The sequence below is a fragment of the Nicotiana sylvestris genome, chromosome 9 (assembly GCF_000393655.2).
Source record: "Nicotiana sylvestris chromosome 9, ASM39365v2, whole genome shotgun sequence".
Lineage (NCBI taxonomy): Eukaryota > Viridiplantae > Streptophyta > Magnoliopsida > Solanales > Solanaceae > Nicotiana > Nicotiana sylvestris.
In genome coordinates, this window is record NC_091065.1 from 188549175 (window position 1) to 188621263 (window position 72089).

The following is a 72089-nucleotide window of genomic DNA, read 5'->3' on the forward strand; positions in this document are numbered from 1 at the left end:
AGGCAAGAGGCAAGGAGGATAATTCAACATCGAGTTTTTCCTTTCTTTCTTTTGTATTTTACCATTTATGATGAATTTTGCTATTGTTATGATGAACACGATTATGAGTAGCTAAATAGTTAGTCTAGGGTTTTGATGGAACCTGTTGAAGGATGAACTTCGTGTTATGTTAATATAGTTTTCCCAGTTTAATCTCTATTTGTTCAACTATGTTCTTGTTGTAGTTAATTGATAGGATCCTCAATTAGCTGTGCTTATTTAGTATGTATTACTCGGGAGAGAGTGCATATTTAGGTAATTGTTGAACAACACCACTCCTAAAGTATATGAGGGATTAATAACCGAGGGTTTACAGGCGGGATTAGGGATAACGAAGCCTTGGGTGCGATCTAAAGTGAGTTGTAATAAAAGGCAGCTAGCATAACTCGGGAGAGTGCATCCAGTAAATTGTCGTGATTACTCGGGAGAGATTTACGGTAGTAAGAGTGCTCATGATCGATAGAGACGATTCAACAATTCTATGTGAAACATAACAGGAATGGATTCCATCAATAGGGGAAATCATAACCTTAGATCCTTCTCTTATTTGCATACAACCCAGTCATAGTTAGCTTTTAGTTTACTTGTTTTCATTCAGTTATAGTTAGTAAAAACATCTCCAATTGTTATTCAAAATATCTGAAAAGTTGATTACGAAGAATTTAGTGAGTCTAACAAGAGTAATTGGTAGGTTAATTCCCCGTGGATTCGACTCTGGGCTAAATACTCGGATTATATTTGCAGCGACCGCTTTGTCCTTTTTATAAGGCATAGTTGGACGTGAACAGTAATGTATAAAAAGCTAGATAAAATTGTCTTAAAAACTTTTTCTTCTTCTTCATTACCTTTCATCATAAAAATCTATCTAAAACAACATAAATACTACAAAACTAAATGAAGATGGGACAACTAGCTAGTGAGTTGCAGATTTATCATACGTATAGGCAATAACAACAAAATATCCATATTACAAAAAGATAATCAACGATGAAGGGATGACACGACTTATAGCTTTCAAACAAACAGATAAACACATTCAATAAGATGTCGATGATAATTTATCATAAACAAAAGGGGAAATTGAACCTTTAGAGTAATGCTTTCTTCTTTATATAACAAAGTTCTCGACAGAACGCGCCAAACAATCACGAGCACGAGAGATTTGATGATACAACCCAGCAGCTGACTCAAGACCGGAACTTCGAACAGAAATCGACTCTAATTTCAGGTGGTATTAAGGTGCTATATTTAGGGATATGAGTCGGAGTTGAAGCTCGAATTATGGAATTTTTATGGCTGAAAATTTTCTGATTTTTCTACAATACCTTTTACTTCTTATTCTCTCTCACGTTCTTTTCCTTCTTCTAAGATCTTCCCCCCACTCTAAATGCTAAAAGTGAAATGTTTTATATGGTGCAGTGTGTGAGTCGTGGAGGGAAAATGTAACTAGTGCACTGTGTGTGCATTGTGTCGTCCGTGGCGAAGTCAGGAATTTACGCAAGGGTGTTCAAACTTGAATGATGTGAAAAAAATTCCCCGAGAAAGAGTATTCAATATATGTTATATACCTCTAAAATCTAATATTTTACCTATATAACTTTATAACATGTAACTTCGCCCATGTGTGTCGTGTGTGTTTGTGTGCAATATGAATGAGACGTGAGGGGGTGAGGGGAAGGGACGTGATGTAACTAAGATTAAGAGAAAAATTTTGTATTACTTTTTTTGTTACTTTTTTTTTTTTTTTGTATTTTCGCTAGTTGCTTCTTTTTAAAACCATTTTTACTTATTATTTTTTTTTTAAAAAAATGAAAAAAAGAGAAAGCAAAATGTATAGCTAAAAATATTAGTCAGCTACTTTTAGACTTAAATATTATGTACATAAGCAAACTAAATATTTACATTGTAGTTAAAATTATACTAAGAAAAAAATACTATAGCTTAAAACCAAATATATATTTTATTCTTCTATTTTAAATTAGGAACAAAAGTTATACTCTAAGAATGTGAATATTTTTTGTAGTTTTTAATTTTCTTAAATAAAACATATTAAGAGTAAGATAAAAGTTTACAATATCAAAATTATATCTAAAAGAAATATTTACACTAAAATAATATATAATTCGGGTGTGTCAAAAATTAGTTGTTCACAGGACTCTATTACGATCGATAGTGGGAATTGGGTTGTGACATATAAGGTCAAATAATAATCGATTTTAAAATTTTAAATATTAAGATGTCCTATATATTTCAAATAAGTAAAGATTTTAATTATAAATTTTAATGTCCTAAATATTAAAAAAATAACTCTATTTTTATTTTGTTTAATGTAAAATATAATTTTAAATGATAAAAAAGATAAACTATAGTTCACTAAGGGGCTCGTGCTTTTGATATTGTATAGATAGATATATTTTTTTCCTTTTTATTATGTAAAATCAATATGTATCAACATTGTGTTATATATATATATATATATATATATATATATATATATATATATATATATTGTATAGATAGATATATTTTTTTCCTTTTTATTATGTAAAATCAATATGTATCAACATTGTGTTATATATATATATATATATATATATATATATATATATATATATATATATATATTATGGATGTTCATTTAGTACTCCGTTGTAAATAAGCTTCCTGAAGAAGCTTATCCATATGAGACTTCACCGTAAATATGGTTATCTATTTAGTACTCTATTGGAAATAAGCCTCCTGAAAAAGCTTATCATTTCAGTACTCCGTTATGAATAAATATTACCCCCGGTAGAAGATTATCTTATATGGTATAATAACATTTTACAAGCAACTTACAAGAAGCTTACACAGCAGCTTGCAGTAGCAGCTTACACAGTAGCTTGCAGTAGCAACTTACAAGCAACTTACACAGCAGCTTGCAGTAGTAGCTTACAAGCAGCTTACGCAATAGCTTACAGTAGCAGCTTACACAACACCTTCCTTTCTTCTATAAATAGAGGAGATTTCAGTTCATTATGTACAAGAATTTGAAGTTGAATAATAAATCTCTCTCTCTACTTGTCTTCGGTTTCTTTACTTTAACGTCTTTATTTTATAACACGTTATCAGCACGAAACTCTGCCATCTCGAGCAAATACTTTGAAAGTATCAAAGGTATGAACTTTCTTTTTGTAAATAATATCAAATCTTTCTAAACGTGAATTTGTAGTATTGGATATATCGGGCAAAAACTACGTGTCTTGGATGCTTGATGCTGAAATTTATCTTGATATGACGGGTCTAGCAGACACCATCAAAGATAAGTTATGCGTTTTACTCGCTATGTGTGCTACTGCCATTAAAATAAAATAAAAAGGTACTTAGGAACTTAGTAAGTGAGCCATAATCATTGGACGAGATTCTGGAGCATTTTATGAATTTTAAAATACTATAATTTGTATATCTTTATGCTCCGTTTTTCACTTACTCGTTTTCGAATTAAGATTTTAATTTTACTCCAGAAATAATATTGCATAGGAAACTATAAAGTGGATGACATTGTTAGATCCACTTATACTCCAACAGAGTTTGCACGAAATATACAACCACCAAAAGTGGTTACGTTTCGTATATATCATTATAACTAAATTTTTGTTAACCACCAGAAGTGGTATATGCTTATGGCCACCAGAAGTGATAATTTAGGTTTTCTATGGTTACAATTGAAGATAAGCTAGAGAAATATTCTCTATAGTACATGCATGCCTCGATTTGCTCCTGAAGTAGCATTATCGTAAAAGAGCTTCTAAGACATCACACAATTTGGTGTGATTAATGCACGTTCAGATAATTATGTTCTGTTCCCTAAAGGATGAGAACTTTTGATAAATGTTAATCTATTCCCTGAAGTGAATGTGATAATATTAATAAAACTCGTAAATATGAACGCGCTTTTGATGTAAATGTATTACAATTCACCTCCATAAGAGGTAATATGATTGAGAGAATATATACCCAATTTTTCGTATTTTAAATTTGCTCCTGAAGAAGTAACACAATTAAAATTTTCTCCCGAAGCAGGAAAATATTATGAAACTGTGTCTGTCTGTATTCAAAGTTATTTTGAAGCACATTTTCACTCCCTGACGTGAATGAATAAATACAACAACTCACCTCCTGAAGAGGTAGAATAACAAATGATATAAATCTTGTTTTTTCGGCATAAAGATCATTGTCGCACGTACCCGTTGTACGTAAATTATCTTGAATAATTTTATTAAATATCATTCTAAGGCAAAAGCATTCTTGTAGAATGCTTTGTACTACAACTACATTAATATGTTATGGTTAGTTATCGAGTTCCCCAAAGAAAATAACAACTCATGTATCTTTCCCTGAAGGATATAATGATTATGTGGTTGTCGCTTTGATATAAAATATTCAGATGTTAAATGACGTTTCTCCCTGAAGGAAATATTTATCACAAAGCTGGTGGTAAAAATACTGAAATTCTTAATTTCTTACATTTATAAATTTAGAATTGTCTTTGTAATGTTCATTTTATTATGATTTTCTCTCATAATACCAGAAATGTCTGAGCAATATTTGATAGTACAAAATATATCAACAACTCCTGAAGAGCTAACTATTGGTCTAGAAGACACATGACACCAGTAGTGTATGATAAATATTAAATTATGGATAATAAGTGAAGGCTCTCGAAGAGTTTATATACAAATATGTCATTCATATTATATGATTATGGTCAAAACATATGTTGTAGTAAACCTAAAGTTTACTAATACAAATGACTATCATATTGAGACTACAAATGATTTGAAGATTGAAAATCTTCATGTTTCCATAATCATAGGGGGTAAAATAATATGTATGTGAGAAGTTACCCGGCTTACTCTTCAATTTTATACTATATCATGTATCAAAGTAAACCAGAAGTTTACTAATGCAAAAGCAGTCACAGTAAATCAGAAGTTTACTAACGCAAAAGTTTATGCCATAGTAAACCAGAAGTTTACTAAGAGATAGTACATGACATGATAAACTTGAATTTTTCATTTGCCATTTTTAAATGAGCTATTTGAGAATTCAGATAAGCATATACTAAAGAACTAGAAGATTCTTCAAGAATTCTCTTGTGTTGCTTATTCTCATAATAAATTGATTATACCAGCTAAAGTTGGGACTAAGACCTCTAATTCTGAAATATATAAAAGGTGAATATGGGCTCATTCACCTATTATGTGAAACACTTATAGATGCATATATGAGATGGTTACATGTGTGTTTATTGTCAACCTGCAGTTTGACATTTGAAAATGCTTTTATCAATTAAGAGTTTATAATTTTCAGGATTATGAAATCAAGATAGTTCATCTTGATAATGCTGGTTTAGCATTGAATACCTCTTATTAATGGCTAAACCATTGCTTATGAGAACAAAGCCTCATGTGTTGGTCTAAGATTTTCTAAATTATATATAGCAACACTTGTATGCATCAGACCAACAATATATGATAAGTCCTCCCCTCACAATTGGTTTAGGATCAGAAACCAAATATTTTTATTATATTTTGATGTGTGGTATAATGATTAATTTCTCTACCATAATGCAAAAAGATATATTTCCCAAAAAATATTAGGAATATATGTTAATTTTTCTAACATTTGGGGGATGGAATAAACAGCTAAAAAATATGCTTTATGAATCGAATTATCATTAATAGGATCCTCACTTAGAAGATAATTCAAGTCAAATGCCAGAAGCATTTGCTGATCCAAAATTAAATATCATATTTCAGCTGCAAATGCTCCTATTAAAATTAACGCCCCTGAAGAATGGAGTTTACTGTACGCATAAAGCGTGGTAGACCAATCGGTTCCAAAGGTAACAATCCTTGAAAAGGATAGGAGCAAATGGTCAAAATGATCATAATAAGGAGGAAATAAGCTCCAGAAGAGCCCACGACATAACATTTCACGAAACTCTTGAAGAAGTTCAAGTACCTGAAAATAAAGAAAATGATGAGATCTCAACAAGTTATGTCGCTTGCGAACCGATATAAAATGATCGTCGACGATATATTTGATACAATATAGTGCACAATACTGTGAAATATTGTGAGGATCGGACCAATAGTCCAGACACCTAAAGATGTCATGCCATTTAAATGCGAGTCATAACCTATATGACTCATTTGATCAAATCTCTATAAAGATCCCTGAATGATTTAAAATGCCTGAAGCATATTCAAAATCTCAGGAAATGTACTCAATCAGATTACAAAGATCTTTGTACGGTTTAAAGCAATCTGGGCGCATGTGATATAATCACCTCAGTAAATATTTGCTGAAAGAGGGCTAGATAAATGATGTTATTTGTCCATGTATTTTTATAAAGAAAATGACTTCAGAATTTGTTATACTTGCTGTTTATGTTGATAACATAAATCTTGTTGGAATTCCAGAAGAGCTTCAAAAGGCAATTGAATATTTTAAGAAAGAATTTGATATGAAAGATCTTGGGAAGACAAAACTTTATCTTGGTGTGCAAATTGAATATTTAGCAGACGAGATCTTTATCTATCAATCTGCCTATACAGCAAGGGTCTTAAAATGCCTTTACATGGACAAAGCACACTCATTGAGTACACTAATGGTTGTTCGATCACTTGAAGTGGATAAGGATTTGTTCCGACCTCCAGAAGAAGATGAGGAACTCCTTGGTCCTGAAGTACCCTATCTCAGTGCAATTGGAGCACTGATGTATCTTGCTAATGCTACAAGGTCTGACATAGCATTTTCTGATAATTTACTAGCAAGATATAGTTTTTCTCCTACACGGATTAAGGATCCGTTCTTACCTCCAAAAGAGAATGATGAACTCATTGGTCCAGATATACCCCCGTCTATGCACTGTACTCTTTTTCCTTTGCTCGAGTTTTTTCCCACTGGATTTTTCCTAGTAAGATTTTTAATGAGACAGCTTGCAATGTATATTATTAGTGTACTCTTTTTCCTTGACTATGATTTTTTCCCACGGGTTTTTTCCTAGTAAGATTTTAACGAGACACATAATAATGAACATCCAAAGAAGAGTGTAATGGAAATATTATTGTGGATGTCCATTTAGTACTCCGTTGTAAATAAGCTTCCTGAAGAAGCTTATCCATATGAGACTTCGCCGTAAATATGGTTATCTATTTAGTACTCTATTGGGAATAAGCTTCCTGAAGAAACTTATCATTTTGGTACTCCGTTATGAATAAATATTACCCCCGACAGAAGATTATCTATATTTGGTACAGTAGCAACTTACAAGAAGCTTACACAGCAGCTTGCAGTAGCAGCTTACACAGCAACTTGCAGTAGCAACTTACACAACATCTTCCTTTCTTCTATAAATAGAGTAGATTTCAGTTTATTATGTACACATGAATTTGAAGTTGAATAATAAATCTCTCTCTACTTGTGAACGGTTTCTTTACTTTAAAGTCTTTATTTTATAACACATTGGACAAAGCTGAACGTGTCACACCCCTTTTTTACAAAACTAACTAACCCTCTTAAAATAATAATTTTTTTTGTATAGTTCAAAAGGGTTTTCAACATTGAAAGTGACAAAATTATGTTCAAAAGGAAATAACTCAGAGTCGTCACCTGACTTTGATTTCGGTGTGCCAGGTCACCGTTTTTTTTAAATGAGTTTTCCTTTTAAAACATTTTAGACTCTAAAACCAAGTCCGCACCAGAGATTCAAGCAGGGAGAAGATGTTAGGCACTCCCCATGTCCCGTAACTAGTACGATTGCATACTCGATCTAATTGGCTTTTAGAATATTCAAATTGAGGTAAAAATAACACAGAAAAGCAAAATAAACACACATGAGGCTCGAAATCGTCCCCACCTATAAAAATAAAAATAAAAATACTACGAGTTCTACTATCGACCTCCAAATACAAATACTTCGGGGCATACCCCGAAATAAAATAAAAACAAATCCTTAAGGGCATTTCCCGGATAACTTTAACTAAGGGGACCTCTCGCCTCGGAAAGAAGCTAAAACACGAACATTCTAAAAGTTTGCCTACCCAAATATGGTCGTCCTAAGCATGCTACTAATGGACAAGGTAATAAGGGTAAATAAATAAAACTAAAAGAAATAACAATTAATTTCATGCTCGTTCCTTTTTTAACTTTTCATTTTTCATGTATTTAGACCAACCCAATCCTAAAGTATGTAATTTAATTAAATACTAGTGGGTTCGATCTTTTCCTAATTCCCCACGGCTCTATTCATCATCCACATAATCCATTCAAAATATCTACGCACAAAGATAGCACCACGTACAGAAAGCGCAAGAAAGAAAAGAGATATATAATAAACTCGATGGAACAGAGAAAATGAAATAAAATTAAGGAGCGGTAGATAAAATATGATAAGAGCCATGGCTTTTGTTCCAATGAAATTCACATCAAGACACCTCCTGAAACCCCCCACTACGACAATTACCCCCAATATAAGACAAATTCCTCAAGAAGCAATCTTAGTTATACTTATTGTGCCTGTAAAATTATTCTTGCACACATACAATAACTCCACACCAGGCACATTTTCACACATAACCCATTCACAAAGTCAGGCAAATAATTCATATTCATGATCCAGCAAATACTCGAGGAAAATACGCCACCAACTTCATTTTTTTTTCACCTTTTGACATGCATGGTCAGGCTACATAATTCTTATCTAACATACTAGGAGACGAACATGAAAACTTTCGACAGTTGCAACACAAGAGATTGAGTGCAATCAACGGTTGGATACCAATTAGCAAACATCACAACCTGCTTTGATTCATGCCGAATTAACGCACACTAACTCAGACTTCCAAACCTCGCGAACAAATGGACTATATGGAAAATAGCTCACAAATTCATGTAGGCAACAGAGAATTCTAGTGCTCATAACATTTAACATGAAGAAAGTCAGAAACCAAGACAAATAGCAAGCCAATGCAGATTAGTGTCAGATTTTAAAAATTAAAGAAAAAACATGATAGCACAATGAGTCACGCACTACCTAGACCACTAAGATTCATCCTAAACACTATTACTACCTAAGAACACCAAAAAGAATTACCAGAACTGAGTTTAGGATCAATTAATGCATGCTTTTGGAAAATCAACTCTATTATTAAACCAACCTATTTCAAGTGTAATCCCAGGAGACAGACAGAATACTCAAAGGAGCTGCTTATGAATGCAACGGACGTACAATTCTTAAAACGCGAAGATCAAAGTGCATTTCAACATGAAACAAGGAGGCAAATTGCTGCAAGCGTCAAGCAGATGCTAGCAAAGACAGACAGATCAAAGTATTAGTAAGCCAGAGACGAGTCGATCTAACCCGTAAACTAAAGTATAATATGAACTCTTCATTTTTCCAACTATTCAAGCTCAAACATCTCGGATAACAGAGCAGATTATCAAATGACAAGAACAGAACTACTAGTCTAGAAATAAATTCCTCATGGCTCTATCATACTTTAATCATACCAAATAAAATGAGTGAGAATCAAGAAATGGACCTGAATGAGAGTTCTTAATTATTTTGTTGAAGAGTGCAATTACAAGCCGAACTGGTGTCAGAATCGTCGCCTCGAGAAACACCAATGAACTTCAAACCAGACCCGCTGGATTTAAACCCCGAACGACATCCAATAGAAGCGACGAACTTGAAACAAACTCGACTCAAACAAACTCCATAGTGAAACCAAAATTCGAAATTAAAACTGAAGAAGGCAGAACTATATTATATATTTTTGGTATTTTTTTTTCTGATTTCTAACCTAAAAACAAAATTCAACAACCAAAAACCCCAAAAATCAAAACCAGACAACAACAACAACAGTGTAATCCCACTTAGTGGGGTCTGGGGAGGATAGTGTGTACGCAGACCTTACCCCTACCCTAAGGTAGAGAGACTGTTTCCAAATAGAAACCCGACATCCTTTCCTCCAAAAACTTCCCACTTTGCTCTTGGGAAGACTAACTCACAAACTCTCGGTTGGAAGTGGGGTTACTTACCATCAGAGCAACCCCTCTTGTCGAAACTCTATTTTTTTCTCCTCCCCTTCTTGAAAGAAGACCCCCATATATATATAGAGACTAGAACCTTCTATACTTCCTCCCCACGAAATCCGAAAATCTATTTTTCAAATAAAAAATCAGAGAAATGGAGGGCTTTGGATCAAATTCCATAATCCAACGGTCCCCATTTTACTAATCTTTTATCTAATAGATCCGGATTTGCTCCAAAAAGAATGAAAAACGCGTGAAAATCCGGATGGAATCATTTTGTTGTTAGAGTTTGTTAGGGTTTGGTGACGTGGAGGGAGAGAGATGAGGGTTTGAGTGAACTCGCCGGTTTTCCGGCGAGCTGGAGGCGGGCAGAGGCGTAAGAGGAAGGCTGCGGCTGTTTGGTTTCAAGAAGAGATAGGGTTAGGGTTATACCAAAAAACTGATATTTATATGGGGTGAGGGACTAACTTATGACCATTGGATTAAAATAGATTGATGGCTGAGATTTAATGGGGAGGTGGGGCGGGTTGGACGGGTATTTGGGGCGGGTTTGGTTCAGGGCAAGGGGTCAGCTGGGTTGAAGGGGTTACGGGATTGGAATGCCCAGATTTGAGCCTGTTTTGGGCTAAAACAATACCCAAGTTTTACTTAGGTTCTTTTTAAATATATATATATATATATATATACTATATAATATAAAGATCAATCTACTTAATTAAACTAACCTATATAAAATATGAAATTATTTTTTGATATTTTTTAAAATATCATATTAAAATAAGAATAAAGAAAAATACTTTAAAGTCATGATAAAATTAAAATAATATCACTATAAAATATTTATAACCTAAACTAAACAGAAATAAGATAAAACAAGAAACTATTTTTATATTTTTTTAATATTTTGTGCCTAAAAATAGAATTAAAATTAATAATAAAATAGAATTATATAGAAATAAACTCAAATAAATACATTAAAAATACTATGACTATTAAAGGTAATTCACGGATAAAAAATTATATGTCACATAATGAAATAGTAAACATTTGAGGCAAAGTTTGTACATCCTTCCCGTAGCCGATTGCAAAACTCAACCTTTACCGATTTGAAGCGTTGCTTCCACACGATTCACAGTTTGTACCAATCATCATCTATCAACCATAAGATCTTGTCATCTTGTGGGACCCATATCTCAGAATTAAACAAAGCCGCCTTTTATTTTCTTCCCTTCATTTCTTCGCCGACCCCTAAAGCTTCACCGTAACTCAACCATGGCCTCTTCTTCTATTGCTTCAAGTTCCACAGCTTTCATCAATAAGGTAACAATTAAATTCATGCAAAAGTCAAGATTTGTTGCATTTTGAGGAAAATTCCACTGACCATTGTTTTTTGTATGCAGAAAGATGTGGGTTTATCAGCTTTTTCTTCACAACATTCAATTTCAGTTCAAACTGCAAAGAAAAGGGTTTCCAAGAAAATAGTTTCTGTGATGACACCGCAGCAGACTGAAAGAAAACCTGCTACCACTGGCTCAGTTAGGATTCTTGACTATTTTACGCTCTTTAATTGAAAACAAATTGAACTTTTTTAGTATTGGATTTTGGGTTTGTATTTTTTTGATTGTTTTGTGCTCATTAATTGGGGAAAAAGTTGGTTTTTTTAGTATTGAATTTTGGGTTTGGTGATTTTTGATTATTTGGTTTGTATCTTTTGATTGTTTATTGCTCAAATTGAAAAAAAGTTGGTTACTTAACCATTGTATTTTGGGTTTGGTGATTTTTGATTGTTTTATGCTTTTTAATTGAAAAAAGTTGGCTTTTTTAGTATTGGATTTTTGATTTGGTGATTTTTGATTATTGGGTTTGTATCTTTTGATTGTTTTGTGCTCTTTAATTGATAAAAGTTGGCATTTTTAACCATTTGGTTTGGGTTTGGTGATTTTTGATTGTTTTGTGTTCTTTAATTGAAAAAGTTGGATTTTTTAGTATTGGATTTTGGTTTTGGTGAATTGATTATTTGGTTTGTATCTTTTGATTGTTTTGTGCTCTTTAATTGAAAAAAAGTTGGCTTTTTTACCATGGGGTTTTGGGTTTGGTGATTTGCTCTTTAATTGAAAAAAGTTGGCTTTTTTAGTATTGGATTTTGGGTTTGGTGAATCTTGATTACTGGCGTTGTAGGTTTGATTGTTTTGTGCTATTTAATTGAAAAAGTAAACTTTTTTTTTTTGTTTTACCGTGAGGTTTCAGTTTTGATGTTTTTTGATTATGGGTTTGTTGAATATTTTTTTCTTAGGTAAAGACTGGGATGACTATGACTGAGAAAATATTAGCTAAGGCTTCTGACAAGCCTGAAGTGAGCCCCGGTGACAATGTTTGGGTCAATGTTGATGTTCTTATGACACATGATGTATGTGGCCCTGGCTCTATTGGAATTTTTAAGAAAGAGTTTGGACAGAACGCTAAGGTATGTGCTGCCAATAGTGTAGTTTTATCTTGCAAATTGACCGTGTTGCAATGTCAATCAAGTATTTGTTTTTGATTCTTGATTTGCTACTTTTCTTCAGTACTGGTTATGCAGCTCTATGCACAGACCAAAATTTCTTAATTATCTTGTTGGCTGATAATGGTGTTATGTAATGTGGAAATATGTGAATCAGTAAGTGAAATTATGTAAACTATGCCATAACTACTAATTCATCAGCTAAGATATTCCCAAAAAGTCTAAACTACTTAGTGATAAAGGTTTTGTGAAATCTTCTAAGATGTTAATGGGTAAAAGGATTGGGGTTGGTTGAATATATTTTCTGAAATAACCTAATCCTTTTTCTGTAAGACCCGCATAGAAATGAGCCACTAATGTGAGTAAAGCCAAAGCAACAGTAGTATTTATATCATTCGCGGGTGTGGCTAACTCCCCATGAGGTAATTGTATGATATTTCCGAGGTAAAAGAGCTCCTGACCAATTAGAAACAAAAATAAATAAGTGATCTTTCAAGTTAGAGTCTTAGGTTCCTTTGGTTTCCGGTGTAAGGGAAATAATACAAGGCTTAGAATTCCGTATAACTAACTACAGTATTTGTTTGCAGAGTAAAATCTGCATTATTACTCTAATCTCTGCGTGTGACCAGTACAATGTTTAGCTGATAGCGTAATTCCTTCTTTTCACATTGTGCATCTATGCTAATTTCCTGTTATGAGGTAACATCATGCTTTAATGAATAGGCATAGAGTACTTTACGTGTTGTTTATAGCTTATTATCAAAGCAGGTGCTTATAATTTTTTATTATCAAAGCAGGTTGATTCCTTCTTTCTTTTAGAAAATGTATTGTAATCAATCCTGAATTTGCTTTCGTTCAGTCATTGCTTTTTGCCATGTAGGCAGTTGGAGTAGAAGATTTTTTCTTTTTTTCTTGGTAAGAGAGTAGAAGACTTAATAACATCCCATAGATTAGACTAAACTGATTAATTCTCAATAGCATATCAGACTTCATCAAAATTAAAGCCATGGATAGTAATTTGTACTCCATGTTGTTCGATAAAAAATGTATTTTTAAAGTTTGTATGAACTAAAACTATGTTTCCGGGGCAAGAGCTTATGTTGTTGATAGACGCATTTATTCAACTTATATATCTAATGAGTGTTTCCTTATTTCGATATCATAGGTCTGGGATCGTGAGAAGCTTGTCATTATACCCGACCATTACATATTCACAACTGATGAACGAGCAAACCGTAACGTGGACATCTTGAGGGATTTCTGCACTGAACAAAATATTAAGTATTTCTATGACATTAAAGATCTGGGGAACTTCCGCGTATGGCTATTTCCTCTAAGAAAATTCCACCTTATTCTGTGTTCGGCTGAAGTTTTTACTTTGGTTGTCTGCTCTTAGCAAATGAAAAACTAAATCTGTGCTAACTATACAGGCTAATCCTGATTACAAGGGTGTTTGCCACGTCGCTCTTGCGCAAGAAGGTCACTGCAGACCTGGAGAGGTGAATAAATATCCACACCGTCAAGACGTATTAGTATGTATTGGCGTATGCTTTAACTTTATGAAATCCATATGTTTGTTCCCAGGTTTTGCTAGGTACAGACTCCCACACATGTACTGCTGGAGCTTTCGGGCAATTCGCCACTGGAATTGGAAATACTGATGCAGGCTTTGTGTTGGGTACTGGCAAGATTCTGCTCAAGGTATGTGATTCTTGCCTTTATGGGATGTAGTTCTGGATTTATGGTTATGTTGTTTGATTTTCTTGCCAATAAGAAATTCCTAATTAATATCCAGAGGAGCTTTATTTACTTTGTCTACCGTTCCTTAGAGGTGTAACTTACTTCCTTTTTGTTGTCTCTTACCAAAGACTTAGAATTCCTCTCTACCTTCGCTAGTAGGGGTAAGGTCCGCGTACGCACTACCCTTCCCAAATCCCACTTATGGGAATATACTGGGTTTGTTGTTGTTACCAAAGACTTAGAATAGTACTTCTCCGTCCAAATTTATGTGACAGTGTGTTACCGAAGAAAGAAAGGAAGGCTTTTGAACTTGTAGTCTAAAATGAGCCATAGATATTTTGTGGCTACAAATCATCTCATTAAGGGTAAAGTCGGCACGTTAAAGTTAAATTGTTACTAAATAAAGAAAGGTGTCATTCTTTTTGGGATTGACTAAAAAGGAAAGAATGTTACATAAATTGGGACGGAGGAAGTAAATAATAAGCTCATAGAGCATGGAACTGGGCTGTTTCTCCTTTGCATCTCGCAAGATGAATGAGAAATCATAGCACCTTCTTTGGTTGAAGGTTCAAACCTTCTACTTAAACGTGGTTTAATGCATGTCAAAAGAAGAAAAAACAATATGCTGCAAAAAATGTATTTTGAAGAAAATATGGTGGAAAAATGTATTAGAGAGACATCGTGTAGACTTGATGATTTTCTCTTTGAAGATTGAACGATGAACAAGAACTGACAGTCACATTTGTCTCTTTTACATTTTTTTACTTTACATAGTTAAATAACTTCTCTTTCTGCTAATTTACATCATCTATGAAATTTAACATCTTTATGATGCAGGTACCTCCAACTCTGAGATTTGTAATGGATGGTGAAATGCCCGACTACTTGCTTGCTAAGGATTTGATTTTGCAAGTAAGTAACCATTAGATGCTCTACATTTCATTTATGTGTACTGTTTCATGTCAATAAAACAAGCTGTTAGTAATTTGTTATGTCTCTTTTTCTGTTTTGCTACAGCGTTGTTTGAGCAATAAAATTTTGGAGTTCAAATTATTGTCTTTTATTCCAAATTGCAGATTATTGGTGAAATTTCTGTGGCTGGTGCAACATACAAAGCAATGGAGTTTGTCGGCTCGACAGTTGAAAGCTTGTCGGTAAGTTTTTTCTAATCTTGTTCATGGAAGTAACAAGGCGAGATCGGTAATTAATATTGGCGCACACTGTTTCATTAGATGGAAGAAAGAATGACATTATGCAATATGGTTGTTGAAGCTGGTGGAAAGAATGGTGTCATCCCCGCGGATAAAACGACATATGACTATCTTGAGGTAAGTGGGGAGGCTGGGGACTAAACCTCACCTCTTTAAATTCTTCCAAAAAGATCCTATAACTTTATATTTATGGGTGACTGAAATAAAGAACTGCTATTTGAAGCTAACATCCGTCATTTTCTGCTATCTCAGGGCAGGACATCTGTACCTTACGAACCTGTTTATAGTGATGAAGGAGCCAGGTATTTAACACCAAAGACCATTGTAGCTATGTCACTATTCGATTCCATATCGTTCTAGTGTGCATTTGTCTCAGTTTGGATTTATTTAAATTTTCAACTTGATTCAAATAATGTCTGATACTTCAAATACTAGAATGTGCAAAATATATGCCAAAAAGTGAAAGATTTGGGATCAAATGCAAAGGAGCAGAGCTCTTTATCAGTGACTTTGTCGCAAAGAAGATGTCAGCATATGTTCAAGTTCAAGAATAAGGTCGACACATGTTTTTGGTGAAAAAATTGGGAAATTAGTTGACGAGAAAGATTTCTTCTACAGTATACCTGTAGAAATAATTATTCTATATTCCTGGAGAATATGGTGACACATTTTCACAGCAAAAAACAAATGCCTTTCTTGCCATAGTAATTTAGTAAAGTTGATGAAGATACGAGGCAGGACTAGATGTCCTGAAAACTGGCAAAATCAAAAAATTATTATTAGACTGCATTTGATCTTAGCTTAAAGGCCGAGAAAGTTCAGAAAATGTTATTGGACTGCAGTTATTAGCTATGCCTCTGTGTCTAGCCGATAGATTCCTCAATAATGGAATTCTGGCCCATGATGAACGCCTGGAAATACTGTTGTTCATTTGATGAAATTTTTGTGCTTACGGATTGTCGTGAAATTCTAACTTGAATCGGTTGCCTAAGTAATTGTAATGTTCTTTTGGCTGTGGAATGTTTGTATTTATTTAGAGCTAACACCAGAAGGGTCGAAGATTGGTTTCTTTTCAAAATGTTTGGGATATAGAAGTCTTTTAGTAAAGCAATAGCCTCCTTCATGAAATTGACTTATTTAATCTTCGAGATTGTAGGATTTTATTTATTTGATACAACTCTATCATAAGTGTTGCGGACATCTAGTCATCTTCTATTTACCCTTCTTCCCTCAACCAAAAGAGAATACTAAGTTATCATTTGTCAGCTCAAATTGCCCTGACTTTTGGATTGATGCTTCATTTTTTTGTAACTTTATTTTTGTATACCCAGCTATCTTAAGGAGTACAGATTCGATATTTCAAAGTTGGAGCCATTGGTGGCTAAGGTTGGTTATATTCTAGCTTTCTCGCTTTCTGGAATTCATCAATGATCAATGGTACTAACAGTGTTGGCTTGTGAATATCATTCATAAGCTGTCAAAATTTGAACTATATTTTATATTATTGAGAGATCAAGAACACTAGTACACCGCTCTTTGCATAGCTTTAAGCTTGTCTTCTTGTTCAATACTCTGGTATTATTTTCTCTGGAGATAAATTTCTACTCATGTTGATTACTGTCTGCTCCAAATGTTCTAAATCTTCTGTTAATCCTGCAGCCTCATTCTCCTGATAATCGTGCTTTGGCAAGAGAATGCAAAGATGTTAAAATCGATAGAGTATACATCGGATCTTGTACTGGTGGAAAAACGGAGGACTTCATGGCTGCTGCAAAAGTTTTTCTAGCTTCTGTAAGATGTTACTCCATTTCTCTATATTTGACCATGTAGTTGTTGATTGGGTGCACTCAGCAAACACAGCTACTATTGTGATTTGATTGTACCTTTTTTCCCCTCTGGCACTTCTCGTAAAAGTAGCAAACAGCCTATTTCTAGCCGATTCCAACTAGTTTGGAATTGAGGCTTAGATGACTGACTGATTAGCTTCTTTACCTTCACGATTTTGTCCATTTTGACTTCTGGATTATGGTTGGACTCGACAGTTGACAACCTGACGCGCATGATATAATATTGCTGTCCATGTTAGGCTAGTTTTTTTTGCAAGTCTATATTCTCTTTTGTTTAGATTGTTGTTTTCCTATATTGGTGGCATACACGTGTGCAATGATGCTTCACCATGTTTCACAATTATCTCCAACTATTCTAATTGCTTTGTTGCTACCTTTTGTGGCAATCTTAGCTCGTTTATTTCTGCTTATCTGCAACTATTCTGATTGCTTCGTTACTTCTTTTTGTGGCAATCTTAGCTCGTTTATTTCTGCTCCGGCTCTTGCTGGGAGAGGAATTACTTACTCATTTTTCATGATTTAGTCCTTATTTATCTCATGTTTACCATGCAATAAGACTCAGAACCCTGGATCAGATCTTCAATTGATTCTCTATGTTCAATCTTTTGTTTCTTTGTTATAACTTAGAAAATGGAAGTGTAAGTTCTATGGTGTACTTCCAATTAAGCAGGATATATTAAATCTTTCATGCTAAACAAATAACATTGTCTTACGCAGGGTAAGAAGGTAAAGGTTCCAACTTTCCTTGTTCCTGCTACGCAAAAGGTTCGTTAATCTTATTTTTCACCCTGCTACTATCTTGGTATCTTAGCTGCAAAATATCACTGCAGAAGTACCATACGATGTAAATGTTGAAAAACTGTTTCAGGTATGGATGGATGTATATAGCCTCCCAGTTCCAGGATCCGGCGGCAAAACATGTTCCCAGATTTTTGAGGAGGCAGGCTGCGATACACCTGCAAGTCCTAGTTGTGGTGCTTGTTTGGGTGGCCCTAAAGACACTTACGCGCGCATGAATGAAGCTCAGGCAAGTTGTTAGTTGTTTTGAATAGTTGACTTACCATTAATATGCTACTCCCTCTATTCCAATTTGTGTGGAGCATTCGGAGTACGAGGGTCAAAGTTCTTAATTTTGTCTATGAAATTAGACATAGATTCTTCAAGCTTTTGAAAATTAAATTTACATTTTTGGAAGCTACCTCAAAAGTATTACTCCCTCCGTTTCATATTAAATGAGGTAGTTTGGCTCGGCACGGAATTTAAGAAAAAAGAAGAAGACTTTAGGAACTTGTGGTCTTAAAAGCTTAAGGGGTAAAAAGTTTGTGGGGCCATAACATTTGTGTGGCTATAAAAGCTTCTCATTAAGGGTAAATGGGTAAAATGAAAGAGTTTAAAGTTGAATTATTTCCAAATTTAGAAATGTGTCATTTATTTTGAAACAGACTAAAAAGGAAAGTACCTCATTTAATATGAAACGGAGGGAGTATGTCATAATAACTTATAACTCAAAATATTTATAAAATATTTAAGAAAAATATGGTCAAAGAACGAACTCATAGACTCCCCAAATAGTGATGTTGCCACATAAATTTGAAACAACGGGAGTACTATTTAGGTGTAGTCGACTCTTGAGCAAACATCATTGGTGTGTCTGGAACAAATAGGATATCTGATACAATCAGACCTCTCTATAGTACCATCTCTATATAACAACCATCCACTATAAAAGCCAAATTATTCTCGGAACTGATTCTTATGTTATGTTATAATATATGTCCTCTATAACAATACTTCACTATAACAACCAAAAAATATCGGAACAAACAAGGTTGTTATAGAAGACCAGGAATAAGTTAATTCAATCTTATGCCGTACTTTAGTATGCATTGGACACTTTACAAGCTCGAACATATTTTTATAAAGCTAGTTTATAGTGGTCACATCATTGAAATTTGATGTATTCTTATCGCAAATTTTTTGTTTAGAATAATTATAAATGAAGAGATAGCTTCAGAAGTATTAACATGAGAAACATGTTTGTCTCTTCCTGTGATTAACCCTTTCTTTGAAATCATAAATGTTTCTTCTGCGTCTAGTATACAAATAATCGACAGCTATAATTAGCAACACGATATTTAGCACATAGACCGAGTCCAGAATAGTTTACAATAGCAAGAAATTGTATGAACTTCATTTGTACTAGACGCAGAAGAAACATGTTGACTCCAACTTGTTTGGGAGTGAGGCGTATTGTTATGTATGTTGTAGTCATGATGTTGGGAGGTTATTGGCCGGCAGGGGCTGAACTAGTGAATGGGTTACGGGTTCAGCCGAACCCGATAACTTTAGTCAAAACCCTGTATTTGTCTTAAAACATTTCATTCAATATGTACAAAATTATTGATTTAGAACGCAGTAGCTTTAACATACTAGAATCCCGAACCTACTTTGGAAGGTCTTCCCATATCTGTTCCTTTGGGTTTTTGCTTCCTTTTTGATATCTGTTTTGCATAACAACAACAACCCAGTGTAAATCCACAAGTGGGGTTTGGGGAGGATAGTGTGTACTCAGACCTTACCCTACCTTATGAAGATAGAGAGGCTGTTTCCGGTAGACCCTCCAGAATTCCTAACATCGGCATCTGACCTATGTAAATTTGCTTGCTATATTCCTTCTCCTTGTCGGTCTCCAGAAACCAAGTTCTCCAGATGCAGAACCTTTTCTATTGATGATTTTGAGAGTCAAACTTGTCATTGGGATGTAGGTCGTTACCTGACATTACGAACGGTTGTTTTGCAGGTCTGTGTTTCAACTACGAATAGGAACTTTCCTGGTCGAATGGGACACAAGGAAGGCCAGATATATCTTGCATCGCCGTATACAGCTGCAGCTTCAGCATTGACTGGTTATGTCACTGATCCCAGGGAGTTTTTGCAGTGAAGCGCTTTGATTAACTCGTTTTAGGAGTTGGTAGTATGTTGTATCACTAATAGATGAGTTGCAGCTTAAGCTCTTATGCTTAGGTATACCGAAAAGGGCAGCGCGATATGTGTTCTCTTTTTTCTCTTGTTTACTCCAGGAAATGAATGTTCTGAAATGAATGAGGAGTCCTTACTGCTATTTGTCTTCTTTGTTGTATTACTGGAGGCTAATGGTTATTGCATGGGGACAAGAATTTGCTTGTCATAATAATATGCTGATTTATGTTTTCTTGAAAGCTAAACTAATGACTTTTGTTTTTCTTCCTTTGCTTGTTAAGCCCAAATCTTCTGAATGTTGCCTTCTATAGAAACTGTTTTACCTCAAATATCAGAGGGGTATTATTACTTTTAGCCCGCGTCAGAAATTATTTATATCCGGTAGTTGAAAAAGTATATAAAATTTGTATAATTTTTATATATAACATATAAAATGTATATATATATATATATATATATATTCTATAGAAACTGTTTTACCTCAAATATCAGAGAGGTATTATTACTTTTAGCCCGCGTCAGAAATTATTTATATCCGGTAGTTGAAAAAGTATATAAAATTTGTATAATTTTTATATATAACATACAAAATGTATATATATATATATATATATATATATATACACACACTATACAAATTTTATATATTTTTCCGGCTATTATTTTTACAGCGGCTATACAATGTCATTTTTCCAGTCTCAGAAGGCTTGTCTACACCCATGATCAAATTTAGAAACGCACATAGCTTCGTAACATCAACGGGTGTGGCTTAGTGGTCCGTGAAGTAGAAAAAAGGTTTTGAGATAAACGTTAGAAAGTGCGTGCAAGTTGGTACGGACTACCACTATCAAAAAGGGTATCAATCAAAAAGAAGATAATATAATTATGAGAAATTCCGCTAAAGAAAATCATATATATATTATAACAAATTCTGTTCCTGAAAATCAAAAGTACAAGAATAATTACAGCATTGTAAATAAAAATAACAATGAACAAGTTAAGTGAAATGAGTGACCTAAACAACAAGATTCCCCAAATAAATTCCTCAATACCAATATAACATTCTTCTTGCATTGGGCCTTAAAATCTAATTGGGCTTAGGCTTGGGCTTGGGCTTGGAATTGGGCTTTCAAAGCCATGATCGGCTAGCAGTTGATGGGCTACGATACTTGTTGTTAAGACTTCTCCTTTGAGGCTTCCCACAAATGCATTGGCATTCAAACCCACAAATATTACCAAAGCAAGAAAACAAGCTACTCCCTCCATCCGAATGCCTTCTCGGGTGACGTCCGGTCGAATGATAGCTGCTCGAGTCCATCCCCCGATCGTATATCGGTGGAAGCTCCGTTCGCCACCTCTCAAGCTTCGACCGGAGCCCCTCAACGCTCTCGTCCAAGCTCCAACCATCCAAAACCGAGCTCTTTTTATCATCCAATGGATATCTCTTTTCGACCAATGCAGCTGCCACTTCAGATGCTGAAGGCCCAATTTCGGACTCGGAAAAAAGAGAATTTGCCTTTAATGGGCCTCCATAAACAAACTTGCCATTTTGAATTGGGCCTTTTGGGCCTCCATATTCATTTCCACTATACTTCATAATGGGCTTTCCAATTTGTGGTATTGTTGTCTCTTTAGGTTTGTCACTAACTCCCAAGCCTTTGGACTTTGTAATTGATTGTTCATCAATTACTTTAGTTGTGGGCTCATTTTTGTTACCCATTTCTAACTCAATAAGTTTGAGTTTGGGCTTGGGCTTGGGCTTTTCATTATTGGCCCAATTATAACTAGATGACTCTTTACTCACAATTGAATCACTCAAAACAGAACCTGATTTACCTTTTTTACCTTCTGATTTTGGTTTTTCCCTTAGCTCTGCACCACTAATAAAAGAACTTGCTTTTCCCTTCTTTTTCATCATATGAGTTGGAGGCTCAAATGAAATACTAAGTATTGAGCTCTCTTTCTCTTGAGTCTTTGCCTTTGTTTTAGAGGGAATTGCAACCATTGAACTATTACCCATGGAAATATCATCGAACGTGACACGTTCGCTACGTTCACTTCTTGATCGTCGTAGTATAGGTTTTAAAGTATTGATATTGTTGGCGTTACTATTATTATTGTTGTTGTTGTTGTTGCTGCTGGTGCTGGTGTTGTTCTGCTTGCTTTCGTTATTGCGTGGTAGATGTGTGTCTTCTTCCATTAAATCGCGATATCCAACTGCTGACGTGCTCATTTGCCTATATAGTGGCATACTTCTCATAGAACCATCAAGCAACGCCACACCGATGTTCAGTATACCTTGAGGACGACCTGATGGACGACGTATCTATGTACAAAAAAATAAATAAACCTTTTAAATGTTAAGGTAGATTTAATTGAAGAAATATTGAACCATTAAGTAATAATCACCATAGTCACAAATTAATTAACTCTATAACTTTAACTACATGTAATTTTTTATGAAAACATTTACATTTGTTAGGAAGAATAATGATAAGCAATATATACTTATATCGGTGTCTTAATATCTACTCACTACTATGTTTTAAAAATATTGTCTTAGTTTGACTTGGCACAAACTTTAATAAAGAATGAAGATTTTTAAGATATGTGGTCTTAAATAAGATATAGCATTTGTGTGACCGTAAAACTTTTGAAACTTGTGGTCAGAAACCTGTCATAGCAATTGTGTGGCCAGGGGCGGAGCTACTTACTAAATTTAGGTGCTTCCGCACCCATTAAACTTTACACAACATATGTATAGTTATATAAGAAATTTGAGGCATCTGATATAGAAGGAAAGAAAACACCTACCAACCAAACAATTAAGTAGTTACTACATATCAAGAAAAATTAAACAACCACGAACATAAAATCATAGATCTGCCACTGTGTGTGGCTATAAATGCTTCCTATTAAGGAAATATTAAAAGGTGTCAATCTTTTGGACCAAACTAATAAGGGAGTAACGCCAATCTTTTTGAACAAAAAAAAAAAAAACGGAAGTACCTAATTTATGACATGTTATTTTAAGGCGTTGTCACCTACACTAAAAGGATGCAAATATGGAATTTCTACGAAAATAAAAAGAAAAGAAAAATACATGCATTCAGAAAAGGTAAATTGGGACAAAAGAACCAAAAAAGAAGAAGAGAAATTAATTAAACAATAGAGGAGATGAAAGAAAATATCTCAAATTGATTGCATGCATGCATGCATGCAACTACGTATGTACGTAAATACATAATGTTAGTGATCGATAACCAAGAATTAACATATGAAGAGAAAAAAGGAATGAACAAACATACTTGCAGTGCAACAAAACGCATTCCAAGATGGTGATTATGGTGGCCATGAGCTCGAATAGGAGGAATTAGGTTTCTGACGAGGACACGAACCGTTCCGACGAGAGAGTCTCGGAACCAATGGACGGAAAAAATCTCAATGTGTACAGCAGAGGTGTCTTGTCGGAGAAATTCCTCGTCCACTCGAAAAACAAACTTGTCGTTCCACGTAGGGTTGTTGCCACCTTCGACATCAACGCCCGTGGTGAGTTTTCGCGTCGGATGGACCCACGCGGTGGCGTAGGTTTTCATTTTCTTGGATGTAGGTTCCAAATCTTGGGCGGATATGATGTTTATTTCCAAGAGTTGGAATGATTTCAACATTCCCATCTTGGAAATTGGTGGCATTTTGAAGAGTTAAGAATAATCGTGTGATCGTGGTGATAGAAAGACGAGATTTCGCTCGTCGTCCGTCTGAAAAGGACGACGAGGGAAAGGTTTTGGGATGGACGTGGAGGCGAGACCCCAAGTAAAATTGGGGTAGAGAATAGGTGAGCTCTCGAGAGAACATGAAAGCAACATATACAATGAAGAATTAAGTTAGAATCAACTTTGTGTTTTACATAATATAGCGTATTGACGCATTTAGAGGATTTTCTTTTTATTGTTTAAATGTTATTAGGTTCAAAGGGCATCACTATATGGGCCTTATTTTTAGGCAACAATTCAGTCATACGTGGAATTTTCCGAAAAGCATTTAGTCGTCTTCTTCTTGTGTATTTCTTTCACATAATAATTTGATGTGTAAAATATACCATATGTTATAATTAAGTTTTTTAGGCATTATTCTTATTAAAGGGCAGATACACTAAGAAGCAAAGGTGAGAATAAGTGTAAAGTTTTTTTTTCTTTAGGAACGCAAGCTTGTCAAAACTCAAAAGAGAGAAATAAACTAAAATGAAAGAGCTTTTGGGGATGAGGAGATACTGGGGAAAAGGTAAAGAGAACAAGAAATATTTAATGAGAGTTGAACCTTACACCTTCATATGATACTATCCTCCTCAATAGTGGCGAAACCAAAAAATTTACCTCATATACCCGTAGATTTATATTGGGTATGTTATTATTGTTGTTGTTTGTTGTTGTTGGATGTCTATGGTTTAATATATACTTATTTATAAAAAGTAATTTTTGATCTATATACATAGTATAATTTTTTTATATATTCGGTATAATTTTCTGATGAAGGGTGTTCAACTGAACTTAACACTCTTCAATATACGTGACACCATTGTTCTCCAAACTCACTATGTGGGATTACACTGAACATATTATTATTATTATTGTTGCTTGAATTATTTGTACCGCTAACAGCGAGTAAATAATTAAATATCATTCAAGGAAATATAAAATAATTTTTTCTTCTAGTAAGAGATTTTTGGTCCAATTTCAAAAATAATGTTTTCTAATAGAGAACTTTGTCTTCTTTAATAGAAGGAAAGTTTACCTCCTGTAGCAAATGTTGATATCTTATTTATTATAAATAAATATCCTTTTAAAAAATTATCTTCTACTGCTATCTTTTAATTTTTATAGCAAAATATCTATTTATGACCACTTCCTACCTTTAAGCCATTAAATACAATGTGTATTATTTTTCTCTCTCCTTTTTTTTTTCTCTTAGAAAATTACCGTATAGGAAGTAAACTTCTCTCTCCCTCTCTCTCTTCCCTCTCTGCTCCTTTCTCTTTTCTCTTTCTTCTCTTTTCCCCCGATTTTTTCCTCCCATACTTTTAGAAACCCTAGCAGAGGCTATGTTCCGCCAACGACAGATCCGACCGGCAACCACTTCCCTCCTTCCTTGTTGTGTTGCATTCAACTTTTTTTGCTCCAAAGAGTTGTGGTAAGTAGAAACAAAGATCTGGAAAAAAAAAAAGATAAAGGAGAAACGAAGATTTGGATAAATACAAGTGGAGATCTCAAATATTTCAAAGTAGAAATGAGAGATTCACTACCTGGACGACTCAGAGGGCGTCGGTACCGACGGCGACGCCCCACATGGCGGCGACCTAGATATCGGTGGATTGGGGACGGAGTTTGGGGACGGAGTTTGGGGTTGAGGAACTTGAAGAGTCTGTTATTTTTTTTTTCATTATATTTCAATGTATCTCGTTGTATTCCATGTATTTTATTGTATTCACTATCTTTAATTTTTTTTACTTTTTCAATATATTCACTGTATTTAACTGTATTCAATGTAATTATATAATTTCAAAGCTTCGCTTTATTTCACTATTTTGTCTAGCAGTATATATTCAATATATTGTAGAATGTATTCATATATTTTTTTTAATTAATATAATTTATGTATTCAGATGTATATGTATTCAAATGTAACTGCAGTATGTATTCATATATTTTGCACTATAGATGACATGCTATACTTCATGTATTCAATGTATTTTTATGTATTTAACTGTATTCAATGTAATTATATAATTTCAATATGTAAGTCTATTTGTAAAGAAACCACTAAAAAATATTTTAGTAAAGATACCACTAAAAAAAAATGATGGATTGAATCTCTGAAGATTGCTCTGTTTTTGGGGTATTTTTCGATTGAGAATCTTTTCTATGACTGAAAATACAAATTTTGTGTGTTATAATTGAGTTTGTTGAGTTATATTAGGAGTCTATCGCGTTAATTAATTCACTTACCGTTTTTAAACAGCTGAATCCTTTTTTTCTTGTAAATTCCGTTACTGTAACCACGAATATAGCTCGCGAATACATATGAATACAATCTATACGTTAGTTGTAATTCCCTTTTTTCCGCCGATTTTTCCTATTGTATTCATGAATATACATTAGCTTAAATACATCGAATACACTCTATAACAAATTAAAACATAACTATAAGAAGTAAGTTAATAAATGATAGTTATGGCAAACTAATAATCACCGAAACGTAGTGATTTTTGAAAATTTCTCTAAATAGAACTTGCACGACATTTCTAGTTTAATTGGGCTAAATCAAATATCCGACACTAGACCCAAAAAAAACTTCTTTCTATTTTCTTTAATGGATGTCCGAGAAGGACTACGAAGCTTGAAACTCTTACACGTATATTTCCATGGAGGCACGAGGCTTTTTCCTATTCTCTAAGGCCTAAGCTGTTGCCAAAATCTTTTTATTTTTATTTTTTGGTTATCCAATAGCTTTTGTATCTATAATTCCTTATTCATAGACGAGAGAATTGGAAAATATTTATGAAGCTAAATATATTTCCTAATCAACGAAAATTTGTAGTTAAATATTCCTCTCCACCAACACGAATCATGTAGAAGAAGAAGTTGGTTTCTCAAGTTATGTGGTTTTATTAGTTTCTAACATGACTAGTAAGCAATAATACTATGCTTAGTAGGCGTTTGGACACGATTCCAATTTTTTTTTTTTCAAATTTGGAATTTCACTAAAATTTGAATTGAAGATGAAGTTAGTGTTTGGTTATAAAATTTGCAACATATTTGGATGTTTTTTTTTTCAAAACCATAAAACATGATTAATACCCTACAACTTGTAAAAAATATCAAAACCATCCCCAATTTGATTATCCTACTTAAAATAAATAATTAAAATGCTATTTTTTTTTTATTTTTGATGAAGTAAATGAATATTATTAGCCAAAGACATCAAGAAGATGCAGATGTTACAAAGAAAAAAAAGTAGCAGCCAAAAAAAATCAACAAAAGATATATCATAAACAATTAAAATGCTATTGTTTAAAAATATGGGGTAAATTTGTAAAACTAAAAACTTGAAAAATCCCGTTTCAATTGAGAACCACTTTTTCAAAGATAAGAATTGTATGTCCAAACATTGTTTTCAAATTTCTTTTTGAAAAAAAGCAAAAAAAAAATGTATGTCCAAACGGACTCTTAGGTTGTGCTAATTAGTATGTGCGTAAATTTTCTTCTTAATTTATATGCACCGGTAATATGAAATTTTACTTAAAATATCAAGTTATTAAAATAGTTATGGATAATTTCTTAGACGATGCTACATTTTGTTCAAAATAAGTGCTTCTAAATTTTTGACATACCCATTAAGAGAATCATTTAATAGCATTAATAAAACTGTTATATAATTAAGTTATCCTTTATATCTTCTTAAATTACTCTTTGTATATATTCATATTTTGTAGATTATTTATTGGTTCAAGGATAATTTGGGAAAATACTAATTAATGCCTTTTTGATTTTTTAAAGTCTTAATTACTTTTGCCAAATTAAATTAGACTAAATAAAATGTACTTTTAATCATAGAGAAGTCCATAAAAGCTACTAAATGTACTGGTAAGACACCATATAATGCATCAAAAGCCTATATATATACCTTTTAAAGCTATTTAAAAATTAATTAGGAAAATAACTTTACAGGCAAGGTCATTAATTATTTTTCTTTTTGACGTTAAGTTGGACTCTATTATGTTCTACTATTTTTTTAATAAGATTTTAGATGACTATTGCTAAAGTTAGATTAATATTAATTTACATTGGTAGAAATGAAAGATTAATTTTAATTTAAAACCATGAGCTTCCCTTGCTTACCAAAAAAAGGACTCTAATTTTAATTTAATAGATTTTAAAAATAAATATGTTGAAGTTAGATATATTTTTCTTTATTACGAAGAAAAAACTTTGAAAAAATATAAAAATATATTTTTTATTTACTATGAAGTTCATGTTTAAGAAGAAAAAAAGTGAGACTACAAGTACCCAAAGTATAAGCTACACATGATTAATTATAAATTTGTGAGAAGGGGAAAGTTAAAATTTATGTAATTCCAACTTCAAATAATTCTTTTTCCACCTTTTCTGATGATGGTCTAGACGGAATTCACATTAATTAATCATCCTCCGTAACTGTAAATGAATAAAAGCTACTAACAATATAATCTAATCTTAAGATATTTATGTTAAACTTATACATATTGCTAAATATTTTATTGTTTTTTTCTCGTTCAAGTACTTTCTTTGTACGTTTATATATTATTTTCTCTAAATAAAAATCAAAAGTCTTCGATGTAAAATTTGACAACGTAAATTATGCGTTTAAGTTTAAAGGTAAATCTACGTATAAAGATCATTAGAATTCTAAGTGTTTTTATGCAGTTTTCACCTTTTAATTCATATTTGGTACACTTAAACTAAATTTTACAGTAAGTGTCTCAAATGACTGCTAAGGTGCAAACTAATACTCATATATGAATAAGAACTTCAGTGAGCCCATTTCTTCAATAAGTTGTACAATACAAATGGTTCTACGTAGGGGTGGGCATCGGTCAGTTCGGTTCGATTATGAATATTATCGGTTATCGGTTATCGGGTATCGGTTAATCGGTTATCGATCATTATTGGTTTGGTTATCAGTTTACCCGATAAGATAACTCAATCTAGAGTTAAACAAAAAAGATAAGACAATTCACTGGAGTTAAGCAAAAGAGAGAAGAATTCACATATACTATACTCAGAGGCGGATCCAGTATTTAAATCTTATGGGTTCAATTTTAAGGTTTTTAACATTGAACCCATTGTATTTTTAAATTTATGGGTTCATATCTACTATTTTTGCAATTTTAATGAATTTTTACATATAAATTTTTACTCCGCGTCGAAAGTTATAGGTTTAGTTGAACCCGTAGGTTATACGCTGCATCCGCCACTAACTATACTACCCATTTTTGCATTATGTCTAGTGGCCATAACTGGAGTAGTACTAATACTTCAACAACCAGTTGCCCAAATACATTAATAATAATACAAAGTAGTAGCAATTTCACCTTAAAATTAACTAGTCCAAACATATAGTACTAACAATTTAAATTCAAGTTAACAAAACAACAACTACTCAATTCTTATAGGCTTCACGAAAAAAATCAGTGGATAAATACTTATCAAACTGCAGCAATTCCCATAAAATATTCCAAGGCATTAGCTGCCTCCTCCGATATAATAACAACAATAGTTGATTTAGAATTTTTATTTCACACAATACCTGCACTTCCACAAGTGTTGAAGCCCTCAAACAGTCCAATATAATATAGATGTTGTTTGTCAAATGCCTAACCTGAAAAAAGAAACTATAGAGCAATCCCTATATGAAGATGAATTTTGTTATAGAAATTAAAAGCCTAATATATAAGACTAAAGGTTTACGCTAGGAGTAACTAGTAAGGTCTATGAAGAATGAAGATGAAGCAACTGAAGAGTACGGCTGAGAAAGAATATGAGAGAATGAACTGAAGCCCTAGCTATGTATATACTTAAGGGTAAAGTCATAATTTTATTAATTCTTCTTGGGTTATCGGTTAACCCATTAATAAAATTGGCAAACCAAGACCCGAACCGATAACCCAATAGTAAAAAAAATTCTAAACCGTTACCAAACCATTAACCCAATAATTCAATACCGATAACCCAATAAACAATTAACGGTTCGGGTTATCGGTTTTACTCAATATATGCCTAGCCCTAGTTCTACGCTTGCAAAATGATAGGAACGTGTTAAGCAAAGACTCAGATGGGACCCACTTCATAAAAGCTTTTGAAAACTATGGTGATGTATGATGAGATAAGCAAGGGGTAATTTGGTCAAGTCACTCAAAGATTTATATGGCAGCTACAGTAATATATCTTTTCGGCCAATCACATTGCTCCATTTTAAGTGAATTTACCAAAACGCCCTTGATGTGCCAAACAGGCATGTTGACCTCGTGTGTGCTTATTCCCTCTTATTAATAGTTGGAATAGAATTCATAACAATACCATATCTCAAACATCTTTGCATCATTACATGCACCAACTTCTACTATAGCTAAGAAGAAACAAAGGTGAATTTTAGTAGTGTATATATGAATTTTTACTTGGATGAGTTCGATTCTACACCTTATAATATTCTTTTCAATTTCCCCTTATCCCTCCCATTACGTAAATAATTGAAAAATAAATATTTCTCTCAATGAAAACTCTCTTAGCTTCATATTACGCTCTAAAATCTTTATAGAGAGCTAGGTTTCTTATATTTCCACGTATATATTTCTTATAACATGTGGAGTTTATTCATCTTTGGATTTCATATTATTTTGAATTATTGTAGTTAATTAGTACTCTCACAATAAATGATAAAGAAAAAAATGCAGAAAGAGTTGCTAATGTAGGATCTCTAAAGGTTGACTTGTTGGAAAAAAATTCACGAGCATATATCTATAGCTCATTATTTCCAGCCGTTGGGATATATACTATTAATCATGAGTTTGGTTTAGATATAGTATTTATTATGAAAAGCTTCAATTTTAATAAAGTTTTAAATAGATCATATATTAGTCTGTGTCCTTTGCTTATATAGTAAATGATTTATTGTATAGAGTTTAGCTTATACACGTAAGATTAAATCATCGGTTCTTATAAGTATAAAGTTTGATTTCACAATCTAATGATGGAATTGGACAACCATCATGGATGATTATAGCACAAGGTTACATATAATTTATCTTAATTATGGAAATGATTTAATTCCAACTTCTTGTGCTAGTACATTTTATATGTATTGAACGGACCAGGTAGATATAAGTATTTTATACTAACTTAATAAAATCAACTCTCTAGGCATTGAATGTCCTTATACTCTTAATCTTGGTATAATTATTATTAGATGTGTACATTATTATTGTTTTGATTTATTAAAATGCGAGATTCTTTCATGGGTCGATATACCTGATAAATTGAATAATAATAATATACATTGCCAATATAGTATTCAGAGGTATTATCAAAGTTTCTGTTTGGACTTTCTACAGAAAGTGTTTGTGAAATAGGAGTTGATGAGCTTTTGTCCAATTCCATCATTAGATTATGAACTCAAACTTTATACTTATAAGAACCGATAATTTAATTTTCTGTGTATAAGCTAAACTTTATATACTAAATCATCTACTATATAAGCAAATGACGCAGACTAATATATGATCTATTTAAAACTTTATTAAAATTAAATAAATAATTATTCCATAATAAATACTATATCTAAATCAAATTCATGGTTAATAGTATATATCCCAACACTAGCGACTAACCTTAGCTTCTGACAACTCAGTGGATGCATGTGAGTGCATTCTTATCTATATATCACACTCTCCCATCCAAATTCTTTTGTTTTAGTCATGTTAACACATTTACTTTAAATCATATTTTTTTGTGAGCTGTATTTTAGTCCTCTTGAAATTCTTATGAGTAAAAAAACATAGAGAATCTAATTATTTGATATTTAAATTTAAATTAAGAAACATGATTAGTGAGTATTCATATAATCGATTTAAACTCTGTTTAGATTGAGTTGTACTAGTTGTTTTTCCACTTCAAATATCATCTAAATTCTAAAAAGCTTGACTTACCAAAAGTTTCTTTGTTAATAAATTCGGAATTACTATTTTTTAATAATTAAATATATTATGGAAGTCAAAGTTGAGGGTGACAGTTATTAACTACCAACTTATCTTTTTGAACACTTTATTTAGGATCTTGAATCAAGATTTGCAATCTCAAGCAACAGCCATATCCAACAATATGCTCCTCATCAGAAGCTCATCAACTCCTATTTCACAAACACTTTTTAGAATTTGACCTCAGATTGGATTTCTGATGGTTCTGTTAGCTCCGTTGGGTGATTTTAGATTTAGGGGCACGTTCGGATTGTGATTTGGAGGTCCGCAGTGGAATTCGATTTGAAAAGACGAAAGTTGGAATTTTAGAAAGTTTGATCGGGAGTAGACTTTTTGATATCGGGGTCGAATTCCGATTCCTGAAGTTGGGGCAGGTTCGTAATGTCAAATGTGACTTGTGTGCAAAATTTGAGGTCAATCGGACATGATTTGATAGATTTCGACATCGTTTTACGGAATTTGAAAGTTTTTAGCGCCAGAAAGTCCAAAGAGAGACTGATAAAACCTCTGATCACTATATTAGCAAAGTCTCCTTTCATCCTTCAAACCATTTATGTTCTTTTTCATGCAACTTTGAATTCAGCCCAAAACGCAATTATCTTCGTGGAATATCGTTTCAGAGAGCTCAATCTGATGGGAATTTAATAGGGTTGGTATCAAGTTCAAATCTTGAACAAGTGTATAGATCAAACTTCAAAGGTAGTTTCAAGATCTTGTCATAAGCAAGAGAAGATAATGTTGCAAACAGAACCATCACTTTCTATTTATAATCAAGATTTGGAGGAGTTCAATGATGGAAAATTTGTGAAGTCTGTTACTATAGGAAATGATATATTAGCAGAAATAGTAATTAGTGATGACTTCAGCTTTGGAAAAAGAGTTATGGGGCTGATAGAAGAAGATGATAATGAAGAATTAGTGAAGGGAAACAAGATAAAGAAAGAAGTTTGGATGGATTTAAAGACATGGGAGTTGAAGGAGGAAGTGGAGTTAGTACAATGTATCTTGCTTCTGGATTTGGAATTAATGGCAATAGCATTGATAATAGTGGTGTTGTGACGCCATTGACGGAGGGCGTGCTGATAAGAGCAGGTCATCGTTCTAGTGACACTCCTTCGCCAGAAAATTACACTATTTCGATAGGTAAAATTTTTATTTTATTATATACTATATACTATGTGTTGAATCCCATTGACTTTTCGTGTGTTTAGACTTTAAATTTTGACACTTGGTGAAAATTCTGACTTCACTCCTGCATGGTTGTGACTCTATACCTTTAGATAAATATACTTTAAATTTTGACACTTAGCGAAAATCCTGACTCCGGTACTGCATGGTTCCGACTCTATACCTTCAGATTTTGATGAAAATGGAGATGTTGAAGCACATTATAAGAGGTTGCTCAAAGAATATCCGTCCAACCCTTTGGTCTTGAGGAATTATGCCCAGTTTTTGCAGGTCAATCTATTGACTCTATTCACCATTCCCTTGACAGAGTATATTTTTATTTTCAGTTTATGAACATGGCTAATTCTCCTCGTACCATGCTCAATTTCTTTATGGATTCGACAGCTGCAAGTCTTCAATGAGAGCTACAACTGCAAATTAGTACACCCTTAGTTTCAATTTATGTGAATCTATTTGACTGGACACGAAGTTAAGAAAGAAAGACTTTTAATACTTGCGTCCTTAAACATGTCATACTATTCGTATGTGTATTAGACTTTTGAACTTGTGGACTTTAACATGCCATAACATTTGTGTGGCAGTAAAAACTTGTTAATAAGGGTAAAATGAGAAGTTTTAAGTCAAATTGTTCGCATAATCTAGGCCGGAGGGAGTAATAGTTAAAACCATGTCCGACAAAGTATCCATGCTCTTCTCTAATAGGCTATAGGCTACTTCAAAAATTATGTCCCTTATAGATCATTTGCATAAGAACATGTAAGAGGAATCATAATCTTCTCTCCTCAGATGTTGACGGTGAATGACTGCGCAAACTGAACATACACAAAAGAATTCTGATATGTAAAGTATGATTGAATGAGATCAAGAACCAAGAAATCTTCTCGACTCCTCCCTCCGATTTCAGCTGAAGATACCGATAGATGAAAGTGATAAAAGGAAGTGTGTGTATTCTTTTTTTAGTGGTCTTAGCATCATTGTTTTGTCTAGGAACGGCAAACGGGCGGGTCGGATATGGTTCGGGTTGAAAACGGGTAATGGAAAAACGGATCAATTATCCGACCCGACCCATATTTAATACGGATAAAAAACGGGTTAACCGGCGGATAATATGGGTTACCCATATTATCCATGACTTCTTGTATATGATCACTTTTGGAGAATTCTTAGTCTCTCTAACTTGAGGAACCCCCAATTTGAGGTTTTACAAATGTAAAAGTTAGACCCATTGATTACTCATTGGTTATTCATTTTCTAAATGGATAATATGATTTTTATCCATATTTGACCCGTTTTTAAAAAGTTCATTATCCAACCCATCTTTTAGTGGATAATATGCAGGTGGTTAACTGTTTTCTTTCGACCATTTTGCCACCGCTAATTTTGTCCATAACTGTTTGGTTCTCATCTGATATTTGCGTCTTTCATAAACCTTCTGCAACTTTGACAGTCAAAGGGTGATTTTTCTGGGGCCGAGGAATTTTACTTCCAAGCAACACTAGCAGATCCAAAAGACGGGGATATCTTGTCTTTGTATGCTAAATTGGTGTGGCAGCTGCACCATGATAAAGATAGAGCCTTGAACTACTTTGAACGTGCCACTCGTGCTGCTCCTGAGGACAGGTAGTAATAATCTGTAGTATTGAATCTTTACTTCTCGTTAGAGGACAGATCTACGGGGTATTGACATTCAATTTTTGTTTCCAGCCATGTACTTGCAGCATATGCTGGTTTTCTTTGGGAGATCAATGTTGATGACGACATTGACAACGAGCACGATACAAACACACACTCCGATCAAACTCAGGTATTTATCCCATCCTCTCTACTTTCTTTCAAGTGTACATGTAACAATTCTTTGGGATTGAAGTTGTGTCTTTTCTATGCGCCATATCTCAAGGAAATCGAAGAAGTTGCAATATTACAGGACATGGATGGTAAAGGAGATAACAGACCAGTAACCCCTCCATTGCATCTTGCTGCAGGATTTGGGATTGGAAGTGGTAGATTTGGTAATGGAAATACCGAGGATTACTACATGAGTATGATTCAACGAAATCCAAATAACCCCTTGTTTTTAAGAAACTATGCTCAGTTCCTTGATCAGGTAATGCGGCCTTATTTTCATTCTAGGTTAGCACTTATACGCTTAAAATGAAGCAAATTGAGATCCATTATTTCCTCTTCCTTATTGTTCAAGGATGTCATCAAAATAAACATGCGAAATATTTGCTTTTTTTTGGTTTAGTTTTTCTTTAGATCGTTCGAGCAGGGAGATAATTAAATTGAAGCCTAGAAATATGCCACTTCCAATTACGGTCGAAAAATAGTACTGACTCTGTATGAAGGATATTTTATGTACATGAGCTTTCACGTCATTGGTATTGATGATAACATGGCTTGAGCTTAAATCGAGAAGTAAGGATTCATATAGCTGACCCCAACTTGTCTGGGACTGAGGCGTTGTTGTTGTTCATGAGCTTTCGCCTCAATCAAAATGTGTGCAAATACAGACAACAAATGAAAATAGACTACCTTGAGACACTTATAGCATACTTTTTCAAGCGGAAAACTCTACGTTGCATTGAAATGAATGTTAGTAGATGTTACTTGTTACAGGTTTATAATATTTGTCATTGTGCTTCTTGTTATTGGCCTGGCAGTGTAAGGGAGAAATTATTTCACAGTATGCAAAGTTGATATGGAAACTTCATCATGATCAAGATAAGGCTTACTCTTACTTTAAGAGGGCAGTTGAAGTTTCTCCCGGAAACAGGTAAACGATGAACTGTGGCCAGCCATAAATTTTTTTCCAATTATAGAAATATTAACTACGTACTTTAATACAAATAGAAATATAAATACCTATGGAGTTAGACAGATTCCTTTTAGTTTGATTACTACAATGGAATGGTGGAAAGTGCTACACTGATAACATTAGTAGGAGAAAAATGAAGATTAACGTTCTGCATATTTATTATGCTGTTTCACATCAAGTTCATTAATTGTCATAGCGCGATGGAGCCTATTTTCGAAGGTTTCAACTTAATCAAATATTTCCGATATGGAACATAGGACAATGTGGAATAGACACTCCTTCGCCAAATATTACACTATATGTTGAATTCTTTTGACTTATTTGTGTGTTTACTTCTTTATACTTTGATACTCTTAATGAAAAACCTGGTTTCACAACCGTTACATAGATATATGTGTAAAATACTACTACGACTAAATTCTCGAGAAGTACTCGAATTCTGAACCCACAATATCTTAAGTACATTATATGTTATCAGTGCTAATATATAGTTGAACTTGTCAAGTTTATATTCTCAATTCATCTCTATTCGTTGTGAACCTGTGCGGTTTTGCTTTCAGCGATGTACGTGCAGCATATGCTAGATTTTTGTGGGAAACGGAGGACGATGAAGACGAAGACGAAGGATCGGACAATCATAATGGAGTGCCATGTTTTCATGGAGCTGTGGCTGCTACAAATGCCTAACCACTAATGACTAATGGATTCACAGTCTAATCAGCTTTGATGTTTTCAACACTCAATTTGACAATAGTTTGGTTTCTCAAATTGTTCAATAACTCCAAAGAGCTAATTTCTGATCATCTTTTGGAGGATCACACAATGTTCAAGCTTCAGGATTTGTCCTACAGATTGAATCAAGCAACTGAGTTAATCTGCATGTAACTGTTATTTACTGGTCAAATTAAGGTGGAAAAAGATGATGTTATACATCACCTTGTAGTGAGATTTCCCTGAAGAATAATGAGTAGCTTCAATTCTAGCTAAGTTAGTGCCTAACTCCATTAAAAAAATAAGGAAACCCAGACTTGAACAGCGTCTCTTCATAGCCTTTTTTTTATATATTTTATATTGGATTGTGGTGTCCATCCCATTTGTTGGCAATAGTTGGCAGTAACCTTGTGCCTATTTTTGCGTATGAATTTACTTTGGCAGAAAAATTTGGCGGAAGATTTTACTTAGAGCCAAAGTATGCAAAAATGTGGAGGAAAATCAAAATTCTCTTGTAGCACACTTGCAGGGGTGTATACACCTTGCCCTATGCGGTGTCATGGGACACCGCTTCGCCGAATTTTTTTACTAGTTTTGTATAAGAAAAATAAAAATATTAGGGATAAATATAGAAAATGACACCTCTTACAACTACAATAAGTTATTTATTTGTTTATTTCTTTAAATGGTGACACCGTTTCTGAAAAATTATGTGTACGCCACTGCACACTTGGAGCCCAAGGTTATTTTCCCCGTAAACAGTGTAGCTTTCTCACTTCTTCAATCACACCAACAAAGAAAAAAAGAAAGAGTGAGACATCACACACAGGTATCAGAAAATAGTCTATGAAGAAAATAGAGAGTGTGAATGATATTATAGTGAGGTGAAAATATCAAAAAAAGGTTTTTTTTTTGAGTGTTGAAGTGGTCTTTGTAGTATTTTACTCGGGCCTACAAAGTGTAAAATTTCTTACTATAGTGATATTAGTTGCTCCTCTCGGTTTTTTCCCTTATTCATAAGGGTTTTTCACGTAAAGATATTGGTGTCATTGTCACTCTTTTATTATTGTTGATTACCGTATCTCGATGCTACGTTATTATTCCACTATTATTACCGTGAATATTATTCTTGTGGGAGGATTATTCCCAACAACTGGTATCAGAGTACAAGTTCTGCTTGTACACAAAAATATTATTCACGGTCGGTAGTACTATTCTAAAAAAATATCCGGAGTAAAGTACGAGATAGAAAAATTCAAGGGACATAGCGGTTTCTCAATATGGAAAAGAAGAACGATGGATCTACTCAATAGGGATTATACAAGGTACTAGATGCTAATGCCAAAAGGCCTGATACCATAAAAGATGAAGATTTGGCTGACTTGGATGAAAAGGCTGCTAGTGCAATCAGGTTGCACTTATCAGATGATGTAGTAAATAATATTATTGATGAAAACACCGCATATGGTATTTCGACAAGGTTGGAAAGCCTATATATGTCCAAAATGTTGACAAATAAATTGTTCCTAAAGAACAGTTATACGCCCTACACATGGGTGAAGGTATGAATTTTTTGTCACTTTTAAATATGTTTAACGGACTAATCACACAGATCACCAACCTCGGAGTAAAGATCGAGGAAGAAGATAAAGCCTTCTTGCTCTTGAGCTCGTTGCCGTTTTCATTTGATAATTTGGGAACAAACATCTTGTACGGTAAGACCACCATTGAGTTGACAGACGTAACATCGACTCTTCTACTCAATGAGAAGATGAGATTGAAGCCTGAAAATCAAGGACAAGCTCTCATCATAGAAGGTAGAGGCAAGAGTTGCCATAATAGTTCAAGCAATTATGGTAGATCCGAAGGTCGTGGGAAGTCCAAGAATCGATCCAAATTAAAAATCAGAAATTGCTACAATTGCGATCAACTAGACCACTTCAAAAGAGATTGCCCAAATCTAAGAAAGGGTAAAGGTGAAAGCAGTGGCCAGAAGAATGATGAAAATACAACTGCGACAATGCAAAATAATGAAAACGTTGTTCTCTTCATAAATGACGAAGAGGAGTGCATGCACTTGGCAGGTCCAGATTCGGAATGGGTGGTTGACACAACCGCATCTTACCATGCTATACTGGTAAGAGATTTTTTTTGCAGATATGTAGCAGGTGATTTCGGCACTGTGAGAATGGGTAACACAAGTTACTCAAAGATTGCGGAGATTGGTGACATTTGTATCAAGATAAATGTCGGATGCCCATTGGTTCTAAAGGACGTACGACATGTACCTAATTTGCGGATGAACTTGATCTCGGAAATTGCTATAGACCGAGATAGATACGAGAACTATTTTACAAATGAAAAGTGGAGACTCACCAAGGGATCATTAGTGATTGCAAAGGGAGTTGCTCGTGGCACATTGTACAGGACAAATACAGAAATATGGCGAGTTAAATTAAATGCGGTACAAGATGAGATTTCTGCAGATTTGTGGCACAAAAAAATGGGTCGTATGAGCGAGAAGGGATTGCAGATTATTGTCAGGAAATTACTCATCTCTTTTTATTTGGTAAGCAGAATAGAGTCTCATTTCAGACATCGTCTGAAAGAAAATTGAATATACTTGATATGGTATATTCTGATATTTGTGTTCCAATGGAGATAGAATCGATGACCGGTAACAAAGATTTTGTTACTTTTATTAATAATGCTTCACGAAAATTATGGGTTTATATCTTGAAAATAAAAAATCAGATATTTCAAGTTTTCCAAAAGTTTCATGCTCTGGTGGAAAGGGAGACAGACGAAAGCTAAAGCGTCTCCGAAGTGACAATGAAAGTGAGTAAACTTCAAAGTAATTTGAAGAGTATTGGTCAAGTCATGTGATCAAACATGAAAAGACAGTTCCTGGAATCCCACTGCACAATGGTGTAGCCGAGAGGATGAACCACACCCATTGTTGAGAAGGTGAGAAGCAAACTCAGAATGGCTAAACTGCCTAAAAGTCATTCTGGGGTGAAGCAGTTAAGACAGTCTGTTATCTGATCAATAGGAGTCCAGCAGTTCCATTGGAGTTTGACATCCCAGAGAGAGTTTGGACCAACATGGAGATGGCCTACTCGCATCTAAAGGTGTTCGGTTGCAAAACTTTTGCACATGTACCAAATGAGCAGAGAACAAAGCTGGATGATAAATCCATTCCTTGCATATTCATCGGATATAGAGATAAAGAGTTCGGATACAGATTGTAAGATCCTGTAATAAAGAAGGTCATCAGAAGCAGAGATGTAGTCTTCCGAGAAAGTGAAGTTGGAACTGCTGATGATATGTCAAAGAAAGTCAAGAATGGTATAATCCCTAACTTTGTTACCATTCTTTCTACTTCTAACAATCCCACAAATGCAGAAAGTAGGACCGACGAGATTGCCGAACAGGGAGAGCAACCTGATAAGGCTATTGAGCAGGGGAGCATCCCACCCAAGGAGTTGAACAACCTCAACCTCTGAGGAGATCAGAAAGGCCAAGGATAGAGTCATGCAGATACTCTATCCTCATCAGTGATGAGGGGAAGGCAGAAAGTCTTAAGGAGGTGGTGTCCCATCCAGAAAAGAACCAGTGGATGAAAGCTATGTAAGAAGAGATTGAATCTCTATAGAAAACTGGCACGCACAAGCTGGTTAAACTTCCAAAGGGTAAAAGACCACTCAAATGCAAATGGGTCTTTAAACTCAAAAAAACGGAAATGGCAAGCTAGTCAGATACAAAACTCGAAAGGTGGTTAAAGGCTTCGAACGGAAGAAAGGATTAACTTTGACGAAAATTTCTTACCTATTTTCAAAATGACTTCTATTCAAAATGCTTTTTTATTTTTGAACTATTTCTTAATTACTAAAATGAAAGAGAAATAAATAAGATTCTCTTAACTCATTTAGTAAGATTTCATAATTTAATTATGGATAATATTTTATTTTTTTAGCATGATCACTTGATAAATTTTAGAGGAAAGAAGGTGGGGGAGTAAATGGCCGATACTACTAAAGGATTTCTCTTTGGATAATAAAAATTGTAATTGGTATTCTTGAAATCGATTTAATAGGTATTTTTTTTTATAATTCGTACTATGAATTGAGTTTATTTTTGTAGTAACTAAATGAATTGAGTTCTCAACATGAAAGTGTAAGAACTCTTGAGGATTTACATTTTTTTTTCAATACTACTATCTTTTCCCTGTGATGCTCAAATATATTTTTGAAAGATTGACCAAAAAATACCTCTTTTATCATATACTAGGAAAAAAACACTTTTCAAATGAATTGGACAGACGCAAAGTGCTTTTCTTTACAAGTATTTATCTAAAATACTTTCTTCAGTTTAATTTATGTGTCTTAATTTGACTAAGCACAGCGTTTAAGAAATTATGGAAGGCTTTTAAATTTTACGATTTTAAACTAAAGATGTGTGTATTAAAATATCGTTGAGTCTTGTGGTATTAAATATATAATAATGTAGAAATTTAGAGTTAAAGAGTTGCTAAATATAAAAAAAGAATTTATTTTTGAAACAGACTAAAAAAGAAAGCAAGACGCATAACTAAATAGAGTAAAAATGGATCTAAAAATAAACTTAAGCTTGCTTTTCTACTTTTTTCATTTCTCCTATAAATCTTTTCTTTAGATCTCAATAAATGACAAGGCCACAAGGGTTTTAGCCCAAACCTCAAGCTAGCAAAACCCTAAACCTCCCTCTTCAACCACCTCAACAATGGCATCTGCCGGCGGCAAACGCATCTCTCTGACCAAATCAAACAGCAGCAACAAAAACGACGGCATAATCTCTAGGGTTTCTCGCTCATCTATAGTGATCAAAGGAAAGCAAGCAGCTAGTGATGCCACGTATGTAGGCAAAAAACTTGCTAAAAGCACTGGAAAAGCTGCGTGGATCGTCGCGACTACGTTTTTGGTTCTGGGTTTGCCTTTAATTATAGTGATGGATCGTGAACAACAGCTCAATGAAATTGATCTTCAACAAGCTAGCCTTCTCGGTGCTCCCCCTTCTGCTGCAATTGCACCTCAGAATTAAATGATTTAATTTAAATTTGTTGGTTTTTTTTCTTTTTTTAATGTAACATTTTAGTGACGGGTTTGTGATTGAATAGTATGGCTATTTGATGTTTGTGCTGCCTCTTTTACTAAATTGATTTTATCAATTGAAATATTTTTAGACGGATAGGTGTAAACACCTAATTTTTGCATCTCTTTAATCCTACTAAATAGTCTAATTTTATGTGAACAACAGCTCAATGATCTTGATTTGCAGCAAGCTAGCCTTCGTGGTGCTTCCCCTGCTCTTGTACCACCCCAGAAATAAATGATTTAATCCAAATTTGTGGTTTTGTTCTGTTTTATGTAACATTTTAGTGATGTTTGCGATTGAATAGTATGGTTGTTTGATGAAGTATGTTTAGACGGGCAGTTGTGAACACCTAATTTTTGCATCTCTTTAATCCTCCTAAATGGTCATCCTCCTAAATAGTCACAGCTCAATGATCTTGATCTTCATCAAGCTAGCTTTCTTGGTGCTCAAGAGCACCTTAGAAATGAATGATTTAGTTCAAATTTGTTGGTTATGTTTTGTTTTATGTAACGTCTTACTGATGGGTTTGTGATTGGATTGCATAATTTAATAGAGTAGTTTGTTTTATTAGGTATTTGTGTCTCCTTTGCTGAATTGATTTTATCAGGTGAAATATGTTTCTCTTTGATATCTCTGCCCTTAGTCATAGTGATGGACCTTCTAATTGCTTTGTTTCGTCAAAGAAATAATTTCTCATTGAAATTAAGTGCTTCTTGTTGAATTTATGCTCTGTGCACGGACAATTTAAAAATATTTACACAATCAAGTCACTTAAAAGGTAATTACAAGTAACTGTATTGATAGAATTGATTGCTAATAACTAATAAATGATAAGTAACATGTTATGACAACACAACTTCAAAAACTATTATGTTTCAAGTTTCAAGCAAATCTTTGTCTAAGCGCTAGCTAAGTAAAAGTTTTGTGCTTTTTTGTAGATCAGAGGTTTGATGTTTATTTTTGAGATTTATTTCCTTTTTCCTCTGAAAAATACAGCTGATTTTGATAGAAATTTATGGGTTGTTTTGATGTTTTTCTGGTGCGTCTTGGTACAAAGAGTTGGTTCTTTCTGAACGAGAGTTCCTTTTGAAGCGTAACCTGAAGTCCTATATGATCTCTGGTTATCTCCTTTGACAAAATTGCTATGTATGAAGCATGTCGTCCTACCTTAACACTTTGCTTCTACCCGTTGTAACACTTTGAAATACTTCAGGTGGTGACCGGGCAATAAGTATTTGTAAGTTATGCAGTTGTCGCAAACATAATATAAAGAAACTTGAAGTCTCTTTGTTGCTTGTTATTGATACAAGTTTCCCCCCTCTCCTTTTGGTCAAGGATTAGCTGATTTGTGTTTCTTGCTTTGGGTATACGGCCTCTGCAATACCCTCGTTGAAGGGTGTTCATTGTAACATTTTACAAGCAAGTCTGTGCCAAGAAATAGAAACCGTCACTTGTTGATTCCTTAGCTTGCATTCAATCAATATAAGTGCTTTCACTGGTTGTTGCATCTCCTCTCCGAGATGAATGTAAGATCATATGTCTATTAGTATGAGTTATTAGTGGGAGCCTGATCAATTTTCTCAGGCATGGTTTGGTAAATTTGCTAATTTTCATGTTGTTGTTGTAAGTCTTCATCTGCTTTGTGATCTTAGTTTGGCCAAATGAAAATATGGGATTCTGTGTTTGAGTCATTTGAAGAGAGCCTTGGAATAACGGTCAAGTTGTCCTCGGTGTGACCTGTAGGTCACGGGTTCTACCCTAATGTTTGCATTAGGGTAGGCTACCTATATGTTATCCCCTTGGGATGCAGTCCTTTCTCGAACCCTGCTTGAATGTGGGATTGTGCAACAGGCTGCCCTTTTAGTGTTTGAGCCAATTCTAGGCTATTTTCAATCAAATAGGTGGCCGCGTCATTGTCTGGATTAATATTGATCCCCAATCATCGTTGTTGTGTCGTGTTGCCCCCCAAAAATGGATAGTCATTCTCAACTCGGTTCTTTGTGAACAAAGAGAAAGTTTATGCTTTTTGTGTAAATCTGTAATTTGTTATTTTAAGATTTCTGGGATTTCTTCCTTTTGCTTTTCTCCGGAGAAGTACTGTGGATTTTGATAGAAATTGATCAGCTTTTGGGATCATTTGACATTAGTTATTTTGAAGCTTTCTTTATCTGTAGCATTAGTACAAAGAGTTGGTTCTTTCTGAACAAGAGCTCCTTCTGAAGCTTCACCTAAAATTAAATGTGAAGGCCCAGTAATATCAATGGACAAATTCGCCATGTATGCAGCAGTTTGTCTTGCATCAACACTTTTCTGTGTAGCTATTGTGTTTTTTGTCATTCTTGTTTTAGTAACTGATAAGGTTGCTGCCATGTGACCAGGAGGTCACGGGTTCGAGCCGTGGAAATATTCTCTTACAGAAATGCAGGATAAGACTGCGTATAATAGACCCTTGTGGTCCGGCCCTTCCCTGGATCCCGCACATAGTAGGAGCTTAGTGCAACGGACTTTCCCCCTTCTTGTTACAGTTCTAATAATTGCTTAAGATGGTGATTTTGCTGCATTAGGAAGTTTTGCAGCTGCCATGAAATTAGTGTGGGAAACTTGAAGTTATCTCATTCATTATTGTTGGTGAAAGTGCTTTATTGATGAATGACTATCGGATAACTGCTTTGGATGTATAACTTCTAACCTTGAATGAACTCTCAAAGGTGTAACCTAGTAGTTAATAAAGTTGACAACACTAGAATTGAGGTTTAATCTCAGTAGAAACAAAAAATTAGGTAATATTCCCATTTTTCTAAGCTTTAGTCTGTAAAGTTACTATTGTCTATGTTGGTGGGAGATATATGCATGCCTAATGAATTAGTTGAGGTGCGTGTAAGCTGTCATGTATGACAAATATGCCAAGTAGAGACCTTGAATGGTTGATTCTTTCTGCTTGGCTCTCCAGCTCTGGGTTAAATTTCTGATCTTCTCGTATTTTTGTCGATCTTTTTTTAAATTATTTTATAAATCACCGTAATTTGTTTTGAAAGTAGGGTCTCGTATGTTGTGGCTGCAAGTGTCACTCACTTTTGTGATCTTAGTTTCCCTAGATATTTCCTTATATCAACAAAATTATCAACTTATATATAAGTAACAATTTTTTTCCCCCTCTGTTTGCACTGTATAATTTTTCAATGGTGGGAATTGAATTGAACCCCCTCTCGCCCCCTCTTTCCAACCATTTTGACATGACGTGCTTCAAATATAATCCAAGTATGCTAAGGGGTTGGGGTGTTACAATACACACACACATATATATATATATATAGTACAATATTAAGAAACCTAACACGTATGAGACATCATATATATAAAAGGATATAATATTTCATTAATGAGCAAAGTACATGCAATCGTACCATCATTGAAACAAAGAAAAAAAAGTACACACTAATCATAAGAATTTAAAATTTCATGTTTTTGTCGCACACGACTCATGATAGTATCTGGAGATAATTCACCTACGAAGAACTAGATGAATTATCTGCATTCTCTGGAGGAACTTGTGACGAGGATGAAGCTCCATTCTCTAGCTGTTTTAAATGATTGTCCAAACCAAATATAATGCCATTTAACCAAACTTCATACTTGGTTATATCATCAGCATTCAATTGGTCAATATATTCCTGCTGATCTATTTGTCTAGTCTCATTCAACTGATCAAATAAAATCATTTGTTGGGAAGCAATTTTTTCTCTTGTTTTAAACTCTTTAAGCCTATCACAACTTTGGTTTACTTTGTTATGTAAATATGCAGCAACAAGTTGTGTAGTATAATCTAATTCTATATTTGGATTCTCAAAACGATCTAAAACTATATTAGACGTTGGGTGAAAAAGAGAAAATAGATTACCAGACGGTGAAGAAAGAATTATTCCTATATCTGCGCCACTTTCCCTAACAAGTTTACTTGTTTTCTTATATAAGCCCGATCGACGCTTTGAAAATGTAGCGTAGCGGTGGTCTTCCCTTTCTATTTTTACTAAAGGAACTTTTTGACGCCCTGCTGTCTTCTTCTCTGCAGTCTTCTCCTCCTCCTCCTTCATTGATAAAATAAAATAAAATAAAATAAAATTTATTACTCAATTGTTTTCAATAAAAGTGGCTTACAGAAAAAGATAATATCATTGGTATTTATATACGCATGTTGAGAAGTTATTCACAATAGTAATTGAATTTCTAGTCAAATATTAAAATAGAAAGTAATCTTCTTCATATTTGAAAATATAGTAAACAATTTAAATTGATTTGATACTTAGAATATGATTTGCATGTCAGTAACATCAACCGAATTTGAAATTTTAAGTTAAAAGAGGTAACTGGTTTAATATACTTAATTAAATCTACCAAGTAACAATTAACAATTATGAAAAAATTGATAGAACATTAGTTACTTACCAAAGACTTTCAAACATTTATAGTAACTAAATCAAATTATTTACTTGCATAAATAGAAATAAATTTACGATTTAACTTCAAAAGAAAAATATATTAATATAAATATGCTTATAGAAATTAATAGCAATAGTGAAAATCAAGCATTCAACTTAATATTAACTAGATCCGAAATTTAACTTGAATTAGAAAATATTTTAATGTGCTTAATTACCAAAGTAAATGTGAATGTAATTAGAAGAGATTTTTTTTTAGATTTTATGATTTTAGAATTTTAGAAATGCATTAACATCAATAGAAAATTTTTGACACTTAACTTGAAACGGAAAATGTCAAATATAACAAGGATCAACACAAAAATGCACACCACACAATTCTTAAATTTGTGAAAGACTTAAGGAAAATTTATTATATCAACAATGCAACATATGATGAAATGTTAATACTATTTTTCCTTCATAAAAGATATAATAAGATTAAATAAATGACATGTCAAATAAAATATCAAAGGTAAATAATAGATTAACTATATTATTAACGGCAATTTTTCTTGTTTGTCATATTTATCTAATTACTAATTGGGAAATCGCATTAACCAATTGTAGCATCACATTACCAATAGTATTTTATAGAGGTCAATTAATAATATACTTCAAATAAAATTATCGAATTAAATGGTGAATTTAATTATTTTCTACATCAATCGGAACTAAAAAGTTAAAGCTCCTTTTATGGTGATTGATAATTATAAAGACGTCGTAATTATAGGAATTAATAGATATCCCTAGTCTAATTAAAAAAAAAATTGCAAATTTTGTGCAAACATGTTAATTTATTAGATCTTGAAATCATATTAAATCATAAAAGAGACTTGAGTAAATGGTTGTCTTACAAAGAACTCAGATATATTCTTAATGTAGATCCAAGTAAATTAATCTAAAAAAAAAAAATGAAAAGTTAAAGAAGAGACTTGTCCATATGTATGTATGAATATATAAATATAATTGCATGCGCACATGAGATTAAACAGACATTTAATCTTTCGGATTGCAAAAAGGGAAGAAGGCAAGATATATTGTATCTTCTTATCATCGAGCATGAATGACAACCTGAAATCAAGTAAATATAATTTACTATAAGCAAAACTTGAAAATATGTGAATTAATCAATATAAATAAATATATAAAAAGGAACCGATGAGGATGTAAACTGTAAAATTTATACAATAATTTTACATTCTTGAATAATATGAAAAAAGTATAATATCAACGTTATTCTCTTGAATAATGTGATTTTAGTTTATATAGGAAGAAGTAACTTTTATAGTTACAGATATACAACTAATCAATGATCAATTCGTGAACAGCTATTTATATATAGTACTGGAAAGAAGTGAACGCAATGTATCTAATATCGGATTACAAAAGAGTCAGCATATTTATGTCGTTTATATTGATATTCTTAGTTGACTTGTGAAGTGACTCCGTAAATATAGTAGCAGTGACTTGTGTGTGATACCTATAGGTCATCTAGAGTTTTAAACTTTAAATATGTATTTTGAAACCTCCAATAGCTTCTTTAACAGTCCGGTTGTTTTTCCTGAAGTTTATGTTAAAAATTGATAAAATATGATATTTTGCCTTAAAAATTTATTTGAGTTGAATTCGGTCAACGTTTTGAGCAAACAGACCCGGATCCATATTTTGATGGTCTCGGTGGGTCTGTACCATGATTTCGGACTTGGGCGTATACCCGAAATCGATTTCGAAGGTCCCTAGCTCGAGTTAACACTTTTTGTCGAAATTTGAAAGTTTAAAGGTTTAATGACTTTAAAGGTTTGACTAATGTTTGATTTTATTGATATCGGGTCCGTATTTTAGTTTTGGAATCCGGTATAGGTCCATTACTTTATTTATGACTTGTCTGTCAAATTTTGTGAAAAAACAGAGTTAGTTTGACATGATTCGGTCGTCCAGTTTTTAAAATAGAAGTTCATAACTTTTCTTGAAAATTTCATTTGATTTGGAGTATGATTCGTAGTTTTAGGTGTTATTTTGGCCATTTGATCATGCGAGCAAATTCGTATGATGTTTTTGGACTTGTGTGCATGTCTAGTTTGGAGCCCTGAGGGCTCAGGTGAGTTTCAGATAGTCTACAGAGTGGTTTGGACTTAGAAAACAATGCTGGTGTTCTTCAGTTTCTACTGCAGGCCTCAGACCTCGCAATTATGATATGGCAGCATCCCTGTCAGGTTCGCATTTGCGACCAATTTCTTCGCAATTGCAAAGTGGGGCTGGAGGGATAGCGTCGCATTTGCGATCAAATGATCGCATATGCAAGGAGTTCATGTTCGCAATTGCGAACAAACCATCGCAATTGCGATGACAGCAAGAATGTGAGACCTTCAGAATTGCGAAGGATTTCTCGCATTCACCCCAAGTCCAGTTGTGACATTTGCGCCTGAACAGAATCTGAGTTAGACGGATTTCTCTTATTCTTTCAAATTTTCAAACTTAGAAAACCCTAGAGGCGATTTTTCCAACAACCCTTCTACCCCAATTCATTTGTAAGTGATTCTAACCTATTTTCTTTCAATCTTCCATTTCATTTCATAAGATTTCAACCTAAAATCTACGATTTTCATGGTGAAAATTAGGGGTTTGGGTAGAATTAGAGATTTTTGTAAAATTAAAATTTAGACCTCAAATTGAGGTCGAATTTCGAAACAAATTACATAACCGGGCTCGGAGGTGAATGGGTAATTGGGTTTTGCTCTGAATTTCAGGTTCGGACCAAGCGGGCCAGAAGTTGACTTTTGTTGACTTTTTCAATAATGACCTAAATTGAATCTCTTGCAATCGTGGGTAGTTCCTAAGGCTTTATTTTGAATTGTTTGGTTGGTAATTTGCTAGATTTGGTTTGTTCGGAGGCTTGTTTGAAAGGCAAAGCTGTGGTTGAGCTTTGAGTTGATTTTTGGAGTGAGGTAAGTGTCGTGGTTAACCTTGACTTGAGGGATTTGGACTTGTTTTCCTATTTACTACTCGTTTAAATGTTGGGTACAACGTATATGTGAGGTGACTAGTACTTATGCGTTGTTGTTGGGTTACATCATTCGAGTGAGACTTGTTTCTTGTGAGTTATTTTTTTCTCTGATCATGATATCCATTGTTTGACTAGTTAATTACTAAATTGATCGTTCTTTATGCATTTATGGGCTATACGTGATAATTGAGTACCGTTTCTGAAATTGAAGTTGATATTGTGGAACCATTATTGACGTAAGGTTTGCCCTTGTCTATTCTATCTCCTTGTTGTTATATATTCATTGTTATATAATAAGGGAGAATATTAATGCACGAAAGGTGATGTGCCATATTTGAGAGTTAATGCAGGAAGAGTGATGTCGTGCCGTATTTAAGAGTTAATGCACGAATGGTGATGCCGTGCCTTATCTGTTGTTCATGATGAAATTGAGAGTAAACGCATGAAGGGTGAGGCCATGTCGTATTTACCATTTTATAAAGAGATTGAGAGTAAAAGTACGAAGGGTGATGCCGTGCAGTTTCTATTCATTTTGTTATCTGTCCCTTTGGTTGAAGATTTATTTACTGCTTCATGTTGTTATTTCCTGTTGCAAACTGTATCTTGCACCCTCTTTCGCATGTCCCTTCCCAATAGTACATGTTTAGCCTTTATTTCTTGTTATGTTGTATATATTTTGATATCTTCATAGGTTTAATTACGTGGGTATTGTGAGCACGTGATTTTTGCCCTATATGAATTACTCCCATAAATTCAAAACAGAATAATTTCTTCTCATTATTTGGAATTTTGAGGATTTTGTGGCATTTTCTGATAATTGTCTGCATTTGTCTGTGCATTTTTATTTTTGTTTAATTAATGAAAAATACAAAAAATATGTTGCATTTGCATTTAGGATTTAATTTTACCTTTTAGGATTAATTGACAAATTAGTTGTTTTATAAAAATGGAAAAATCACAAAAAAAGAAAAAGAAAATAGCTCATGTTGCATTTTTAACACTTTAATTGTGAATTCTATAGTTTTTCTTTGAATTTAGGATTTAATTAATTATTGTAAATACTAGAGTGATTGATTAATCTAATTGGGTAGGTTAATTTAGTCCAAAAATTTAATTTAGGTTTTATTTTTAATTTGAAAAAGAAAAGGAAAAGAAGAAAGAGGATTGGAATGTTGGGCTAAGTAATTAATCTTTCCCTGGCCCAATGTAAAACCCATCCAAACCTGCCCCAAACCGGCCCAAACCCGCCCCATTACCCGGTCTGGTCACCCCTTCATCCGAAACGACGCCGTTTTGGATTGTGGAATCTGAGCCGTTGATCTACCCTTGATCAAACGGCTCAGAACTGAACCTTCATATGTATTTAAGTGTCTGAATAAACTCCACCCCCTCAGAACCCCCTCCCACCTCGTCTCTCTTTCACCAGCGGTCTTCAAAAATACCCCCAAACCCTAACCCACCGCCCCCAGTTTCCACCGTCTCGAGCCTGGCGGCGCCACCCCAAACCAACCCAAATTCACACCCTAGAACCCCCTTTACTTCCCCATCCCAAATCCATGATCCTTTGCCCTCGAATCGGACCCAAGCTCCTCGAATCTTAGATCTAAGTCAAGCCCTAAAAATCCCAAAAGCATCCAAATCAAATTTCGTTGAAGATTTAGGCCTATCTTGACTTTATTCGTGTGTTCTTGCTAAGAACACACGATTAATATCGAATTGGGCCGAAATTGGGAAAATTTTGAAGACTCAGCCCCCGTTTGTTATTGGTCCGAGACTCTTAGGTACTTTTCCTTACCTTTGGATATTTTTGTTCTATTCTTATCTTCTTCTACTCTTTTTTTTATTTTTCTGATTTTCATTTTTTATTCTTTTTTTTTATTTTGTCATCTCTTCAAATCGTCTGCATTTGCATGTCAGTTTTACAATCTGTTTAATTAGTGTTTGTTCTCTGTTATTTTTTTTTAAGTTTTAATGTGTTTTAGAGTTTCTGTTTCTGTGTTGGGCCCAAAATTTCACGAGTCCTTGGGACTCTGTAAATGAACTTGTAGGGTTTCTGAGCTTTCAATTATGGAATTGAGGTTCCGTTGAAATCAGGAGCCCAAAAGGGACTTGGACTTGGGTTTTGCAAGCCGGACTGGGTTTTAACGGTTGGTTCAATTTGACCCATGGCCCGTTTGGTTTCAGGGGTAAATAATCAGGGCTCGAGGGGTAGTTTAGGAAATTAGGGAAGGGAATATTTGTGTAACTGAATGGGAAGCTTCTAAGAAGCTGGGGAATGGAACTTATTTGAACTTCTGAATTTTCAACCAGGGGTATCTAGGCTAAAATGAAAATTTGAGAAGGGCATAAGTGCAAAATTTATTTCCTTAAGACTGCCCTACTTGCCTTGCCTATAAAGACAACTTTTCTTGCCTTTCAAGACAGATTCTTGGAGGAGAAAAATTAAGAAAAAGAACGGCTAAAATTTTTCACTGTTCCATTGAACTTTTCTTTTCTTTGATGTCTGAAGTTTTCACGTTCCAAAATACTTTCTGATTCATCTGGGGTTTAGAATGGATTGAATTTGGGTTTGTAAAAGCTTGATTTTAAGGTTGTGGGGTACTGTTCGATTGAAATTGGGTTTTAGTTTGATGTGCCTGTTGGTTCAAAGTTGTTTTTGCTGGTTATCTTACTGCTGCTGAGGTTCTGATCTATTGCTGCTTTGCAACTGACTCCATACTTCTTGGTTTCCCTTTTTAATCTTCAGGTACTTCCCGGATCCCATTAGCCGATGATTTGCCCATTAGAGCTGTGTAAACCCTTGGATTTGCATATAAATGATAATGAGTTTTGGAACAGAGCATGCGTTCTTTAGAAATCAATCATGTGTGCTGTTGATGTGTCAAACTTGTTATTCAAATCTTTTTTTTGTACAAATCTTAGCTTGTCATTCTGAATCCTAATGTTGTTTAAGTTTCCTATGCATCTAATGTATACAAGGTATGGACCCTGTTAGTCAGGTGTAGTGGCAGTTTATTCAGCCCGAATGGCTTCTTTGATTACTGAAATTACAAGGATTTTATTGCTGCTGTATATGCATATTCGGTATGCACTTTTAGTATTATATTAGAAACATAGGTTGAATTTTAGTTGTAGTAGTGGAATTCTTATCATTCTTGAAACATAGAAATTATTAAGGACTAATTGTAGGTTATATGGTAGCATAGTGTTGATTTTCAAGTGTTAATGAGACTTACTATCATGCTTGATCACATAAGGGAAAGCAGGTTCTAATAATTGTCTCATCTGGAAATGTTAGTTTTAAATTTTGGGTTTGATGTTGGTTGGTATGTTATTATCTCAAGTGTTGGTCTGAAGTAGGCATTGGACCATGTTAGGCCACACATTTGAGCAATACGAGCGATGTAATCGTGGGCATCACTTACTCGTTGTGAGTTTGAGTTTTGGATTTTCATTCTTCACTAAGACTTGGGCTCCTTAAGGCCCAAGCTTGAAGGCTTGATGTTTGATTTACTCTACCGGTAATCAGATGGGTTCACGTAGATACCTCTAGAATTTTTAGTTGTTGCTCATGTGCTGTGGGGACTCGATCTTGAGTCCTGCATTTGCTGATCTCAGTCTCTAAAAGAAACAGGTTCATCTCAGGCTCATGCCTTAGAGGCACTTGTAAATGGGTTATGCACTTCATGTCATTTGAGCTCGTTCAGTGTCGTTGAATCCATTTTTCTTCCTTGTTTAGTCAGCGTTGCTGAAGCAGTTTTTTTTAATAATTTGGTTATTTAACGCAGCACCTGTCAGCTATGAAGTAGATTCGAATTCTTGAATTTTAAAAGGTAATTAGAACTCCTTTAAGCGCCCTTTCACCGACTAGGTTCCTAAAATGGGTTTGAGATGTGCCATTTAGCCAAGCACATAATTCATGGCCCTCCAAAGAATAATTCAAACATCTATCGAAATTAGAAATCGAGGCGCGCCATTTAGCAAATTTCCATGGCCCTCGCAAAGTTGCTAATGCGTAGTTGCTTTAGGCGTATATTTTAATAATTTACCTTCCTAAAACTCGGGTGCGCATTTATGTGACCCAAATCCAAGTCTCAATGATATTAAAATATGTCAAGAACCGCGAGTGCATTTATGTGACGTGGCTCGAAACGTGTTTTAATAACATTGCAATTTTCTTTAAAACTTAAATAAAAGCAGTTAAAACTAAAATTTGCACATAGGTTCATATTTGTTTAAAATCAGATAATTAAGTTGAATATAACAGTTAAGCGACCGTGCTAGAACCACGGACTCGAGAATGCCTAACACTTTCTCCCGGATTAACAGAATTCCTTACCCGAATTTCTGGTTCGCAGACTGTAATACAGAGTCAATCTTTTCCTCAACTCGGGATTTGAACCGGTGACTTGGGACACCATAAATTATTCCAAGTAGCGACTCTGAATTTGATTAACAATAAATCCCGTTTCAATTGTCCTTTAATTGGAAAAACTCCCTTATATACACCCTCTCGGGGGTGTAGGAAAAAGAGGAGGTGTGACAGCTCTAGCGACTCTGCTGGGATCGAACCCAGAATCTCTGGTTCAGGGTTCAAAGTTCGAGCTTAGATGAATTGTTATATTTGACTTTATCTATTATCTAATTTTATTACATGTTTGGGCCTAATGTGCTAAATGTTGCTTTTACCGCTTTGATATTATATGAACTGTATATAAACTGCTACGAAACCCTTATCTTCTAATCTTCGGGGATGTGCTCGCTGGTCGAGACTCCCTATTCTGTTAGTGTCATACCTTGAAATAAGAAAGAAGCTCGGACAAGTTACTAAGCCGGATGGCCTTTTGGTTCCTGGTACGTAGCCCCCTCCTCGGCTCGAGTTGTCTGCTCAGGTACACAGTCTAGAACATATACCCAGGTTTTGAACCTATAATAACTCAGCCTCATGCCGGATCCCTAGTAGGAACGTTTGTTTACATCATGTGCATTTTGACTTTGGAGACTCAACACAGGGGTTGGGTCTGTCTAGGACAGGTGTACCCGAAATGTAAAGACCATTATGATGCATCTTACTTGCTACTTGTGCATTCATTTGCTTCGGATTTGCATGTTGACCGACTTATAAGGAAAAATTAGAAGGGTTAGTGAGATGGTTGAGAGGGATAAGTGTCTGTTTTGAAAACCAATGTCCCAAACATACCGAAACTCTGCCGAAATTTTGAAAAAAAGAAGAAGAGAATTTTGTAGTTTTTAAAGAAAAGAAAAAAGAGGGAAATCTTTGTGTTTTAGAAAGGAAAATGGTTGGTTTTATTTTGACAAATTTGCCCGAACTACGTCAGTTTGATTCTCATAGGGTGTGTGATACGTAGGCAACCCTCATTGGGTCCAACTTCTTTTTGCAAAAATAGCCTAAAAGAAACAAAAATTTACTTTTATTTGAAAATAATTAGGGTGATGCCATTCTTGTCAAAAATAACCGAATGTCCCTAAAAGGGCGCCGGAAGGTTGTTTTTGCAAGAACAGCCACCTGTGGTCATTTTTTTTCAAGGTTTTCACTAGTTAGCCAATACAGCCTTAAAATCTTCGACTCCGAGGTGCTGAAAGGCCGTATTTGCAAAACTGGATTTTTTTTAAATGAAAAAAAAGTGTCAAATTGTTTTTGAGTCAATTGAATCGTGATTTTTGCTTAACCACCCTAATAAATGTGCAAAATGAGCACAAGTCAGAATTTGCCAATAACAGTCGTGAACAAGATCCTTTTGGAGTTGCATGTGTGGTAGGATGATTTGGGTAAATCGGGACAAGACACGGTCAATCAATACTTGGGAGGCCTCACTAGGTTGTTGAAGATTAATCCTAGGGGGGACATCATAAAGACGTTGGTTACATTTTGGGACCCGGCCCACACGTATTTCATTTCTCAGATTTTGAACTTACCCCAACATTGGAAGAAATAGCCGGATATATTGGGAATCCCAAAGTTCCCCTGAGACACCTGTACCTGATTGCTCCAAGGGTCATAGCCATACGCAGGTTCTTAGACTTTTTGAAAATAAGCAAGGGGGTCCACAACCCAGACTTGGCAGCTGGTTTTTGTACTTTGCAGTTTATATACAACAGATATGGTCATGTAGGAGGGTTCAACCAGCCGGAAAATAAAATATGCAGCAAAGGAAACCGCCTTAAGTGGGAAGAACATAGGTGTTTCGCATTTATGGTGGTCTTTTTTGGACATTTGGTGTTTCCTAGAAAAGATGAGAATATTGACATACAAGTAGCCGGAGTTGTCAGCACTTTGCTTACTGAGGCCAACAACACCCTCGCACCCATGATAGTAGCTGAAATCTTCCACGCTCTCACAGCCTGCAAAGCCGGAAGAGACTTTTTCGAAGGGTGCAACGTGTTGTTGCAGATGTGGATGATCGAACACTTATGCCATCGTCCTCAATTTATGAGCTATGGGTAGACAGAGAAGACATGCGTAGAAGAATTTTATACAAGGGTTAACGGGATCAGCCTGCCGGAGGGGGTCATAGAGTGGGAAGCGCGCCTCAATTTCATCACTGCAAACCAAATAGAGTGGACATTTGGATGGTTGTGTCTGGATGAGGTCATATACATGCCAGCCACCAGGCCTTATTTCCTCTTGATGGGACTCAGGAGTATCCAGCCTTATGCTCCATATCGGGTTTTGAGGCAGCTCGGGAGATGCCAGATAGTTCCGAGAGATGAAGATCTTAGTGCTCAAGTAGTCGAGATTGGACCTAACGGTCAGTTTCATGAAGCAGCAGTCCGTAAAATCTGGAGCGAATGTCAATACTTAACAACCAATACCTGTGTATGTGATCGATCCAAAGGTGAGGTTTCACCAGGGTACCTTGCTTGGAACATAAGAGAAATTGAGTTTGGGAGGCTGGCCAAAAGACCCCATCTTCAGGAATTCGTCGTGGTGTCACAAGAACAGTGGGCTTGGTTGACCAAGGAGAATGAGTACAGAGCCACAATAGGAAAGTTGAAAAAAAAGTCAAAGAACTTCAATTCGAGAATAGCTTGCAAGTCGCGGCGGACGAAAGTGAAAAGAAAAAGCTAGCTAAAGAAAATGAGGCCCTTCGAGCCCAAATTCAAAAAATGAAAATAGAGGCAGAGAACCCCTCCCGAAGTGCCAAAGATGAAAAACTCATAAATAACCTGAGGCAGAAAGTGGGTGACTATAGTTTTGATTTGAACAAAATAGAAAGTGAGCTAGCTAGAGTTCGAAAGAAATTGGCTAAAAACGCGGATGAACGAGCATGCCTGGTTAAGCCGTTGAAAGAAAAGTACGACAATGAGGTCGCGGGATTAAAGAAAAAGGTTATCACCACGGAAAACAAAATGATCAAATAGGCTAAAGACTTTAAAGTTGAAAGAGAGCATTGTTATACAGCATTGGCACAATTAGAAATAGATTTGCAATAACTTCAGGAGCAGAATCAAGTGTCCGAGCAAACTTTGGAGGCCAGGGCCCAGCAGATCGGGCGTTTGTTACAAGAAAAAGGTGTCATAAGAGAGAGAATTAGAAACATCGCCGATTACATTGTTATGAAGTGCCAAGTCTATGAGAATATGACTCGCACCACCTTCTTCGCAGTAGTGATGACATTTGTTAAACAGATAATGAACGACTTGGACTGACTTCAAAGGTATCTTACATATAGGCCCGCGGCGAGACCGAATGATGTCCCGTGGGCACCAGGAGCATTGATGTATTCATGATTTTTCATTTGAGTCTGTATTTCCTTTTTCGTTAGAGTGTGTCAGTTGTGTTGAGTTTGTATTTTCTTTCTGTTGGAGTCTGTCATTTGTTGTCAAGTCTGCATTTTCTTCCGTCGGAGTATGATAGTTTATTTTTGGAAGCGTCTATTAGTTTCTCTTGGAGTCTGTTAGTGTTGAGTCTTTGTAATCAAAGCGTTTGCTTTTATGAAATTGAAAATCCTTTAATGAAGTTGTAAAAATGGGAGGCATGGTTGAGGAGGGACTCAAGTCCGACAAGATCATGAGTTATTCAGCAATCAAAGCGACCACCCAGGCCATTCAAAACGGTACTGGAGGTATACTCGGGAAGAAGAAGAAAGAGGACGTTGCGACGATTGAGTCGGGAGCTTTGGTCGGTTCCAGGAACCTTCCACGTTACTATAACCTACCTCGACCCTATCACCAAACTTACCCCATACTCCATATAATCCATCACAACACTACTACCCACCGCCAAATCCCTATTTTTCCGTCCATCACGCACAAACCTATACCCAACCTTTTGCTCACGCACAATGGCGTGCGCCGACTCCACAAAGTCCATACCTAGCTCTACAAAATGCCTATCCACCCCCAAAAGCCTACAAAAATCCCCCTGGAACAGGTTTTCGGCCCAATCAAGCCTTTAAGAATGAGAGGTTGCAGAAGCAGAAGACTTTCACTCCATTGGGAGAATCATATGCTAGTCTATTACACAGACTGAGATAGTTGGGTATGTTGAATCTGATCGAGGCTAAACGGTCGAATCCCCCTCTCAGAAATCTTGACCGCTCGGTGAGTTGTGAGTATTGTTCAGGGACCCCGGGTCACGACACAGAGAAATGCTGGAAATTGAAAACAGCTATTCAAGAGCTCATTGGTACTAATCGGATTGAGGTCCAAGCCCCGGAGGCACCCAACATCAACCAGAACCCGTTGTCGGCCCATCATGAGACTAATATGATTGAGATAATGCATAAGGGAGGGGAGCCTAAGAAGCCTTCGCAAACCGTCATGATGATTCGGGCTAGTGAAGCCAAGCCGTTTGAAAAGTCAACAAGTGAGAAGTCTGTGATCAGGTTGAACGGGGAAAATAATGAACTATCTGTGGAGGTCAAGAAGGGGTCCTCAAGTGACGTTGCAGGAAAACACGAAAGAGCAAAAGTGGTTGTGCCAGGAATTACGAACAAGCCTGTGGTAATTGTGAAGGGTGCCTGCACAGATCCTGTCATTATCAAACCGGTAACTTAATCACCCATAGTCAACAGCAAGGCAGTCCCATGGAATTATGAACGAGTGACAGTGACTTACAAGGGGAAAGAGGTTAAAGAAGAAGTGTGTGAGACCCATGGTTTGACTCGATCGGGGAGATGCTTTGCCCCGAAGAGTTGAGAAAATCTAAGACCTCAAAAGATAACCCAGTGTTAGTGAAGAAAGCGGTGACCGAGGAAGAAGCAGAAGAATTTCTGAGAAAGATGAAAGTACATGACTATTCCATTGTGGAGCAATTAAGGAAGACACCAACTCAGATCTCGCTCTTATCATTATTGATCCATTCAGACGAGCACCGTCGGGCTTTGATGAAGATCTTGAATGAAGCCCACGTTCCTGACAAAATCTCAGTAAACCACTTGGAAAAGATAGCTAACAAGATATTTGAGGTAAACAGAGTCATTTTTTCTGATGATGAGTTGCCTATGGAGGGTACAGAGCACAATAGAGCCCTCTATCTGATGGTGAAATGTGAAGATTCCATGGTTACTCGGGTACTGGTTGACAATGGTTCCAGTGCAAATATTTGCCCTCTTTCCACTCTGAATAAGTTGAAGGTGGATGATGAAAGAATTCACAAGAATAGTATCTGCGTTCAGGGATACGACAGTGGAGGGAAAGATTCAGTCGGGGACATAGTGCTCGAGCTTACAATAGGGCCAGTTGAATTTACTATGGAATTCCAGGTGCTTGACGTGGCCGTTTCTTACAATCTGTTGCTAAGACGACCCTGGATTCATGCTGCCAAAGTGGTCCCGTCCGCTCTGCATCAAATGGTTAAGTTTGAATGGGATAGACAGGAAATAGTTGTGCATGGAAAAGATAATTTGTGTGTTCCCAGTGATGCCATTATTCCATTCATAGAGTTTGAAGACGACAAGGGGCCATGGGTTTATCAGGTTTTTGACACGGTATCAGTAGAGAAAATTCTTGAAGGGAAGTGCGTGCCGACTCCAAGGGTAGCTGCTGCATCAGTCATGGTAGCCGTTGAAATGTTAAAAAATGGTTTTGTACTGGGCAAAGGTTTGGGTGCATCTCTGCAAGGTATCGTACAACCGGTTTCTCTTCCTAAAAACTTGGATACATTTGGTCTGGGGTTCAAGCCCACAGTCGCAGACGTGAGAAGAGCCAGAAAAATGAAACAGAGAGCATGGGCCCTTCCAAAGCCAGTCCCACGTCTTTCCCGATCATTTGTCATGCCTGGTACCAGAAGGCACCTAGTGACGATGGTTCCCAGTTTGGTGGTTGATGTGGATGGAGATTTGATGGAAAGGTTCGAGAGGATATTCACCGATGTGAACGTGTTGGAAACTGGAGAGGGTTCTAGCAAGGCGGATGTGCAATTTGTTGGGCCCAGTGCAAAGATTAACAATTGGGAAGCTACTCCTCTCCCCACCAGGAGGGAGTTTTGGTAGTTTGCTTTGATTTTCTTTCAATTTATCTGGATTATGCCAGGGTTGTAATTCAGATTCTATGTTCCGTCCATTTGGATGTATAAACCCCGTTATCTTTAATTTCAATGAAATGAAATTTCTCTTTTCCTCTCTTCCTGATAGTTTTATTTTTGTTTTCCTTTCTTCCTTGTACAGTTCTTTTTATGTTGGCTTCAATGATATGACATGCATGCGGAATCTCTGGCCCAGTCTTAAAAGCCGATCTAATTCTGAAATAGTAATTCAAGAAATAGAATGTGATGTTGAATCGAAATATGACGAAGATGAAGCCTTTGAAGAGATTAGTAAAGAATTAAGCCATTTTGAAGAAAAACCCAAGCCTAACCTGAGTGACACAGAAGCAATCAATTTAGGGGACCAAGACAATGTCCGTGAAACTAAAATAAGTGTCCATCTTGAACCACAAATCAGAGAGGAGATAATTAAAATACTGTTCGAGTATAAAGATGTTTTTGCATGGTCTTATGACGACATGCCAGGTCTAAGCACTGGCTTGGTGGTTCACAAATTGCCCACTGATCCGGCATTCCCCCCGGTCAAGCAAAAGCTGAGGAAATTTAAGACTGATATGAGTGTGAAAATTAAGGAAGAGGTCACCAAACAGTTTGAGGCCAAAGTCATTCGGGTCACCCGGTATCCCACCTGGTTAGCAAATATTGTGCCTGTGCCGAAGAAGGATGGTAAGACCAGGGTGTGTGTTGATTATCGAGATCTCAACAAGGCAAGTCCCAAGGATAACTTCCCATTGCCAAACATTCATATATTGATCGATAATTATGCCAAACATGAAATTGGTTCTTTTGTGGATTGTTATGCGGGTTACCACCAGATCTTGATGGATGAGGAGGACGCAGAAAAGACAACATTCATCACGCCATGGGGAACGTACTACTATCGGGTCATGCCATTTGGTTTGAAAATGCCGGGGCAACCTACATGAGGGCAATGACGACCATATTCCACGACATGATACACAGGGAGATCGAGGTTTATGTGGATGATGTGATTGTAAAGTCTAGAAAGCAGTCTGACCATGTCAGAGATCTGAGAAAGTTCTTCCAAAGGCTTCGCAGGTACAATCTCAAGCTCAATCCTGCAAAATGCACGTTCGGTGTTCCGTCTGGAAAGTTGTTGGGATTCATGGTCAGCCGACAAGGTATTGAATTAGACCCGTCAAAAATCAAAGCCATCCAGGAATTGCCACCTCCAATAACAAGACTGAGGTGATAAGTCTGTTGGGAAGATTGAATTACATCAGTTGGTTTATTGCTCAGCTCACAACAACTTGTGAGCCTATCTTCAAACTATTAAAGAAAGATGCTGCAGTCAAGTGGACAGATGAATGTTAGGAAGCATTTGATAAGATAAAGGGATACTTGTCAAACCCACCTGTGTTGGTCCCGCCAGAACTAGGGAGACCTTTGATTCTGTATTTGACAGTCTTGGACAATTCATTTGGATGTGTGTTGGGACAGCATGACATCACCAGCAGGAAGGAGCAGGCCATATATTATCTCAGTAAAAAATTCACATCTTACGAGGTTAAGTACACTCATCTTGAGAGGACGTGTTGCGCCCTAACTTGGATAGCCCAGAAGTTGAAACACTAATTGTCATCTTATACTACTTACCTCATCTCTCGCTTAGATCCGTTGAAGTATATCTTCCAGAAGCCTATGCCCACGGGAAGGCTCGCAAAGTGGCAGATCTTGCTCACAGAATTTGACATTGTCTACGTGACTCGGACTTCGATGAAAGCACAAGCATTGGCTGACCATTTGGCTGAAAATCCTGTGGATGAAGAATATGAACCTTTGAAGACTTACTTCCCTGATGAAGAGGTAATTCACATTGATGAGTTGGAATAGATTGAAAGGCCAGGATGGAAACTTTTCTTTGATGTGGCTGCTAACATGAAATGCGTTGGGATAGTAGCGGTACTTATTTCTGAAATATGGCATCATTACCCTGTTACGGCTCAGCTTCGGTTCTACTGTACTAACAACATGGCTGAGTATAAGGCATGCATTTTGGGTTTAAGGATGGCTGCGAATATGGGTGTCCAGGAAGTTTTGGTCTTGGGTGACTCGGACCTTCTGGTGCATCAGATTCAGGGAGAATGGGAAACACGGGATTTAAAACTCATACCGTACCGGCAATGTTTGCATGATCTTTGCCAACGGTTTCAAGCAATAGAGTTCAGGCATATTCCGAGGATTCATAATGAGGTCGCTGATGCTTTGGCTACTCTGGCATCGATGTTACATCATCCGGATAAGGCTTATGTTGACCCGTTGCATATTCAGGTTCGCGATCAGCATGCTTATTGTAATATGGTGGAGGAAGAGCTCGATGGGGAGCCTTGGTTTCACGATATAAAGGAATACATCCAAAGGGGAGTATATCCGGTACAAGCCACAAGTGATCAAAAGAGAACAATTCGTCGCTTGGCAAGTGGATTTTTCTTCAGTGGAGGAGTTTTGTACAAAAGAACTCCAGATCTCGGGTTATTAAGATGTATAGATGCCAGAAAAGCCGCGGCTATCATGACCGAAGTACATTCTGGAGTCTGTGGACCGCACATGAATGGGTATGTGCTGGCAAAGAAGATTCTCCAGGCAGGTTATTATTGGCTCACTATGGAGCGAGATTGTATCAGTTTTGTGCGTAAATGTCACCAGTGCCAAGTGCATGGAGATTTGATCCATTCTCCACCATCTGACTTACACACGATGTCTTCACCATGGACTTTTGTTGCTTGGGGAATGGATGTCATTGGACCAATCGAGCCATCAGCTTCAAATGGGCACAGGTTCATTCTGGTGGCTATAGATTATTTCACCAAGTGGGTTGAGGCTAAAACATTCAAGTCTGTAACCAAGAAGGCGGTGGTTGATTTTGTGCACTCAAATATCATTTGCCAGTTCGGGATACCGAAGGTAATCATCATAGATAATGGTGCTAATCTCAATAGTCATCTGATGAAAGAAGTATGTCAACAGTTTAAGATTATACATCGTAATTCCACCCCGTACCGCCCCAAGGAGAACGGAGCAGTTGAGGCAGCCAACAAGAATATAAAGAAGATATTTCGAAAAATGGTGGAAGGTTCTAGGCAGTGGCATGAAAAGCTGCCGTTTGTATTGCTTGGTTATCGTACTACTATCCGTACTTCAGTAGGAGCAACTCCTTATTTGTTGGTGTATGGCACCGAAGCAGTGATACCCGCAGAAGTGTAAATTCCATCCTTTTGAATTGTCACGGAGGCTGAGATCGATAATGAGGAGTGGGTCAAAACCCACTTGGAACAATTGAGTTTGATCGATGAGAAGAGACTGACATCAGTGTGTCATGGCCAGTTGTATCAATAGAGAATGGCAAGAGCGTACAATAAGAAGGGGCGTCCACGAAAGTTTGAAGTGGGGCAGTTAGTATTGAAACACATTCTTCCTCATCAGGTTAAAGCAAAAGGAAAATTTGCCCCAAATTGGCAGGGGCCGTTTGTTGTGACTAGAGTGTTGTCCAATGGTGCATTGTATTTGACAGATGTAGAAGGCAAATATGTAGAAATGGCTATCAATTCTGATGCAGTCAAGAGATACTATGTATGATTTCTTTCTTTGATTGTACTTGTTTGTATTTGGCATGTCTCGAATATTGAAATGACGAAGGCATTTTGTTCTGCTATCTAAATATTTTATCCCTCGTTACCCCTTTGAGCCTCATTTATTTTCTTTCATACCCCTCTTTCGGAATCAATAGCAAATATCGGAAACACAAATGTAAAGATAAGTAAATGAAGGAGAGAAAAAGAGAAAGAAAAATAAAAGAGAAAGAGAGAATGAAAAGAGAAAGAAAAGAATGAAAAGAGAAAGAAAAGAATGAAAAGAAAAAGAAAAGAAAAAGAAAAGAGAGAGAAAAAAACAACAAAAAGAAAAACAAAAAGAAGAGAAAGAAAAAGAGAAGAAAAATCATAACAAACAAAGTAATTCCTATGTCTTGAACTATGTTCGACCTGATTCCTTCTAAGGATACGTAGGTAGCCTCACGGTTCGGTCCCATCAAAATAAAATTCCAAAAGTCCCCAAGCAAAAAAACTGGGGCAGAAGTTATGATTGCTGTAAGAAATCTGATTCTGAAAGTTTTAATTTTTAACCCATTTGAGTTGTTTTGAGCCCTTTTATACTCTTTCTTTCTAACCCCATCCAAAAGCCCACATTACGGTCCAAAGAAAGACCTTCTGAGCAGTCTTTGAGAAATACTAAGTCTAGCAGGTAGAGGTGATTCACATCAGGGGCAACACTCTGGTCCAAAGAGGGAAAAGAAATTAAAAAATGAGAGAGTCTTATTGGTGAAAACCCTCAGGGGCACCGTAAGGAGACGGGAGCTGAGAGAAATAAAAAATGAGAGAGTCTTATTGGGGAAAACCCTCACGGGCACTGTAAGGCGAAAGTGAGTTGAGAGATGAATGAATGAGAGAGGTTTGCTGGTGAAAACTTTTCAAGGCACCACAGGATGAACAAGGTCAGGATTTGGGGTGAAGAAATCAGGTTATAGAAATTTTGGGGCAACAAAGTGTGGCAACTGGAAGTTGATTGGTTGGACAGGTTGGGCCGATTAATCCAAAATGCATGTCATGATCATTGGTGCCAGTTGCTCCACTCAGATAAGTCCTTTTCTTTTTTTTTCTCTTCAGATAGTCTTCCAATTTTGGATTCCTTAACTCTGAAGGTCATTACATTTCATTTCTTTTGGGTTTATTTCTCTAAGATGTTCCCGATATCAGTTCTGTTTAAGCAAACAAGAAGGAATTTCAAAGCTCACTACCAGATTCAAGATTGCAAAGCATAGTGTGGCCAGAGCATACCAAAGATAGCATGATGTAAAATGGGGTAAAGTGCCAGCAAGAGTTCCATCGGCAAAATGATTTGGTAATTTCATGGGAGATGCAGAGGTTCAGTTAAAGGGTTCAGAGGTGTGAAACAACGGTTCGGGTATAGAACACTCGGGTCATCCAAAGTCATAGGGTTTTGAAAGTCAGTCGGAAAATCAAGAGAACCAGGGTCAGTGCGGGAAGCCAGTCAAAACAAAACAATGCAAAAGAGAGATCTTCAGCAAAGAATGCCATCAACTAACCACCACATTTTAAACTGACAAAATTTTTCTTTGATTAGAACAGGGGCAGAAAGTTTCGGTTGTTTCGGAGAAACACTCCGTGGAGAAAGGCAGTCACCAAACAGGTTTAATTTTTGATTTTCAGGACTCTCCTAGAAAATGGGACCTAGTTTAAAGTTTAGAAATAACATAATGTATCATAAATGTATCCCAAAGGAATATAAGTTAGATTAGAAGTTTGCATGTTCGAGATATGATTTAATTAGGACTTTCCAAGGCCCTCCTGAATAATGGGACTTAGCTTTAAGATTTCGATTAGATAACAACATGTAACGTAAACTCTACTATAGGATAGTATAATTTAGACATGAAAGTTGTCACCCTTAAGATAAGATTTGACCTTTGATTTTCAGGACCCTCCTGGATAATGGAGAATAGTTTAAATGTCCTCTTAGATAGAGATATTTAGCAGAAGCCACACCTTTAAAGGATATAGCTTAGATTTAAAATTATCGTTTAGTTAAGAGTTGTCAGGACCCCCTGGATAATGGGACCTAGCTTTCAAATTCTTAGTAATACTTGGTAATATGATTTAGTTTTACACTCACATCTGTGCCCAGCCACCAAACCGGGGCAGAAAATTTTCTTTGTTTTTGTCTGTTTTGTTGAAGTCAGGAGCCCGCCTGGAGAGCAGGGAATACATTTCAATTCAGCAATTAGGAGCCCGCCTGAAAAGCAGGGAATACATTTCAAGTCAGAAGTTAGGAGCCCGCTTGGAGAGCCGGGAATACATTTCAAGTCAGCAATCAGGATCCCACCTGGAGAACAAGGGAGTATAACTCAAGTTTTAGCTTTCAAGTTCTTATTGATATTTGGTAATGTGGTTCGTTTTACACTTACATATGTGTCCAGATACCCAAACTAGGGGTAGAAAAATTTTCTTTGTTTTTGTCTATTTTGTTGAAGTCAGGCGCCCACCTGGATAGCAAGGGAATACTTTTCAAGTTCAGCAGTCAGGAGCCCGTCTGGAGAGCAGGGAATACATTTCAAGTTTAGCAGTCAGGAGCTCGCCTGGAGAGCAGGGAATACATTTCAAGTCAGCAATCAGGAGCCCGCCTGGAGAGCAGGGAATACATTTCAAGTTCAGCAGTCAGGAGCCCGCCTGGAGAGCAGGGAATACATTTCAATTCAGCAATCAGGAGCCCGCCTGAAAAACAGGGAATACATTTCAAGTCAGAAGTCAGGAGCCCGCTTGGAGAGCAAGGAATACATTTCAAGTCAGCAATTAGGATCCCACCTGGAGAACAGGGGAGTATAACTCAAGTTTTATCAAGTTCTTATTGATATTTGGTAATGTGGTTCGTTTTACACTTACATATGTGTTCAGATACCCAAACTAGGGGCAGAAAAATTTTCTTTGAATTGTCTATTTTGTTGAAGTCAGGCGCCCACCTGGATAGCAAGGGAATACTTTTCAAGTTCAGCAGTCAGGAGCCCACCTGGAGAGCAGGGAATACATTCAAGTCAACAGTCAGGAGCCCGCCTGGAGAGTAGAGCCCGCCTGGAGAGCAGGGAATACATTTCAAGTCAGCAGTCAGGAGCCCGCCTGGAGAGCAGAGAATACATTTCAAGCTAGAAGTCAGGAGCCCACATGGAGAACAAGGGAATACATTCAAGTTTCAGCAATCAGGCGTCCACCTGGAGAAAGGGAAACATCTCAAATTACAATTCAAGGCGGCAACAAGGGGATTCCACTAGGAGAATACCAGTCAACAAGGCAACAAGTACCACAAGAGCAAGTCTGAAGATATAGATAGGATTTTATAATGCATAGATCATAGTCTAGTCTAGCTTCTTTTCATTTTATCATGGTGTAATAAGGGGGTTCAGTAAGCAGTAGCAGCAATAGCAACAACAGTGAAATCATAGCTTCATGGTAGTCCCAACTACCAAAACTTCCTGAACTACACTGACCTAATTCCTTTATATCCAAGGATATGTAGGCAACCTCGGAAGCAGGGTGCGGTCAAATCTTTCAAAAATGCTTCCCACGAAGTATTCAAACGGGCAAAAATCGCTCGTATCCGCTCACTTTATCTTTGCACAAAAACTCTTCGTGTTTCCGAGCAAAGAGGGACAGTTGTGAGCACATGATTTTTTCCTATATGAATTACTCCCATAAATTCAAAACAAAATAATTTCTTCTCATTATTTGGAATTTTGAGGATTTTGTGGCATTTTCTGATAATTGTCTGCATTTGTCTGTGCATTTTTATTTTTGTTTAATTAATAAAAAATACAAAAAATATGTTGCATTTGCATTTAGGATTTAATTTTAACTTTTAGGATTAATTGACAAATTAGTTGTTTTATAAAAATAGAAAAATCACAAAAAAAAGAAAATAGCTCATTTTGCATTTTTAACACTTCAATTATGAATTCTATAGTTTTCCTTTGAATTTAGGATTTAATTAATTATTGTAAATACTAGAGTGATTGATTAATCTAATTGGGTAGGTTAATTTAGTTCAAAAATTTAATTTAGGTTTTATTTTTAATTTGAAAAAGAAAAGGATTTGAAATTGGAAAAGAAAAGGAAAAGAAGAAAGAGGATTGGAATGTTAGGATAAGTAATTAATCTTTCCAGGCCCAATGTAAAACCCACCCAAACCAGCCCCAATCCGGCCCAAACCCGCCCCATTACCCGGTCCGGTCACCCCTTCATCCGAAATGACGCCGTTTTGGATTGTGGAATCTGAGCCGTTGATCTCCCATTGATCAAACGGCTCAGAACTGAACCTTCATATGTATTTAAGTGTCCGAATAAACCCCACCCCCTCAGAACCCCCTCCCACCTCGTCTTTCATACAACTGCGGTCTTCAGAAACACCCCTAAACCCTAACCCGCCGCCCCCAGTTTCCACCGCTTCGAGCCTGGCGGCGCCACCCCAAACCAACCCAAATTCACACCCTAGAACCTCCTTTACTTCCCCATCCCAAATTCATGATCCTTTGCCCTCGAATCAAACTCAAGCTCTTCGAATCTTAGATCTAAGTCAAGCCTTGAAAATACCAAAAGTATCCAAATCAAATTTCGTTGAAGATTTAGGTCTATCTTGACTTTATTCGTGTATTCTTGCTAAGAACACTTGATTAATATCGAATTGGGCCGAAATTGGGAAAATTTTAAAGACCTAGTCCCCGTTTCTTATTGGTTCGAGACTCTTAGGTATTTTTCCTTACCTTTAGATATTTTTGTTCTATTCTTATCTTCTTCTACTCTTTCTTTTATTTTTCTGATTTTCATTTTTTATTTTTTTTTGTTTTGTTTTTTGTTGTTTTGTCATCTCTTCAAATCGTCCGCATTTGCATGTCAGTTTTACAATTTATTTAATTAGTGTTTGTTCTTTGTTATTTTTTTTAAGTTTTAATGTGTTTTAGAGTTTCTGTTTCTGCGTTGGGCCCAAAATTGCATGAGTCCTTGGGACTCTGTAAATGAACTTGTAGGGTTTTTGAGCTTTCAATTATGGAATTGAGGTTCCATTGAAATCAGGAGCCCAAAAGGGACTTGGACCTGGGTTTTGCAAGCCGGACTGGGTTTTAACGATTGGGTCAATTTGACCCATGGCCCGTTTGGTTTCAGGGGTAAATAATCAGGGCTCGAAGGTAGTTTAGGAAATTGGGGAAGGAAATATTTGTGTAACTGAATGGGAAGCTTCTAGGAAGCTGGGGAAGGGAACTTATTTGAACTTCTGAATTTTCAACCAGGGGTATCTAGGCTAAAATGGAAATTTGAGAAGGGCCTAAGTGCAGAATTTATTTCCTTAAGGCTGCCCTACTTGCCTTGCCTATAAAGGCAGCTTTTCTTGCCTTTCAAGGCAGATTCTTGGAGGAGAAAAATCCAGAAAATGAACGGCTAAAATTTTTTACTATTCTATTGAACTTTTCTTTTCTTTGATGTCTGAAGTTTTCAAGTTCCAAAATACTTTCTGATTCATCTGGGGTTTAGAATGGATTGAATTTGGGTTTGTAAAAGCTTGATTTTAAGGTTGTGGGGTATTGTTTGATTGAAATTGGGTTTTAGTTTGCTGTGCCTGTTGGTTCAAAGTTGATTTTTGCTGGTTATTTTGCTGCTGCTGAGGTTCTAATCTATTGCTGCTTTGCAACTGATTCCATATTTCTTGGTTTCCCTTTTTAATCTTCAGGTACTTCCCGGATCCCATTAGCCTATGATTTGTCCATCACAGTTGTGTAAACCCTTGGATTTGCATATAAATGATAATGAGTTTTGGAACAGAGCATGCGTTCTTTAGAAATCAGTCATGTGTGCTGTTGATGTGTCAAACTTGTTATTCAAATCTTTTTTTTGTACAAATCTTAGCTTGTCATTCTGAATCCTAATGTTGTTTAAGTTTCCTATGCATCTAATGTATACAAGGTATGGACCCTGTTAGTCAGGTGTAGTGGCAGTTTATTCAGCCCGAATGGCTTCTTTGATTACTGAAATTACAAGGATTTTACTGCTACTGTATATGCATATTTGGTATGCACTTTTAGTATTCTGTTAGAAACATAGGTTGAATTTTAGTTGTAGTAGTGGAATTCTTATCATTCTTGAAACATAGAAATTATTAAGGACTAATTGTAGGTTATATGGTAGCATAGTGTTGATTTTCAAGTGTTAATGAGACTTACTATCATGCTTGATCATATAAGGGAAAGCAGGTTCTAATAATTGTCTCATCTGGAAATGTTAGTTTTAAATTTTGGGTTTGATGTTGGTTGGTATGTTATTATCTCAAGTGTTGGTCTGAAGTAGGCATTGGTCCATGTTAGGCCACAGATTTGAGCAATACGAGCGATGGAATCGGGGGCATCACTTACTCGTTGTGAGTTTGAGTTTTGGATTTTCATTCTTTACTAAGACTTGGGCTCCTTAAGGACCAAACTTGAAGGCTTGATGTTTGATTTACTCTACTGGTAATCAGATGGGTTCACGTAGATACCTCTAGAATTTTCAGTTGTTGCTCATGTGCCATGGGGACTCGATCTCGAGTCCTGCATTTGCTGATCTCAGTCTCTAAAAGAAACGGGTTCATCTCATGCTCAAGCCTTAGAGGCACTTGTAAATGGGTTATGCACTTCATGTCATTTGAGCCCGTTCAGTGTTGTTGAATCCATTTTTCTTCCTTGTTTAGTTAGCGTTGCTGAAGCAGTTTTTTTAATAATTTGGTTATTTAACGCAGCACCTGTTAGCTACAAAGTAGATTCGAATTCTTGAGTTTTAAAAAGTAATTAGAACTCCTTTAAGCGCCCTTTCACCGACTAGGTTCCTAAAATGGGTTTGAGATGTGCCATTTAGCCAAGCACATAATTCATGGCCCTCCAAAGAATAATTCAAACATCTATCGAAATTAGAAATCGAGGCGAGCCATTTAGCAAATTTCCATGGCCCTCGCAAAGTTGCTAACGCGTAGTTTCTTTAGGCGCATATTTTAATAATTTACCTTCCTAAAACTCGGGTGCGCATTTATGTGACCCACATCCAAGTCTCAATGATATTAAAATATGTCAAGAACCGCAGGTGTATTTATGTGACGTGGTTCGAAACGTGTTTTAATAATGTTGCAATTTTCTTTAAAACTTAAATAAAAGCGGTTAAAACTAAAATTTGCACATAGGTTCATAATTGTTTAAAATCAGATAATTAAGCCGAATATAACAGTTAAGCGACCGTGCTAGAACCACGGAACTCGGGAATGCCTAACACCTTCTCCCGGGTTAACAGAATTCCTTACCCGGATTTCTGGTTCGCAGAATATAATACAAAGTCAATCTTTTCCTCAACTCGGGATTTGAACCGGTGACTTGGGACACCATAAAATTATTCCAAGTGGCGACTCTGAATTTGATTAACAATAAATCCCGTTTCGATTGTCCTTTAATTGGAAAAACTCCCTTATATACACCCTCTCGGGGGTGTAGGAAAAAGAGGAGGTGTGACAGATATCCTGTCATAGCCTCATCACTACCTCGCCGAGGTTAGGCTTGATACTTACGGAGTACATTGGGTCAGTTGTGCTCATACTATACTCTGCACTTCTTGTGCAGATTTTGGTACTGGTCCTAGTTGTCCGTGAGGAACTTCAGTTTGGATTAGCATATGGAGACTCAAGGTAGATTTGCTGGCATTCGTAGACCTTGAAGTCCCCTTCCACTTTTCCCCTATTTACAATTCTATTCATTCGAGACAGTTGTACTTATTTCAAACTTGTTTGTAGAAATTTTAGAAGTTCATGAACTTGTGACTCTAGATTTGGCTTGTACTTAGATATTATTGGTTATATGTCGTTCCGCATTTTGCATTGGTTTCATTTTAGTTTAATTAGTTTTACTTAATTGAAATGATTAAAATTGGCTTAAAGATCCTCTAATGTTGGCTTGCCTAGTAAGTGAAATATTAGACGCCATCACGATCCCGAATGTGAAAATTTCGGGTTGTGACAAGTTGGTATCAGAGCACTAGGTTGCCAAGGTGTCACAAGTCATGAGCAGGCTTAATAGAGCCTGGAGGATCGGTACGGAGACATTTGTACTTATCTTCCAGAGGCTATGATGTTTAGGAACAAATTTCACTTTTATTCTTCTCTGTCATACAATTTTATTTTCTCATGTATAACTGAACTTTTCTACTCTTGTTATCTCGCAGATGGTGAGAACACATACTGCATCTTTAGCTGGAAAACACCCAGAGCCCCCAGTGGCCCCTCTTATGAGGGGCAGACATCGAGGCCAAGGTTGCACCAGAGGCCGAGACAGATCAGCCTAGACCTAGAGTAGCAGTACTAGCAGTGGAGCCTTAGGTGGATTTTTATGAGAAAGTTCCAGTTTAGACTGTATTTGTTGGACCAGCTCAGGTCCCGGAGGGGTTCATCGCCACCCCAGTTCTTCAGGACGCTTTAGTG

The 72089-nt window shown here is 35.8% G+C and overlaps 3 protein-coding genes across 3 annotated transcripts; 1 reads left to right on the forward strand and 2 right to left on the reverse strand.

Moving 5' to 3' along the window:
• Window positions 1–11183: 11183 nt before the first annotated feature.
• Window positions 11184–20644, forward strand: LOC104250131 (3-isopropylmalate dehydratase large subunit, chloroplastic-like). The gene is made up of 15 exons (XM_009806693.2): window positions 11184–11442; window positions 11523–11657; window positions 12416–12586; window positions 13788–13940; window positions 14053–14121; window positions 14207–14323; window positions 15200–15274; window positions 15439–15516; window positions 15595–15690; window positions 15826–15875; window positions 16905–16959; window positions 17233–17364; window positions 18138–18185; window positions 18289–18447; window positions 20221–20644. Exons 1-15 carry the CDS (start codon window positions 11395–11397, stop codon window positions 20359–20361), a joined length of 1527 nt encoding a protein of 508 aa, XP_009804995.1. The 5' UTR covers window positions 11184–11394; the 3' UTR covers window positions 20362–20644.
• Window positions 20645–21342: 698 nt separating this feature from the next.
• LOC104250130 (uncharacterized) lies at window positions 21343–24253 on the reverse strand. Its single transcript, XM_009806692.1, has 2 exons — window positions 23708–24253; window positions 21343–22725 (listed from the first exon to the last, which is right to left on the reverse strand). Exons 1-2 carry the CDS (start codon window positions 24089–24091, stop codon window positions 21529–21531), a joined length of 1581 nt encoding a protein of 526 aa, XP_009804994.1. The 5' UTR covers window positions 24092–24253; the 3' UTR covers window positions 21343–21528.
• Window positions 24254–45537: 21284 nt separating this feature from the next.
• Window positions 45538–46122, reverse strand: LOC104250132 (agamous-like MADS-box protein AGL29). The gene has a single exon (XM_009806694.1). The coding sequence runs from the start codon at window positions 46120–46122 to the stop codon at window positions 45538–45540; it is 585 nt and encodes a 194-aa protein (XP_009804996.1).
• Window positions 46123–72089: the final 25967 nt, after the last annotated feature.

Bases quoted from the DNA above. Each gene is read 5' to 3' on its own strand.
- LOC104250131 (XM_009806693.2), top strand. From the start codon at position 11,395: ATGGCCTCTTCTTCTATTGCTTCAAGTTCCACAGCTTTCATCAATAAG. The intron at 15,691-15,825 runs GTAAGTGGGGAG...CTGCTATCTCAG, and splicing joins CGACATATGACTATCTTGAG to GGCAGGACATCTGTACCTTA. The intron at 16,960-17,232 runs GTTGGTTATATT...TTAATCCTGCAG, and splicing joins TGGAGCCATTGGTGGCTAAG to CCTCATTCTCCTGATAATCG.
- LOC104250130 (XM_009806692.1), bottom strand. From the start codon at position 24,091: ATGCCACCAATTTCCAAGATGGGAATGTTGAAATCATTCCAACTCTTG. The intron at 22,726-23,707 runs GTATGTTTGTTC...TTTTGTACATAG, and splicing joins TGCGTTTTGTTGCACTGCAA to ATACGTCGTCCATCAGGTCG.
- LOC104250132 (XM_009806694.1), bottom strand. From the start codon at position 46,122: ATGAAGGAGGAGGAGGAGAAGACTGCAGAGAAGAAGACAGCAGGGCGT.